This window comes from Nesoenas mayeri (genome assembly GCF_963082525.1).
Source record: "Nesoenas mayeri genome assembly, chromosome: 5".
Taxonomy (NCBI): Eukaryota; Metazoa; Chordata; class Aves; order Columbiformes; family Columbidae; genus Nesoenas; species Nesoenas mayeri.
Window position 1 is genome coordinate 50,418,508 of NC_137548.1, and position 62,226 is coordinate 50,480,733.

At 45.7% G+C, this 62,226-nt stretch overlaps 3 protein-coding genes across 4 annotated transcripts; 2 read left to right on the forward strand and 1 right to left on the reverse strand.

Moving 5' to 3' along the window:
• Positions 1 to 639: 639 nt before the first annotated feature.
• PIDD1 (p53-induced death domain protein 1) lies at positions 640 to 16,293 on the reverse strand. Its single transcript, XM_080345117.1, has 15 exons — positions 16,005 to 16,293; positions 13,840 to 14,253; positions 12,943 to 13,146; positions 12,033 to 12,087; positions 11,627 to 11,828; positions 10,828 to 10,956; positions 10,330 to 10,509; positions 8,872 to 9,019; positions 7,720 to 7,855; positions 7,338 to 7,488; positions 5,688 to 5,811; positions 4,411 to 4,529; positions 3,903 to 4,010; positions 2,764 to 2,969; positions 640 to 2,031 (listed from the first exon to the last, which is right to left on the reverse strand). The coding sequence occupies exons 1-15, from the start codon at positions 16,276 to 16,278 to the stop codon at positions 1,794 to 1,796; spliced, it is 2,688 nt and encodes an 895-aa protein (XP_080201243.1). The 5' UTR covers positions 16,279 to 16,293; the 3' UTR covers positions 640 to 1,793.
• A 3,109-nt stretch (positions 16,294 to 19,402) lies between these two features.
• RPLP2 (ribosomal protein lateral stalk subunit P2) lies at positions 19,403 to 24,297 on the forward strand. 2 transcript variants are annotated; one of them, XM_080345452.1, is made up of 5 exons: positions 19,403 to 19,558; positions 20,136 to 20,259; positions 21,968 to 22,016; positions 23,666 to 23,761; positions 24,176 to 24,297. In XM_080345452.1, the coding sequence occupies exons 2-5, from the start codon at positions 20,137 to 20,139 to the stop codon at positions 24,250 to 24,252; spliced, it is 345 nt and encodes a 114-aa protein (XP_080201578.1). In that variant the 5' UTR covers positions 19,403 to 19,558; position 20,136; the 3' UTR covers positions 24,253 to 24,297. The 2 variants fall into 2 exon arrangements, with proteins under 2 accessions (XP_080201578.1, XP_080201579.1); XM_080345453.1 differs by having other exon boundaries at positions 19,460 to 19,562.
• A 5,290-nt stretch (positions 24,298 to 29,587) lies between these two features.
• PNPLA2 (patatin like domain 2, triacylglycerol lipase) lies at positions 29,588 to 56,177 on the forward strand. Its single transcript, XM_080344861.1, has 10 exons — positions 29,588 to 29,811; positions 30,119 to 30,402; positions 47,037 to 47,269; positions 47,441 to 47,506; positions 51,482 to 51,691; positions 52,613 to 52,673; positions 53,596 to 53,763; positions 54,148 to 54,280; positions 54,937 to 55,059; positions 55,906 to 56,177. Exons 2-10 carry the CDS (start codon positions 30,216 to 30,218, stop codon positions 56,168 to 56,170), a joined length of 1,446 nt encoding a protein of 481 aa, XP_080200987.1. The 5' UTR covers positions 29,588 to 29,811; positions 30,119 to 30,215; the 3' UTR covers positions 56,171 to 56,177.
• Positions 56,178 to 62,226: the final 6,049 nt, after the last annotated feature.

A 62,226-nucleotide genomic window follows, 5' to 3' on the forward strand; every position in this document is an offset into this window, starting at 1 on the left:
TATTCCCAGTGAGAGCAATATGCCCAAAAGCATCTCTCCAAATCTGAAGGAAGGAACACATACCTCATAGGTATACATCAAAATTACAGACAAGAACATATGACGCAGACTACCAGAGAAAACGTACATTCAATAGAGAATTGCTTACTTGAACACAACCTGAGACTTGAGGGGAAGCACGGCCTAAGAAATCAGATCTGAGGAAGTTGCCAGGGCCCTTAAGTCTGCAGGTCCTTGTCCAGTGCTCTGAACTGGACACTAATCAGTCTGTGGCCTGAGATATTAGAATAGCCTTAAAAACAAATAAACCAAAAAACAAACAAGCATAATTATTTTATGTTTTTCTTTCAATTGTACTGATGGTAGGCCTGAAATACAGCATCAGGGAAACCACAGGTGATTCCTCACAGGGGGAACATCAGGATTTCTCAGACCTGCAGCTGCAGGTTGACTTGGAGTGTTTGCAACCTGGCATTTCCATAAAGACTTTTGTTTTCCAGACTGAGATCAGCCCTTTAAATATTACTTAGTGTGTGGCATGTACTGAAATCCAAATCTGTCTTTCAAGAGTTGAATTTATGTAGATGACAGTAGTCTTTCAAAAATCTTGCATGAAATTTCCCACTGGCATTAGTGGGTCATTAGTTGAGGCCCATTATGAGATAGGGAACTGGAAGAGAAGGGCACCTCAATAGTCAATGATTGTGCAATTAAAAAGCAATAAACATTTTCAGCCTTATACGAGATGTTCAGACTGCAAAACCGCGAGGTTACCTCAGTGCAGTTCATGCCAATCCCACAACTGTGTCTATTTCACAGCTGGTCAGACCAGTTTTTTAAATGCAAATTTAAGTCATGCTTTCCACCAAACTTCACAAGGGGTCACACCTTCACTACTACACAGGCATATTTCACTGGGAGGATGTGAGGAATATCCCTTTGAAACTGCAAGGGAAATTTTACTTTTACTTCAATTACTCTCTCCCAGAACAGCAGGGTTATGGATTTTTGCTTATTTGTAAAAAAAACTGGAACTCTGTCAAAGACCAGCAGCATGTAGGTCTTATCTAAAAAGCATGGCAGGTGCAGCAGCCTGGGACAATGTGAGATTTTATTTGTTCCAAAATAGCTTTTGGAGCAAAACCAAAAAGCAAGAGCAGTTTTGCTATAAATTAGTTTCTTCTTCCCCCGTGAATACTTACGTTTTTTTTGGGACTTGGGGGAACGGGAAGAGATTTGACAGGAAATAGAAAACATTTTAATGGGAAATATAGTTCACATTTTCACGTGAGCAAAACACATCATTAACAGAAATAGGTGAATAGTCCCCACCGTACAACAGACCTTCATAACACGACTGCACCTCCACTTTCCCATCAAGCGCTGGAGATCAAACAGATGCAAATACTCACACCCAGTATTTCCAGCAGAACATGGTTTCAGTGCTAAGTTATAAATAAACACACATAACACAAGTATTAATTCATTAAGAGCCACTTTAGCCACTACTCAACTGACAGACACTTCAGTCTCTGAATTTCTCTGTATTTCTGAAATCTAAAGCTCAAGGTCAAGAAGCGGAAGCACAAAAAAGGCTCATAAATGCACTCTAAACTGGCAGGGGTTGCCAGACATGGCATGTGAGAGAGAGACTTCCGTAGTTTGCTCACTATTAAATCAACGTCCAGCTCCTCAGGAAGACACTAGTCCTTGAGGTGGGAGCAGCCCCAAGACAGTGTCACTCCAGATACATAGAGGGATCCTGTACGAAACCCAGTTCTTTATGCTAGGTGCTACATCATGGCTATTGCAGAGTCCTCAGTGCTGCTCTCTTGCTCCAAGCCCACACGGCGGATGGACTCCCTGTATTTCTGCTGTCCCAGCTCAATTATGGTTTCAACCTCATCAGCGATGTCCTGGCGGCCACTCTCTTTCATGGCTGTAATCAACTTGCTCACACAGTCAGGATCCTCTGAGTTTTGCTGAGCCCATGAGAAAAGCATGTCCAGGATCTGCTTATCAAGGTCCTCTCTAAAGAAAGAGTGAAACACAGAAGTAACAAACACACGCTTCCTGACTGGAAACCCAAAGAGGCCTTGCCTGAGTCCTAGCCCATGACTGGAGCCCCAAAGAAGACATCATGACACAAAAAGCACTCAGTGGGCCTGCCTTTTCCCCACCCATCACACAAGAGTTGCAGTTTCTGCACTAAAATCTCTCTATAATTTATTTTTTCCTAATTGAAATATCAAATTAAAACAGTCTGCTTTTGAATGTAAATTCCCCATAGGAACAGTAGTTTGGTCATAACAAGTCTCATTCTCTCCTACTGCTCTGGGTTTTGGTCAGATGCAATGTCCCATGACACACCACAAGCTCTTTTCGAATAAAGATTATATTCAAAATTAATGCCATAGACTACTGCTCATTGTTAGAGATGGAGTCTGGCCAGGAATCCAGATCACAGAACAAAACAGGAATGCAACTCATCTGAACTACAGAGCTCATCAGGTTTGTTATTTCCCAATTTTGTTTTCAAACATAAAGCTTTGTTTTATAATGGCCTGATAAAATAACCGGTTTTCCATAAATAAGGTAATGTTCTGAGAAGAAAAAATAGTCCACCCATCCTTTATGCAGTGAAAAAATTCCAGTAAGAAAAGTTTAAACCAGTCAGTCATTAATTTATACTATTATACCGCAGATAGATAGATAGCTAGATAGACATAATGCATCACTATTGATCACTGTGTCCTATCTGACCTGTTATTGTATCCTATGCGCTCAATCTGCTGGTATGTCAAGCCAAGGTTCAGGCCGATGGTCTGCCAGTCAGCTCCTACACGTCTGGCAATGCTCAGCAGGTTTGTCTGTGTCAGGTAGCCAGTCTCAGCATTGCCCAGGTTCAAGGGAGGGAAGGAGAAGCCATTTGGGGGACCTCGGTTCTCACCCCAGCGGGGTTTCAATCGCTGTATCACAGAGAAGGGAGAGAGAGAACATGCTAAACAAATTGTTTTTGTAGAAGATAGTGTCTGGCCATTCAGTCTCCACACTGAAATTTCCTTCCTCTTGGGGAGGAAGGAAGATCTTGGAGATGAAGAGTCAGTAAGCAGCAAGGAGCACTCACACTAGCAATGTACGCTGCCTCTGAAAAATATCAAATCATAGTGTTCAGTCATAGCTCACACTGGAAGTTTCCTTTCTTGTCTTTAAAGAGCATTTTTCAACGAGCCACCTCCCAAAAGCATAGTTGTCTTGGCTGTAAGAGAGCACTTAAGTCTAGATTTGTAGTTGAGGTTACATGTGTCAGAAAGGGATGTGAGATCATGGAACATCTGAAGGGAAGCATTCAGTCTACAAAGGTATTTATTGTTTTAAGCTTCTCAAAAATCAATTAAATTCAAGAAACAAAAGTTGCATTTCTCACTGTAACATACAGCCTAGCCTTAAAGGCCAGTGGCTCACACCAGAATACTTAAATTCAACACCTGTATTCAAATCCAGCCTAACTACCCCATCCTAGATCTTTCCTTTTTCCTGCTGTGTGAGCTGTGTGACTAAGAAATTTATAAACAAAACCAGACGCTTCCTCTAATTACAGAGAGCTTCCTCCTGTTCTACATCCCTCATTTGTTCAAAGGATCCACCCTCTCTGACCACCCATCCAACAAGCCTGGCTAGATAAGCAGGAGAGATGGAGACCACTCCCAGTTATTAATGTTTCTCTTTTCAGAAGAGCTCAGGGGAGTAGGAAGTCTCCACTGTAGCGAGGTGGAGCAGCCATTTCTTGCAGTCATTCATTGCACCCGTTCTCATGGAGGAAGACAAAATTAGCTGAGTAGGAAGGCTGTGCTCTTACTCCATCTAGATTCATTTTTTTTGTAGGAGACAAAACAACTCACAGGTAGTTTGATGGGCAAGGTAGCGAGCCAGAGGGAGTCTGGTCCTTTCCTCCTCCTGCTGGCATCTTCAGGGATGCTGTCAGGTACTGCCCCTCGGTAGAAAGAGACCTTTACAAACAGAAAGCATGCAGTGAGGCTCAGATTCAAGCACAGTGACCAAGCCTGTTCGCACTCTGCCTTTTCTGTCTGGGAAAGAATGAATTTAGCATTTGTGGCCTGTCCTCAGTCCATAAATATGGATTCTCAAGTGCAACTGAGAGGAGCACTGAGTTTCTGCCATAAAGGCTGGACCCACTGCCAACACCCAAAGAGTTAATGGCAGGAATGTAAGTCAGAGATCTAAGTGATGAGTAATCCTTCCAAGACTACTACTCTTGTTTATTCAGAGTTTAGTCAGTGGAATGCAAAGCCCAGGGAAAGAAGGGAGAAAAAGAGTCATGCCTGGCACTCAGAGAGCAATGATCCTGATGAAGGAGGAAATAAGAAGTTAGTGTAACTGCTTGCTCACCTGGCCTTTGACAGCTTGGCCTTTCCTGTCTACAGGGGAGGTCACATAGATTTCCTTCATGTTCTTCAAGTGGGAGTAAAAAATAAATGAGAGACGTCCATCCACACAATCAGGGCGATCTGTGCAGAGAAGCAGCAAACAATTTGTGCAGAAAAGTGTGCAGCTTTTCAAGCCTGGCCAACAGCCCATCATCCACTAACAGCCTGCACGCTATAATACTATCTATTCCTTCTACTCATGCCTCAAAGATTGTAACCCCCACTTCCTCACTGGGTGACACAGGAAAGCAGAAAACACTGGCTGTGGAGAAAGCACGTCCTACAGGTAAAAAAGAAGAATGGCCACAAGGTGGAGATCAAGTTCAAGAATGGAAGGCAAGGCAGGACAAGACATTCAGATGGCGTCAAGTCCAGCCTTGGCACTTCCATCCTTGGTCCATTCTGCCTCTTGGAGGGTAGAATCAGCTGCACTAGCATCCTATAATGCACAAAAATAGGTCACCTATCTCTTCACCATTTCTGCACTGGGTGCAGAAAGACAAATAGAGCTAAAGGGCATAAAATATAATGAGGTACAACATTCATATATGTAGTTATTTAGAAATGAAGTTAGAATCCAGCCTAACTTAAGGACAAAGGGACAGACTCTGGCCTCATGAACTCCACTGAAAGACCAGTGCACTTTATTATTCTCCATAGAGCTGCGCTTAATTTACACCAATAAAACTGTACATTCAAGTTTTGCAGAAAATGGCTCTGTTTGCAGCTGTAACAAGTGCAGACACATTGAGGCATAAAACATAATCTTGAGTTTTGGTCCTGCTCCCTCTTTCCTTCTCTTCTAATGGCTCCAATAGGAGGAATTATTTGCTTTGGATTATTTCAGAAATACCTTTAAAAAACAAAATCTTTATACGTGTTCTCTCAGAAATCGGCAACATTAATTAGATCACCATGGGCATTCCAGTCTAAGATGCCAGGGCATAGGTGGCTGAAGAAGCAGATCAGTCATAAAACAAATACTCTTGGCTATTGCCCTCTGCAGGCTACAGCATGAGGGGAAATGACAGCCTCCACACAGCACTTTAATAGGGAAAGTAGGCACAAAAGTTGGGTGACCAGAGAATGTGACAAGTCCATGGGCTGGCTGCTGTGAGTAGTGGGCAAGCTGAAGACAAGAGAAGAATGCCATGGAGGAGTACAGCCCCCAGCAGAAACACCCCTAGGGCTAGACAAGCACAAGAGGTAGGAGCAGAAAGGAGCCCAGTAATAACATACCCATATCAATGCTGATGCCTCGCTCAAAAGCTGCAAAAAATTGCTCTCCCTCAAACATCTCCACCATGTCGGATGGCTCAGGTCCTTGATAGCGATCCTGAAGCTTCTTCAGCACTGGATCAACCTGATGAGGAACACAACACAGGACCCCATGTTTGGTGTGAAGCATGTCTGTCCCTTGACCCATGTCCCTACACCCATGATGTTCCTTTCACTAACCTTCAACGTGGAAAGTCCATTTTACATGGAAAGGATACAAACAAATGAACAAACACCCCCTCCTATCCCAGGTATATTCACTACAGACAAGGAAGTGGTGGTCTGTGTTTTCTGTCTTCCCTATTTCTCTTATTGAGTAATAAGCAGAAAAAGAGAGGCCATCCCAAAACTGCCATTAAAAATGCATTTTCAGCTACGTCTCTATCTTTTTCACAGGTCAGTAAAGATAAAAGACAGGGAGGGATTTACTTGCTACTTTATCCTCTTCACAGTATGCCATTAAAATACATTTTCTCTGAAAAAAAACACATGCTACAATAGCACACAGCTGAGAACACCAGAAAGTGCATTTTGGTTTTGCAGCCTGTGATCAACACTGTTAGACCTCGGGTCTCGGAGGCAGTGCAAGAGTCAGCCTAGAGCCGAGGTGTCTATTCTTCTTTCTATTTGTAACAGTAAACCTTCTCTCTCACCCCATGACCATCCCTGGCAGACACCCCCAAGCCTCCATCTCATTGCTGCCTCTCCTGGAAACAATTTTAGCCCAGAACCCAAGATATATAGAATCCTTACAGATGTTATGCCCATAAGTCATTTCAATACAGGAGAACAAATAAAGAAAAAAAGGATCAAGTAGACCAGAGAATTGTGCAGAGTTAGATACACAGCCCGATTGTGGCAGTCTGATAAAATGACCCTCACCTCATTGAGCTGCACTATCTGTCAAGACACAGGTTCTACAAGCAGAGATTGATGCTTATTTTGCTAAAATCTGAAGCAACACTGATAAAGGCTGATAACCCTAGGGCAGAGGTGGCAGAAGAGAATGCGCAAGCACCTCCTATCTCCTTCTCCTCCCCTTCTGTACAAAATCAGCCAGATTAGCTCAAACTAATAGCACAAACTAATCTGATGTTGCACTGAAGCAGATTAAGGAGGGCTCATATGCTCTGTTCCACTGCTTGAACTGTAAACAGTAAGGAACACCAGGGAGAGTACCATTTCTAACCACTCCAGCTGAAATCAAAGTAGCGCTTCTGCCCACACTACTAGCCCATGTCAGACAAGTGACATGTTAACTTTAATACATTTGACTGAAGTTTAAGCCAGATGTTTTGCCTCATGTTTGCTGGATGCTAACAGTCCACAAATGGCCAGTTATTGCGGCTTGTCTGATTTTAGCAGCCTAGCCCTCAAGGTTTGCAGGAATGGAAAGCACTGCATGGCATCCACCATTGCATAGAATGAGTTTGCCTTCTTCCCCCATCTCCCAGTGAGCCAGTATCACACTACCAACCCAGTGTGGTGACAGCATACCCCAGCTGTGACCCTGGGGCAGTGAACAGGACCATTTGGTGCAGTGTTGCCCTTACATCTTGCAAAGGGAGGCCCTGGGAGCTCAGAAGCAAGATAATGCAACACAGATCAGACCTTGTGCTTGGGGACACACTGTAGTAGGACTTGCTCGGGGTCCTTCTTCCTCTGCAGAGCAATGAAGTTCACCTGGTACATACGCAGCCGTTCATAGACTTTCTTGGCAATGCCTCCAATGTAGGTCTTGGTGGTGTACCACAGCCAGTACCTGGCAGACAGGGAATTAAGAAAAAGGAGGGATCCTGCCTTGCAAGAGGAGCCAGTGTCACACCCACAAGACTGTAAAAAATGATAAGTAGAAACAAAGTGCTTAGCTGGGCCTGACTTGCAAAGAGAAAAGGGAACAGGTAGGGTTAATTGCATGACCCCTGGTCAGAGAGTGGGAAAAGCAAGGCAGAGGAACATCCCATCTTCTCCTCAGGACCAATCCTGCACTTACCATGAGAAGTGAGTGACTTCAAACACTGCATAAAGATGGGTGAATTCCAGCACCACCTGACTGGTAATGTCATCCCAGGTTTTGCCCTCCAGGTCGCCATGGAGAAGATGCAGCCTTGACTGATCCAAATCTAGCCCTAAAGACAACAAAGATAAAGAGACGCTATATGCAGCAGAAGCCTTTATTCATGGTTTTACAAACCCAGCCACAGTTTCAGGTGATTCACTTTTTAAAAGCACCAAATTAAGGCTCATGGCCTTCTCTTCACCATCCAGGACTGAACTTTGGTGAAACACAAGCAGCAATAAAAGAATGAGGCTACCCTAATGCTTCCAGGATATTCAGGCAGAACATGCAGATTTAAAGTGATAGTGAGCTGATTTCCAGCAATAGATTCATTAGACAATTCCCATTACCCTTATCTAGGGTTATTAATTAAGTTCTCTCCCTTTCTAAGTGTACATGCCACAGACTTTCCAGCCGTGATGTACTTTAAACATACAAATACCAGGCAGTGTTACAATGAAGGCCAAGCTCTACCCAGAAAGATGTTACTTCTTCACAAGAAAGCCAGGAAAGGTCAAAGAAAATAAGAATTAGGAGATACAGGGTACTCAGCATCCAAACAGAAGAATACCTGTCAAGGCCAAGGCTGTTTATTGCAGTATTCAGAGTGGGAGACTGCTTAGTGTGTGATCGCACACTTTTAACTGTGGTGGCTTAGCACCTGATTCATGAGCAAAGAAGTAAGAGAGAAGGCAGACCCCTCGAGGTAGTATCTTCATTACCTGCTTCAAGCTATTCCCAATCATGAATCGCTTTTATATCTCCTCAGTTGGAAGGAGTGCCTCTCCAACCTATCATACCAACCCCAGCAGTCTAAATACACATGCAGTTCAGCAGAGAAATCCATGTGCCAAGGCCCAGCTTGTGCTGCTGGCCTGTGAAGCCCAGCCCTGGTCTGCAGGACCTGAACTACCTTCAGCTCCAGCACCCTGCACCACTACTCACTCAGCAGACACACCTTGCTGTTCCTGCAGGTAAAGCAGAAAGCTTTATTATTAACAGAAGAGGCAAACAAAATTCCTAGCTTGCCATTTGTGGTTTTCCACATATGGTGTTTCTTTTTGCCAGTTATCAGAATAAACTGACCTGTGACCCCAGGTGGGAGGGGCAGCTGAATTCTCACTGGCCTGAGAAAATCCACCAGGGAGTCCTGGGAGAGGCAGAGCAAGGGACTGGCTCTGCATCCTGCATCGGCTGTGATTTCCTCTATCTCTTCCGCAGAGATTGGCAGCACCTGGATGTGGAAGACAGCATGGTGAGCAGAACAGTCAACACCCAAATTCATGCATTGCTCACTCAGTTTCCCAGCACCCAGCAGGCAAATGCTGCTCTTTGCTCAGGGCCTGGTGAGAAATAGAAGCACAGTGCACTTTGGTTGAAGTCTACTCTAATACTGGTGTCAACCTGGCAAGCTTGGACAGGTCAAGGTATTAAAAAAGTATTTAGCACTATCTAGCAACTCTACAAAACAACAAATTTTAGTGGGGTGCCTTTAGCATTAGATCCATGTAAATAATCTCCCTCAAGTCTCACTCACTGAGCTCAGGCTGAGTATCTTTGGGTCTCAACAACCCCAGGCAGCACTACAGCCTCAGGGAAGAGTGGTTGGAAAGCTGCCTGGCAGAAAAGGATCTGGGGATGTTGACTGACAGCTGGCTGAACATGAGCCAGCAGTGTGCCTAGGTGGCAAAAAAGGCCAACAGCATCCTGGCTTGTATCAGGAATAGTGTGGCCAGCAGGATCAGGGAAGTGATCATCCCCCTGTACTTGGTGCTGGTGAGGCCCCACCTTAAATACTGTGTTCAGTTTTGGGACCCTCATCATAAGGAAATACTAGAGAGACTGCAGAGGAGGGTGACAAAGCTGCTGAGGGGCCTGGAGCACAAGTTTTATGAGAAGCAGCTGAGGGAACTGGGGCTGGAACTGGGGAGAAAAGGAGGCTGAGGGGAGACCTTATCGCTACCTACAACTACCTGAAAGGAGGTTGTAGCATGGAGGGTGTTGGTCTCTTCTCCCAAGTAGCAAGAGACAGGACAAGAGGAAATGGTCTCAAGTTGCACCAGGGGATGTTTAGATTGGATATCAGTAAAAAGTGGAGTGGTGGAGTCACCATCCCTGGAAGTATTTAAAAGGCATTTAGACGAGGTTCTTAGGGACATGGTTTAGTGCTAGAGTTAGGCTATGGTTGGACTCGATGATCCTGAGGGTCCTTTCCAACCAAAAGGATTCTATGATTTTTGCAAGGGAACAAGAGGCAAAATCTCCTTGTGTTCCCTTCACAGCAGCTACCTGCTGATCTGCTGGAGGGAGCACTGGCAGAGCTGTGAGGTGATCCCTTTCCCACAGAGGGCAGCTTGGAGCACAGCCCATTTTGCAGGCAGGGAAGCTAAGACAGAAGGTGATCTGAAATGGGTCAGCCCATGAAGCATCCATGTCAGACATTAATTATTCTAGGGTGAACATCTCACCTTCAGCTGCACTACTTGGCATGGGACAACAGCTGCACTAGGGCTTACCAAAGCTTGTTTTTGAAAGCATGCATACCTGCAGCTTGACATTGCGAGTCTCTTCAGTGACTCCAGGGGGAAAGGTCACTTTGATGTTCGGATCCACACTGGAAAAGAGCAATGTCCCCTCTGTTGGCACTTTGCATTCATTTTGCACAAGTCGAGACACAACAAGGAACCAAGAGAAGTGAAGGACGCTACAGTGAGCCATGTGCTTCTGTCACAGAAGACAGAGAAGAAGAGAAAACATATAAGCATATAACATAATACAATAAAGGCAGGAAAATAAGTGACAATAACCACCAAGCAGACAAAAGCATTAGAATGGGGATGAAGCATGGTAGGCTTCAACTCATCACCTTCAGGAGACACACCTCCATGACACAGGAAACCTGGAGCTGAAATCCACTACATTTTAGAGCAGCTACTCAAAACACATCTCATTAGATGTTTCAAATGGGTTCACACTTGGCTGGGCAAAATCAAAGAGGGGAACAGGAACAATGTGTGTCACTGGTCATTCCAATCTGCTTACCTTTGATTTTCTCTTCTGCTTCACACTTGTGCTCAGGTCGCTCCAGTTCTGCCCACTGAAGGTCCGAACTACCACCTCACGCTGGTGAAGGGTTTGAGGGGAGGCATATGGCATCCAGATCTGCACCTTCTGGCAAAAAAGCACTCCTGTGAGATACCAATAGAAAGGATAAAACCAAGACTAGCTCTGCTTTGTGACTTCCTGTGCAGACAAGAATGGGAAGGGCAAAGCATGGCCTGTATGAAGGGAGTGGAGGAGGAGATAGGAACCTGCTCTGTCCTGCAGCCTCCAGGGAGGTGACAGGAGATATCAGGTCTACTATGTAGTGTAACGGCAGGAAAAGTTCAGCAGCTTGTGGGAAGTAAGGGCAAAGAAACTTCTGCAGTGAGTTGCTGTCAGCCATGATGGGGCTGATGGTGTAAGTACTCACCAGCTTGAATAAAAAACACACAATCAGACTTTTAGAGAAGGATGCAAACCATTCTCCTTGCAGGCTAAGACCAAATGCTGGAACAACTCTGGCACAGAAGGAGGGTTGTGAGCAAGTAAGGTTAGAGCTCAGCTCAAGCAAGAGCAGTAGGGCAGGCAAAGGAGCCAAACCAGCACAGTGCTAGGAAAACTGGCTGTGTCCTTTCTGAGTCTTTGCAGCAGGACGTCTTTGAAAGGCAGTCCTGCAGGTACTTAAAAGCACCAGCGATTAGGAGAGCTGTCTCAAAAGTCCCAAAAGACTCTCTCAGAAGACTTTGCTGAGCTATTGCAGAAGCAGATTGATGAGGAGGTAGCCTGGATGTGTCCTCACCTGCTGGAATTTGACCCCATGAGGCTGCAGCTCCAGGACTCTACTTAGCAGGACATCATGGTGTCTCAGCTTTACGCATTGAGGGTCTGGTGCCAGGGTTCGGAAGTAGATCTGTAGAGGGTCAGAGGCAGCCCCCGGTGGAAAGTAGAAACGAATGCCACAGGCCAGGACCACTTTGCAGCCTTCAGAGGTGACAGTAAAGCTTCCAGAAGAAATGCATGAAAGTATGACACTGTGCAATGACTTCAGCACTCCAAAAATCAATAGAAGAATCTCCTACCTTGTGTTTGACTGGTCTGTTGAGGCCACATGCTCCTACACAACCATGCAATAACCACTATGCCCCAATCTTGTTTGGGACCTTGTTACACCACTGTAATGTAAATTCTCAATAACAGAGGTTTACCTGTCCTCTCCTGATGCAAGGAAAAGTCTTCGTAGCTCTCCAGCACTGGATTCATCTGATGCAATAAGAAGGTTTGGGTAGGAGGATACAGAAGTTACTTAAATGGGGGTAGACAAGAAAGGCTGAACTTGCATTTCAGGTTTGGCTTAATCCTAATCTGACAGAAGTCACTAACAGAACCCTGCTCACACTTCAGCAGGCTTCAGATCAAGCAGCAGGAGGATAGGAAGAGGTCTACAGGTCCCAAGAAACACTAGAAATGCTGACTCTCCCCAGGTAAACTCAGAAGCAGGGAAAATTAGAAAATGTTTCAACCTGCCACCCCTGCAGCTCTCAGGGCCATGTTTGATCACCTGGGGCCACCCCTGGAAATCAGAGATTGCTCTTGTGCACGTGGGCACCACTGGGAAACCCTGCTCAGATTTCTGCTCATTCAGCACCTTCATCTTCATCCCAGCTGCTCCTGGGAACCACAGGAAAGCAGGAGGTAACCACACAGCAGAATAACCTCTTATTGCTCTCTGTGCTTCCAGCATGAGCCACCGCAGACTCAGGGCCATGCAGCAAGTCCAAGAACTGGTGCTCACCTCTGCTAAAAAGGCTGGACCCCTTTGGGGGCCACTTCTGATCCATTTCCTGTGAATCCCATTTTCACTTCCACTATAAAATTTTTCCTAGCAAGCCCAATTCCAGAGACCACTGATCCCTTCAGGCCGGGCTCAGGCTCGGGCTCATAAAAACAGAACTAGTACTCTCTGTATCCTTACAACCTAATAATTATTCCAGACAAGTAAATGATGATCTGATTCCGCTCTGCTTGTTTTCTCTAATCCAAACCCATCCACACCATGCTGAGCTGAGTGAGGGAACAGCTGGGCAGAATCTACAGCAGAAGCAGCATTGCAATTACCAGCCTGTGGCGATGGCTCAGTTTCTCCCAAGGGATTGCCTCGGAGGTGCACGAATGGTGAGGTCTGGATCTCAGGGGGGACAGTACGGAGGCAATTGTTCTGCAGATCAAGTCTAGACAAGTTGGGCAGGCTGGCAAGCGAGGCAGGGACTGTCACCAGGAGATTGCTGTGGAGATGCAGCCGCCGCAGAGACTTCAAATTGGCTGCAGGTTAGAACAATAAATGACCCCCCATCCGTGCTGTTAATTGCATTGCACATCAGCTCTAAGCTCCCCCACCACTCTCCTCATCACATGTACACACAATACGGGAAAAGCACAAGAGCCCAACCTCTCTTCAGCTCACAAAATAAAAGGGTCCAGGGAATTAGCTGAGAAGCAATGCAGCCACCTCTGTCCTCTGCTTTTCAGCACCTAGCTATGAAAATTAACATAAGATGCTTCTGTAACAGCATCAACGAAAACCCTGGGCACAAATACAGGACCAGGAAGCTGGGCAGCAGAAGTCAGAGCCTGGTTCCGTTGACTGATCCACACTGGTCAGCACGATTTCAAGTCCAGATTTGCACCCCATTAAACCTCAGCTATTCTGTTTCCAGTCCTGGGTGCTACCCAAAATGAGACAGGTCAGATGCTTGGCTATTGTAAATGTTATTGAAATCTTAGCAGTCTTGCCGATCCACAGAAGCAGAAAGCGTGGTCCAGAGTGCCATTAATGCTCAAAGGGACTGACTGAACCAAGTACATTTCTTTTCGATATCCCTTCCACTTGCCTCTAATGTATTAGATGGTTTGTGCTAACAATTGTGGGGATAGAGACCCAGGGCCGCAGGGACCCTAGACTGTACCAAAAGCTCGGCAAGCCCATGTACTTCTTTTTCCCTAGAAAATACTTACCTAAGGCATCTGGGATGCTTGATAAGCGATTCCCAGAGAGATCCAGCTCTGTGCAGTTGTGCAGATTTCCAACTTCTTCAGGAAGGAATTCCAAAGCATTTTCTGAGAGATCCAGGTTCTGCAGCACTGCCAGCTCCCCAATGCTCTGAGGTAAGTCCTTCAGCTGATTTTTCATAGCAGAGAAGAAAGTCAGCTTGCTCAGAGAGCCAAAGTTCTTAGGGAGTGCCACCAGGCTGTTGTGGCTCACCAGGAGCACACAGAGGTTAGGGAGGTGGAGGATGCAGCTGGGCAAGGTGGAGAGACTGTTGAAGCTGAGATCCAGGTGGGTGAGACACCTCAGGTTCCCAATGTCTGGTGGCAAGCTTGTCAGGGAGCCATGCTGACATGAACCAAATTCATCCCTGGCATGGCCACCTGGGTGTGGAGGTAAGTGGAGGAAGAGGTCAGTATGCTACAGGGACACCTCACCAGCCTCACGTGAGACGCCTTAGCACAGAGACCCAGAAGATGTGGAGCTACTGATCATAGTGAGCAGTTCTGATTACAAAGTACTCATAGACAAGTGGGGTTTCTGCTCCTTGCCTCGGTTTCCTGATCAGTGAAAGGAGTATAATGGTGAAAACCTGTTATGAAATCAAGAGATGCTACAGTTAACCAGTAGGGCTCTGCTAAAGACACCTCAAGTCAAAGCTCAGAAAGAGCCAGGCCACTCCACACGTCTACAAACCCTTTAGCAGGTTAGCCCATACCCCTCCAAGCCTCTCACTCTCCTTCCCCACCTCGCCCCCAACAGCATCAGTGCCCAACACACAACACTTTCTGGACTAAGGAGACATTCCTCAGCCTCCAGGCTTTCTCCATGCTGTTGAGAGACAAACAGCTCTGAGGACTGAGACCTGCCCTTGCAAGACTGCAGAGCAGACACAAGGAAAGCAGTGAAAATGTGGGGGAAAAAAAAAAAAAAAAAAAGCAGGTAATTCAGGACTGTGTAGGCCAGACAGCGCAGAGAGGGAATGGTGCAAGTCCCCCCATGCCAGTCTGTGACACTGAAATGGGAAAAGGGCTGCACCCATGGAAAATAAGTGAAGCAAACAAAAGGAAACTTCCAAAACTCCATTTCTTCACCGTTTCCTACTCTCCTTCCACTGTTGTCTATTTGTATACACATACAAATGGCACCAAACATTTTTTATGCTGCATAATGGTAAAAAATAAGAACAATCAAACTAACAGACACATCACACTTCATACATAAGAAAATCTTAGTGACTATTTTATTGCACTTCAGGATGCTCAGGGTGTGTGTACATCTCACAAAACAAGCCTGATAAAAGGTATTGCTGTTCTCCTCACCTTACTAAAGTGGGAAAAGACAAATGAAATAATTCACATGAGAAACCTGTGGCAGATATAGAAATAAAACTCAACTTTTTCAGTTTTTAGCTAGAACCCTGAATTATGGCCACAAACTCCCTATTTTTCTCTCATTTTTTTTTAAATTCCACCTCCTAAAGAGCAAATGATTCAGTCTGATACAGAAATGACACTACTTATATTGAGATCCTCCTACAATAAAAGATTAGAAAGTCAAAGAATATTTATAGGTCTCACCATTACTACAGCTTGCCAACTTAAGTGCACGCCCTGAGTCATACTTTTGATAAAATGTTGAGCAACTTCTTCTGGTCTGTCTTGAACTCTGCTACACCTACACTCACTGACACTAAGCAAGGACTAAGCTAGGATTGATTCAGATGGAAAGGCAACAAAGAGACCTCATTGTACTCCCAAAAATGAAAGAGGGGCTGATCATTTACCAAAAAAATCCAACACCTTTCAATTCCCCTCTCCTTGTACAGCTGTGCAGAAAATGCTCTTCTTCTAGAGGATGGCTAAAGAAAATGGTGCAGCATCAACCCAACCAGACTCCAAAAACCAGTCCCCAGGCAACTGTAGAAACAAAGGAAGGAAATAAGAGTCTAGAAGCTGGATCTTGTTGAAATCTGCATACAGCTCTGAGAAAGGCTAAGAGACAAAGCTGTAGTAAGGGGCACTAGGACAAAACAAAACCAAGGGCAGTTTGTCCTGCAGATGTGGACAGAAGGGAAAAAAAAAAAAAAAGCTGAGCCTAGAAAAGTCGGATGGTGACAGGCCCCAGAATTTACCTTTGAGCACCAGGGATTTCAGGTGCTTCAGATGAGGAAGGATGCCCAGGGTAGTGCCAAGGAGGTGATCGTTGCTGCTGAGACGGAGGAACTCCACCTGGACCACCTCTCCCCGTCGCCTCTCGAACAGCTCGAGGAACCAGCGGCAGCCGTCAGGATAAACATCCAGGTTCAATCTGTTGTCTGCAAGGCAGGAGCCAGCAAGAGCAGGAGCCTCCGGAGTCCCCTCCCTGCACTCGTCCCCGAGCTCCAGCAGCTCTGCCATCTTCTGCATCTTGTCCACGGGGTCTGGACATGCTCTGACTTGCCAGGCAGGCAGGCACTGGCGGCACCACAATGCAGCCGGGACAAGGAGGAGGCAGAAAGATGGCTCTGAAAGAGAATTCAAGTCATGATGAAGGCCTCCTGCCCCAGCCCAGTGCAGCTAGAAGCAGTTTATAATCACAGCAAGAGGGCAGGAGGGATTACACGCGTGTTACTGAAAGCTTTGTGGGCAGAGAGCACAGAAATGCAGGGTGACAGATGCCATGGATGTTTCTCCTCCTAGGGAAAACCTCTGAGTTCTCCCAGCCAACAACTCAGCAGGGAACAGCAATTACCCACCATCAGAATAAACAGCAATATTAACTTTAAAAGATACAAAGGTAAATTCCTATGCCTTTTGCAGATTTCAAAGGGCCTTAGCAGGAACCTTTACAAGTGGAGGGGGAAACTGGGGCAGAGAGAGCCAAGACAGAAGCAGAACTCAGAGTCTGCTTACAGGCTGCGATGGGTGTTCATTGAACACAGTTTTGACAGCAGGTGCCAATGGGATAAAAGTGAGCATAGGTGAAAACAGGCAAAGGGCAGCAGAGCAAACATGGCAGGGCCAGGGAAGTGGATAGAAAAGGCACATCCATGGGACAGGAGCATTGGCCTGTGCAGTGAGACTGGGGCTCTTGCAGATTGGCGTCTGTAAGGATGCTCTAATGCAGCAAACTCGGCACAAAGCCATGGCCAGCTAGATACGAGCTAGTCTTTGTTTCCTCCCCTCACAGCACCCTCCACGGAAAAGGGAAAAGCAGATATCACATAGTGCATGCTATGAAGGATTTAAACCTAAAGGAGCAGAGGTATGGAATTTGAAGAAATTAATTATTCTTCTGCCTTCTTAGTGTGAAGAAGCCTCTATCCACCTAGGACTTTCAAAAGTGGCCACTATCATCATAGCACAGTGGTACTGCATGCACAGAGGCCCACACTTGTTTTTATACCATTAGTCCCATACTTCCAAGCCACCCATTTCCTGATCTTTCCACTTCCTTTATCTTCTGCAACTCTTCCTGAGCTTGGCAATTAAATGAGCATATGGTGTGAATATCAGGAGTTCTTTCAAAACCCTGCCATGGATCAAATAGGTGAATAGAAGTTTCTTTTGAGTGAGTGATGCAAAACTACAGAAAACTTGAAACAGTTTTAATATCTCAGGCCAGAAGCAAGCTAATGCCTCTGCAACACTCTGAGGAGCAGTACTTTTTACTGTTAACCTGTGGAACACAGCAGCACTGATGTTCCTGAGGCACAGGCTGGAGGGAGGTGTCACAGCTAACTCCCTGAAAGAGCATAAATCTTACAGACACGTAAGGACAGGAAGAACAGGTAAATGGAAACTATTGCTTTAGTAAAAAGGTGAGCATTTCTTTTAAAAAGGCTGTACACAACAGATACACAGCTTTCTTACAGATGTGTGTAGGCAAAAAGACCATCTGCTATAGCTTTGTAAAGCTATTGATGGTGAACGAACCAGAGAGCAGCTCTGAACTTGCCAGGTTGGAGAGGCTCAGAGACCACAAATGCAGCATCAGCCACACGTACAGGACATAGGCAGGCACTCTTGTGCACAGACACACGGGCATGCACACATGCACACGCACACACACACTCACCCCAGCTGTCCTTGCCTGCCCTGTCACCAGCTCTGGTGACCCCAGGCCTCCACTAGCCCACACCCACACGGGCCCCCAAGCCGAAGCTCAGCCCCCAAGGATCGCCCCCCCAGCAGGACAGACAGTAGGGCAGCCAGGCCACATGCACCATGCTCTGCTGAGCACTGCTGCACTTATCTCACCCCCTCTGCACCTGGTCCCTGGCACACAACACCTGGGTCCTGAAAGCCCGGCCGTGCTCCGTTTGGCTTGGCTTAGCGTGGCACAGCTCGGCTCAGCTCAGCTCAGGCACTTCCTGCAAAGTTTTCAGGCGAGCGGCGCTGCCGGGGCGGGACAAGCCGGAGGAGGTGCCAGACGCAGCGAGACATGGGGCAGGCAACTCTGGGTGACCAGGCCCAGGCATCCCACTGTCACAAAAATGTCACTAAATGATATTTTCCTAACACTGCCTGGCACCCTAGCTGGCCCTCGTGCGGCTTCCCTGGGCTCAAACCTGAGCTCAGCCCGCAGAGAGCAGGAAGTACGGGCAGCTCCTGGTCTTATGCTCATCACTGCAAATTCGAGGAGAGAAATGCAGCAGAAGCTGGAGCTACAAGGCTGGAAGGGCACAGTGCTGGGTGCTGCAGATCCAGCCCTCGGTCCTGCCAGAGCCACGGGGCTCTGCCATAGCTGGGCTCCAGGAGGGCACAGCCCTTCAGCTAGCTGCCTCGCAGCACAGGACACCATTTGGTCTAACACTGCATCCTGGTGAGGCCCCACAGCATTTGTGCTGCTCTCCATTTTGCTTGGAGGAGCAAAGCGGGGTTTTCCTGTAACAATGAGTTTCTGGCTGGTGCCACAACACTATGCCAAGGCAGTGCTGCTGTGTTAATGCCCTGGAGAAGTGTCCCTTGCTTAAAACTGAACACAAGCTGCACAGTACCCCGAGAGAAATGTCTGTTCTCACATGGAGCAAACACTAACTGCTGACTGCTTCTCTGAAGCACTTCCTCAGTTCTGAAACTGCGAGCCTGGTCACTTTGTGATGGCACCAAAGTGACCAGAGCAGCAGGGTGCTCTCACCCACACAGGCAGCTGCTGTGGAGCCCCACGGGCAGCATGGCAGCGATAGCCAAAGCCTCCTCGCAGCCAAACCATCACAGTTCTGCTTTATTTGGGTTCAGTTCATTTTGGTACAACATTAACTTTTCACTTTTATTCATTCCGCTACTCCAGGAAGAAACCAAGCAAACCAAGCGCGGGCTGTAACTCCGTTAATCCACAGCTAGCCCTTGCCGCTGGGCTTCTAACCCCCGGCCTCCCCGGGCCAGGGCGGGCTACCCGCTCCCTCCTGTGCGCAACTCCTCCTGTGCGGAGTGGCCTGGGCGCCCCGGAAGGCCACGCCAGCCCCGCTCTGCGCATGCGCCACCGTCTGCGCGGCGTCTGTTCGCGCGGCGGCAGCAGCAGCAAAGCCCGCAGCTCTCCATTGGCCTGCCCGCTCGTCCCCGGTCTGGCCCAATAGCAGCGCGTGTTGTTGAGGGGTGACGGGAAGAAGGCGTTGCCGACGTACTGCCCCTTCCTTTTCGCTGCCGCGCTGCCATCGCGAGCGCACGTCTCAGGCCTGTCTCCCGCGCCGCCACCTCCTCTCAAGTAAGCGCGCGGAGGTTCCTTTCCGCGCCCCTCCCCCCCCCCCCCCCGACTTTCCCGCGGGAATGGTCGCTCCCGACACCTCCACCCGCTGCCGCTAGCGGACCTTGGGCGAGACCACTTTGGGCGGGAGGGGAGCGGGGAAATGGCGGCCATGTGCTCTCTCCTCCTGGGCCCAGGCCTGGGCTTGTGGAGGAACGGGATAGGCTCGGGCGAACGCCGCGGGGAGCCGGGGCGGGGATGCTGTCTGGGGCGCTAAGAGGTGTCCAGGAGGTCGCGGTGCCGCGTTCCTCCGGGAGCGGCGCGCGGTGGCAGCGGTTTCAGGCCGCCTGGCTGCCGGGGCCTGCAGACAGCGGAGCCCGGCGCGGGGCGGGGGTCGCTGCGGCTCCGCCGTGTGTAAGGGGCTGCCGTGTGCGGGGCCGGTTCGCGGCCTCGCAGGTCGTGGGTTTTCATTCCGAAGTACAGCAAAACAGTAGTAGCCGGCATGATGAGTTTGGCTTCCCTCAGTGAGGAGAGAAGCTTCCCTGAACGTGTAATTAGCATTAACACCGAAGACCCCATTAATTCTCCTGTTTTCCAGGATGCGTTACGTTGCAGCTTATCTTCTAGCAGTCCTCGGTGGCAATGAGTCTCCCACATCAAAGGACTTGAAAAAGATCCTTGACAGCGTTGGCATTGAGACAGACGATGAACGTATGAACAAGGTGGTATTGCCTCCTAATGCCAGATAGTCATGTCCTAGTCAGCATCAGACGTTGCAGCTGTTTCTTTAGTTGCCTTGCTGGTCATCTAGCCTTATTTTGTTGATATGTTCACTTATCATTGCTTGTTTGATTTCTAAAACACTGTTTAACTAGTCAGAGCTATTTGTAGAAGTCTTTCTACAAAGAAAGCTTTCTTATTTAACACCTGTCCTCCGCAAAGACATCTGTCAGTTGTTGCTGACTTCTGACTATTTAGCCTAAGAATTTTCAGTGGGATGGTGGCTACAGATAAGTATATATTGAAAATAAGTTCTGTCATGACATAAATTTTAGTTTACAGTTTATGTTTCATTTTGACTTCTGGTCAGTATTGATTCAAAGCTAACACTTTTGAAGCCCTGATATTCAGTAATAAATTCTTACATAGTGCACGGCAAAGAAGGATTTGTTCATTTACCAGGAAACATAGGGAAGTTATAACATGGATGTTAAAGTTATCCAATATATATGTATTCAGTAATAATACGTAGGAAATTTTTGGAAATTAATACTGAAAAAATGTTGAAAAACAGGCTTTTTAAGAAGACAGTATCATAATTAGGATGTTTCTTGGAATTAAAAATAAATGGCCATTAAAAAAAAAGGTGTTATCACCTAGCTTATTCTTGTGTGCAGAGAGGTGGAAGAAAGAAGTTAGTTTTCCATGTGGAGATGGTGTTTTATCACAGGCTGCAAAAAACAATGGGTTGACTAAACTGACACTGTCCTTATCGTGCTTTGGGATGTTGGTTTGAACTTGTGGTACTCCTTTTTTAAACACTAGTTATTTCAGCTTTGGCTTATCTATGTCTGTTTAATACCTTCATAAATTAGTTGTTTTCTCTGATCCTGCAGTATCTAGAAAGCTGCTCTGGAATTTATTTGGGTCATGATTAATTAGTTTGTTTCTATTTGCATTTGCTGTATCTTATGCCAGTGTAAATCTAGTGAAGTCTTAAAAACGCCTTCCTTCTGGGTGAGGCAAGCACACAGGCACAGCATTTCACAGGTCACACTCTGTGTAACCAGGAGGTGCCAGTTGAAAAGCTCTTGGGTTAAAGCCCTTTGGCTTTGCTAACTCTGCAGTGCTCAGCACTGACTCCAGGTAGCAGAGACTCACCAGTAAGGCCTGTGGCATTCTCTCTTTTTTTTTTTTTTTTTTTCCCCCCTCATCTCTGTTTATACAACAATGGTAGTAACATTAAAGTTGGGACTCTGTTCCAGTGCAAGCATACAATAGCCAGCTTGGCTGTAACATTTGGTAAGGCTGGGAACAGGACCCTGTGGTTTTTGGTCTGGGGCCCAGTGCTTCAGAGCCTCCCAGTGGGTATTAAGCAAGATATGTTAATAGTCCCTCAGTGACTAGTAGACCATTAGTGGGATTTCCTAATTGGCTCCACAGTATGTGTGTATCCTTTCTGCAAGGTTGTTGGATTCATTATGAGTTAATTGTAACAGATTTCTTAGAAAAGCTTCCATGGAAAAGTGTGAAAGATTTATCTGAAGTTTTCGTTTCAATGTCCTGTTCATTTGAGAAATAAGGAATTTTGGGGCTGTATAATCAGCAGGATGCAGGCATTGGACGTGATAACTAATCAGTACTTGTTTAAGTGTAGCTTATATTCCTGCTGTTTTGCAACTATTAACATTCTAAACTTAATTTACACAGGTTATTAGTGAGCTGAATGGAAAAAACATTGAGGATGTAATTGCTCAGGGTAAGTAATCTCTGAGTGTCACAGATCATTGCCTCTGCTACTTTGATAACTTAAACCTGAGAGTAGAATTGCTGCCAACTCTCTGATTATTCATCAGTTTAGCTTTGCAGTTGAGGACTTCGATGCTGGCTCTCAGCTGACATGACTGAAATCCAGGTCCATTCTAGTTCCCTGCAGGTTGGTGCCAGTACCTGCTGGGTTTCGCTTGTGGACCACATTAAATTGGAAAACTTAAGCATGTGTGAGCTTACTGGTAGTCTGCTCATTATGTAGTTTTCTGGACATGTTGATCAGAGAAAATTAGCTGTCCTTCAAGTTCTCAGGGAGATTTTTTCTTTGCATTTACCCACTTGGATGCACCAATTATGTAGAAGAGGAAGAACAGACTTAAATGTAAATTTGTGTCAGTTCACAGTAAGGATACAGTTACATCTTCTGCAATTAATACAAGCCTCTCTAGTACACATCTCTTCTAGAGCTCCCCAATTTTGGCATTTCCTTTTCCCTAAGACAGGACTCTTGAGTGCTGACTTCTGTAGAAGCTTGTGCTCTTACCACAGCTGGAACTTTTAACATTGATTTGGCTGTAAGGCTGAAATAAAGCAGAGCTGAGATAGAAATTGATCAGTCAGAAACCTTTGCACTATTTTTTTGCCGGTGCATAGGCAAAAGGGAACTTTTAGGCATGTATTTGCTTAAAGGTTGCCAGGACTTTGCCTGACCTTGCTATTACAAGCAGTAACTGGACATTTCTGTCCATGTGGTCTGAAGACCTAAGAGAAACATTACGCATGTGCTTGACACACTTGTGCCATCTCTTTCTGAAATACTTTTTCTTTAAATAAATTGTTTTCTAGAACATACTGACATGCATATGAAACATGTTTGTTTACTTGGCTAGTTTATTAGAGCTTGAAGTAACAGAATTATTTAGAAACTGATTCCCAGAAATTGGAATACAGGCAAACATACTGTGTACGTGACCTTTGAATGCCAAGGGAGCCTCGGTATGTGAAAGGCAGATACCAGAGAATTAGCTCGCTTTCCTGAGATGAGCATAAATCAGAAGTCAGTTTGTTAATCTCTGAGGAGATGCAGTATGGTGTTGGAGGATTTGTTTAAAATACAGTACTCTTTCTCATATATACATTTTTGTCCCCATCTCCTTCTCTCCCATAAGTATGATCTAGTCATGCCCTCACAGTTCTCTATACTGTTTAAAAAAAGAAAAGGTGGAGGAGGAAGCCAGTCCTGACTATATGTTATTTTTGAGGTGTATTATCGATTCTGGGCTATTATGCTGTATTGAGAAAACATAGTTTTTTCTTTAAGTGTAAAATTGGATGTGTTTGTAGTTATTTTTATATGACAGTTTTGGGAAAAAACCCACAGGAGTTTGTGTACAGAAGAAAAATTACTAATAATGTGGGGTCAGTGTTCTGAGGATAAGCCTTTGTGAATCTTAAACTGTTGAGGTTTTTTTCACAGAATAGTTTATACTTATGGGTGCAGCCTCTTGGTCCTTTCAGCTAATAGTGACAGGTTCAGTTCCTGAGGTATAGTATCTTTTTTTCTCTACTCTCTTCCTTTTCAGCTTATCTCTTTGCTTGTTATGAGCATTTAAATACTTCCTCTTCTGTCCCACTCAGGTAACGGAAAACTTGCCAGCATGCCGGCTGGAGGAGCTGTAGCAGTCTCTGCTGGAGGGGGCTCTGCTGCTCCCGCTGCTGCTGCTCCTGCTGCTGGTGAGTATGGGTGGAGGACCATTGTTACAGGGCAGTTTGGTTTTCTCTGTTAAAATCTTAAAAATCGAGTCCAAATTGCAAGGCTTTTCCACTTGAGCAGTTCACTATGTGATTGAAACGTAAACTGAACAGTTACTTTTCCTTTGGGCAATCAGAAGCATTTGCTCTTTATCCACCTTAAGACTGATCTGCCTTAGAACCAAAAATCAAACTTCACTGTGTTAAATCACACCCCTTCAATAATAGCGTGTCCCCTCAGTGTTTTTATTTAGCTATTGAAAAAGAATGAGGTGAACCATGGAGGCTGAAATACCAATAATACAGAAATTGAGAACACCAAAACATGCGTCTTAAAAATCTGTGGTGCAAAAAATGCACATACTAACAATTGGCTTTGTCATTTTGTTCCTTCAGCTGAGGAGAAGAAGGAAGAGAAGAAGGAGGAATCTGAAGAATCTGACGATGACATGGGATTCGGCCTATTTGATTAATTATTTGTTGTAGAGAAATTATTAAAATCCTTTGTTTTAAATTTTTTTTGAGTTTATTATTATAACCATACAAGTGCTGTTGGGTTCAGACAGCTGTTCTTAAAATAGCTTTGATAAAGCTTTGATTTTTATCTCTGTCTAAAACAGGTATGTGAATTTTATGACAAGCCATGGGGCTCAACCATGTTAAAGTACTTAGGAAACAGCTAAGCTTCTGTGAACCTGGATGCTTGTTATGACATTCCTGTTTTTTAAACAGTATATGGAAGCTGAATCTACCTGATGTTAATGGAAGTTCACCTTCTTTGTACTATTTGCTGCTCCAGTGACTAGGAAAGAGTCGCATCTATTAGGCAATAAAAGGATATATTTTAATCAAGTCCAAAACACATGAAACTGAATGGACAGCAGGTTTGATATAGTCCAGAAGTAGTATAATTTCAGAACTAGTTACAGTAATTAGTTTTTGTAAATATCCAAAAGCACCAGTTTCATTGCTGCATCAGATTTCCAAGATCTGGCAACAACACCAATAAAATGCTTGACTGTGCTTGGATTTTATGTTACGAAGACTTGGTGACAAAAAATAGTGCATCCTGCTGAGGCACTGAGATCTATGGGAAGGTGCTCTTCATACCAAATGTCTGTTCTGGGTGTAGCTGAACTTATCAGGACATAAATTACCTTTATCTGAACAGAATTAAACTCTTACGAGGAGAATAGTATTTTTGGAGAACTGAAACAGTGTTCTTGTGCGTGCAGAATGCATCAGTGTGGGAGGGCAGTAAATTTTGCTTTTATAAACTGTCTCTGCTGGGAGATAGTTCTGGCAGGCAACTTCCCCTGACTTCTGCAGTGGTATTTGGCTGTCACTATACATAGGTAGAGTACAAGTAGTACATGATGATCTTCCTGTGCCAAGTCTTAACAAGTAGTGTTTTAGAAAAAAAAAAAACAAACAACTATCATAGCTGATAGATGTATGTTGGTTATGAGTCACTGGACAAAGCATGGCAAGCACTTCTGAGAGGGGTGAAATGCAGGTAGGAAAAACTATCTCCTTGTGGTGGGTGCACTGAGAGAAAACGCCAATTACTTCACAGCAGCCGAGGGAGAGAGCAGTTTAAAGTTAGATCCTCAGACTTCAGAATGGCGGTGATTTAAGCAACTAACCCTTGTTGCCCTTCTGTGCCTGCTGCAAGAAAGTAACAAGCATACTGCCAATACCTTTCATCGGCTTTGTCTCGTAAGTCCTAGCATGGTGATCTTTGTGGCAGTAACAAAAACTGCTTGTCTTTGCAGTTCTTTGTCAGACTTGTAATGGCTGCAGTTTTGCACTGGAAGGGGTGTGGGTATATACCTGTGTTTCTGTCCTTGCTGATTTCTCAATCTCAGATCACTGAAAAAAGAGTGGTTCTTGGATGTGGTTTAACTGAGAGGTAGCCCCAGCAACCTTGCAAGATTACCTTGCTTGGCTGCTGCAGGAGCAAAGTCAATGTTTCACAGGAAGGAACTGCCCTGTCACCACTCAGCAGGGGTTTTTAATGCACAAAGGAATTTGTTTCAGTGGCACTGAGCAGCTATTGCATTACTTTTGCTGTGCCCAGGCCTGTGCAATGAGACTGAAACCTGTGGTTCCAGCTGCTGGCTACTGTGATGAGGGGAGGATTACAGCTACATCTAGACCAAGTTTTTTCCCTATTTTTCTCCATCTTCTCCCAATGAGTTATAGACTTGATCCTGTGCTAGATGTCCTGTTATCACCTTTAAATTCCTTCCTGAAGTTCAGCATTTTGATGAAAACTCCAGTCACTCAATCTATTTTGGCTCATTTGGTAAACTGTTTAGAGAATTAACTTTTGGGGGCAGCTTTCTGAGAAAGCACTGAAAATACAGCATTTGTTACACTGTCACAGGGAGCCAGTTAATTTACATAACTACCTTGTAGGTACTCCCTGTGCAGGTCAGAGGATAGGTCTGCTCCAAGGTTTCACATGCATTTTACAGAATTTGCTAAAGCTTCTGCACAGTAAAATTTTATTCCAAATGCAAAATCAAAGTATCTTAAGCTTTCTTGCCCTTATTATAGCTTTGATTTTTATCTCTTATCTATACTTACAAAATGGTTGTCACCTGATGGCTTTGTACACAAGCAGTAATGTGCCTGTAAGTCTGTTGCAGACTTGCCTGGTGCTCTGGATGGAGTTTACCTCTCTCTATTCTGCTGATCTCCATGAGCTTCAGCTGTGAAGGAGATGGGATCCATGCTCCTCTCCTGTGGACACTGTTCTGAATTTTCAGGTGTCACTGATGCCTTTTCAGACTTAGCCATTATTTCCAAAGGCAAGGGTAGTGGTGAGGTGGATGCATTGTATTCCATGATGCTCTCAGAGAAAACTAGTGCCTGCAAACACTTGGAGTGGTGGTCTAGTGTCTCTTGCAGAATCAATTTTAGCTAGAACAGATTTTTCCTGACTTCTTCATAAAGAAAGGCTCAAAGGCATTGAAGGGAAAGGAAAGGATAGCCTTGTGCCTGGAGATTACACTGGTAACTCATTATTAAAATGACAGTAAGAGAGAGTGATTTGGTTATAGGCCTGATGTTGAAACACGCAAGATTTCCTCACTGGGACACAAATGCTGTGCCATCTCAAATCAGCTGTGATTGAAAATCATTCCTTACAAACACCATGGGGCACAGAGAGTGACATGACATCTTCACTACTTGGAAAGTAGGGAGAACGTACTGAACACTACTGGAAAGTAATAAGCAATAGCTCCCTGGGGCCACTGTCAAATTAACTGGTTTCACTCTTACTACTAAGGCCTAGTTTTGCAAGCTGCTAACATGCAGGCAGCCCTGCTGAAGTCAGTAGGTTTCAACTATGTAGGACAGAGCTGTATTAGCTTTCGAAAATTTAGTCCCAAGAGAGCAGGACAAGGGCACTGTTCCATTGCCTCAGGAGATGCTCCCATGAAACAAGTCCCAAGTGTTTGCCATGGAATAGTTTGATATCACAGTTAAGAAAAAGACATTGAATTCAGGCTTTCTGGCAATGTTCCAGCACTTAGGTTGGACTTCATGACCAGTGCCCTAGTCTAGCTGACTACAGGCCACAATGACATGCTGTAGACAGCAGTGTAACAGACTGCCCCTGAGCTTCCCTTTAAAATTAATTCAGTTGGCTGCCAAAAACCAAGGTCTTACCTGGAAAAACATTATTTGCTTGAACATTATTATATGTACTAGCTGTGCTCACCATTCATTAGACTAGAAAACAAATGCAACAAAGAGAAATAGCATGGGAAGGTGTCTCAGTGCCATCATGACATGTAAGGACATAACTGAGCTTGCAGTGTTCTGATAAGAGTTTGATACACATGAAAAGCTGCCAAGTAAATCATGCTGACCTGGCTTCTTGCACGATTATGAGCAAGTGCAGGATTATGGCAGTACTTTCTTAACGTGGAGAAAAATATTAGTTTTGGGGGAAAATTTATTTTTTAGAAAAATGCAGTTTTTTACCAGCCTGCTAGTGCCAGTACCCAGGGAGCACTCTGCAACACAGGTCACATGATTTTTTCATTAACCTCCTCTAATAGGTAACCTTGAGGGCCAAGGCATAGTGATATAAACAACTCAGGATGACGTTGCTGTTGAGAAATCAAGTGAAACTAACTGCAGCACTGTTGCAGAACTGTTGTTTCTATTTTCCGGACACAGTAGGAACCTTAATGTTTGTGAAATGCTGAAAAAACAGAAAGCAGTGGTGGCTCCGGAATGAGGCTGTTCTTGTGGTTACAAGTGTTAGGGAAGAATCTGCAAACCAGGTTCAGTATTCAGTTTTGCCACACATTTTTGCTGAAGTCACAGCCCATTGACTAGTTCTTCTGCAGTACAATCCCTGTTCTGGAAAATGCAAACCACAACATTTTATTTGAGTTTGGCTACATGGAAATACCTTTCCGTGTCACCAGAAGCATGGAGTGAAAGCACTATGGTCATCTTGATGTGAAGGGCCTTTAAGAGGGTGCTCAGGTGCACCAAGGCTTACCTCTTCAGGTGGAGGAGATGAAGGCTAACAAAGGCTATGGAAACACATCAAACGCAAAGCAGGAAGGAAATTACAGAAGCAAAGAGAGGTACAAGGGGAAGAGAAAGAAGGGTGGGTATAAGGCATAGAGAACTTGAGATAAGTAGGGTTAATTCTTTAGGTGCTCCAGGATATAGTTAATATGTATCAAGGGTGCTTCCTGGTTGTTAGGTGAGGTGGTGGGCTCCAGCATAGGGCCTGGAAGAAAGATAAACCTGGACTCCTGCCAATCTGATGGAAGGAAAGTGCAAACATTTAATAAAAAAAACCAGTCTGTAGCAGTTAGAGTCTGAGGCTTATCTTGACCTCAAATGTTGGATTTATATAAGGGTTACCTGCTGAGTTTGGTTGCTTTGGTCAGCTGACTGAGGCAGTAGACAGGTGTTCTTACAACCTGGATGGCCCCTCTACGGGGAGGGTACCAGCTTCTCTTCTATCCTCTGTAAGGACATTTGTAGTGGAAGGAACAGGAAAGGGGCTGCTTGGATGACCTCTGCTAATACAACTGGTGAAATTCCTGTGGGGAGGAAGGCTTAGCTTTGCATAGTCTGAGAGCTGTTAAGGACAGGTGTAACAGTGTCCCAAATGAGAAACATCTGACCAGTCATAAGAAAACTAATGCAAATAGATAAATGCCAAGATGAATTAAGCATTTTTTTTTAACTTTGGTAGAAAGTGCTTTTGCCTCATGTTGATTCTACTAAAAAACTACTGATGCTATTTGTTTTGTACTTCCCAAACCTCCCTTCTGCTGATTTTGCTTCCTTGCTTTGAACAGCTGCATCTCTCACTCTGGTGATCCTTTTAATGTCACTGTAAACTTTCAGACTTATCTAATTGTTTGAATGACTATAGTCTGTATTGTTTATGACAAGGGTATCTTTCCAGATTCTGAAATCTATTTTGATCTAATAGCACTGCTGCTCTGTGGCAACCTGATATGCCATGGGCTTGCCTGCACTAAAAGGTTGTGCAGAAGCACTACTGAAAATTGCAGTTGCCCTGACCAAACGTAAGCATTTTGGTGAGCTCAGAGGCATCTAGAGAAAACTCCTAAGAGAAGGTTAGCAAAGGTAAGCACCTGTGTGTGTTTTGGTGAGTTTAGAGGCAGAGAAGGCTGTTCAGAGAGAGGGGTTGTCTTTCCTCTGTTCTTGTGCTGTGGCTGTGCTGAGCCTTGCCTCCCTCTGGCTCCTCAGCTTTTTATGAAACGGCAAAGCTTTTCTCCTCATGTTTCTTGCCTATCTCCTGAAAAAACAAAAACAAAAAACAAACAAACAAACAGAAGGACTGTACTTGCAGGAAACACCAAGAACTTGGAAGAGAGGCCTCTAAGAAACAGCATGTTTTGCGGGGCAATGACAGGCTGCTGCCCCGGTCCACGGCAAGGTTTGGGGTACTGCGAGGAGCAGCGATCCCTCCTCCTTGAGGGAACTGGCTTAGCCTCAGACACCGAAGCGAACCACTGGTACGGCTGCCACGGCTCAACAGGCGGCGAATAACCGCAATGCCCACGGGGGCCGGGCTCACGGGGCAGAGACAGAGGGTTCACCGGGGGAAGGGTTGGAAGGAGGGGCCGGGTGCTTCCCGCCCAAGGCTGGCATCGCCGCCCGCTGGCTCGGCTGCTCCGCAGGCCGAGGGCGGGCCTGGGGGCCGGGCCGCTTCATATAAGCTCGGCGGCCGCGGCCGGTAACCCAGCGGCGAAGCCTGGCATTTTGGCGTCTGGTTTTGGCAGCAGCGTCCCCCAGCTCTCGTCTTTCGTCCTACTCGCCCAGGCGCGGTGTGATGTGAGAGGAGCCCCGCGGTTTCCCTTCCTCGTCGCAGCTGCTTCTTCCCCACGCGTCCCCCCGTCTCCAGCGGGGCACGGAGGCCATGTTCCCCCCGGACTCCACCTGGAATATCTCCTTCGCCGGCTGCGGCTTCCTGGGGGTCTACCACGTCGGAGTAGCCAGCTGCCTGCAGGAACATGCCCCCTTCCTCGTCGCCAACGCCAGGAAGGTCTACGGCGCGTCGGCTGGGGCGCTAACCGCCACCGCCCTGGTCAGCGGCGCCTGCCTGGGTAAGCACGGGGCGGGCGCGGAGCCCTGGGCAGCACCGGCGGGCGGCCTGAGCTGCCGGCGCTGTCACAGCGAGGGCAGCTGGCCGCCGGAACCGAGCGCTCCTTCGAGTCTTCCCTTCCCTGTTGTAATTTTTTAAATTACAACAGCATGGGGGGATGGAAATATCGTGCCGCCCTCCTCCCCGTTCTTCTGAAGCGCGTGTGGTGCTTTGTTTTTAAGGCCTTTACCTCGGTATTCGCACGCACCTTCCCCGGCCCAGTTTCTCATGGGTGGCTGCATGCCTCGCGCTGAAGCCCAGGGCGGTGTTGGAGGTACCCCAGCCCTGTGAGGTGGTGAAACTCGTGTCCAAAATGGGCACCTGATTCCCGTGTGATGGTGGGTGGGTGTCGCTGCACCCCACAGAGCAGGTGTCTGCAGAGGGAGCAGGGGTCCTGGTTTTGACTCCTGCCATACTAACGTGGACTTGTGAGGACTCAGTCCTTGGGTCTGGCTTGCTTGAATGTAGGTCTGGTGTGTGAGGAGTGGAGCCAGCCTGCGACAGCTTAGTGGCTGCAAATGCGAGGCAAAGCAGCTGGAGATAGAGAGATCAGTGTGTTGCATGTCCAAATTAGAGTTGAAAAGCATCTCTGAGTAACTAGGAAAACTCTCTTTATTCTCTCTTAGCATCTTTACTTCTGGATGAGGGTTTATTCCTGGGGGTGTAGCACTCTGGGGAATTTTCTTGATATCTGCAAGAGTTAGATCTCCAGTTTAGTTGGATATCTGTTTTCAAGTTACAGAAGAAACCTTAAGTTATCTCTGAAGCAGGCACACAACATAGTCTGTTCCTGCTTAGGTCATGTCTGGGGAGCAGCTGAAGAGAATGGTGTGTGAGGTGCCTCCTGTTTTTTTGCTGTCTGGAAGTTCAGCTGTTTTGGATATGGGAGGAAGTCAACAAACATGTGCTAGAGTCTGTATTTGGACGTTTTTACTTTGAGAACAACAGATGCAGAAAACTATCTTAAACTTGGAAGGGGAATGTGGTGTGAGAGAATCAGGTATATCTATTTAGTCTCCGAGAATTACAAACCTCTCCCAGAGCCAAGTGAAACCAGAGCTGTTTACTGCTTGAACTCTTCTCACCTTGATCGCAGGTGTCTTTCCACGGCACTCCCTGTTCTTTGAGGACAGGCAGAGTTTAGACATTTAGCCTTCATGCAGCAAAAGTTAGCTTCTTCTGTGTAGGTAGATTTGAAGTTTTCCCCTCCTTAAGCATTTTGTTTACTGAAATGCCTAATGAAGTGTAACTGTTGCTTCTGGAGCTCCATGGGAAGCCCTTACCAGCTGTACAAGCCCCAGTCTGGGATCTCAAAGGTAGTCATGCCAGGGTGCCAGCTTTTATCATGGGCAAGGCAAAAAGCCTCCTCTAATCCCTTCTGCAGAGATCCATTTGGTTTTAGCTATCAGGGATGTTGATACTTTACTTCTTGTTGCTTCTGTTGAGCAGGTGGTTGCACAATTAGTTCCCTGCCTGGGTGGTCGCTGTTCTACTTGGAATTGTGGTGTGAACATGAGACAGGCTGGTGGTAGTGTACAAATCCTTTGCCTTGCCCAGGTGCCATTATAGTGCTGAGCAAGTTGGTTATCATGTCTGCCTTCTTGCTATTTATGTGTCTAGAGCATCCATGGTGTGCTTAGGATTGCCATCAGGGAGTTACACAGCCTGGTAGAGAGCTTTCTGTGAATCTGGATTAGGTTTTTCCATTTACTATGGCGTACCTGGGGAGGCATGATAAAGAGGCCTGAGTTAGGGGCCACCTTCTAGGCAGCATTCAACCCCTCCTGAAAGAGGGCAAGCCATGCTGTTTAAAGCCAGCCAAGGCTTTTATCTTGTGTGTTCAAATTCTGTCTTAAGTTTCACTTCTCTGGGATAGTTTTCTTTTGACTTGGCCTGTGTGGCTGGCATATATCTTGGTTAGAGAGCAGGTCTAAGGCAACAGAGCTGACTTCTGAAAGTAAAAGCAAACAGGGTGCTTGGCTGGAGTGGGGCATGGTAATTCTGCACTTTGTCCTTGTTGTAAAACCTCCAGACAATGCATATTCCAGGCTGAGGTTCAAGGGTTAGGATGAAATCATGGGGAAGAAGAGAATGGGGCAGAAGGTACAGCTGCAGCCTGTACTAGGAGAGCAGTTCATCCTCGTACAGCCTGTTGTAGAATCCTGCATATCTGTGTTTGTTGTGCAGCTTGTTTCTGTCTGAGAGTAGGTGTAATAGTCCGTGGGCTTTGAATCTTATGGGAACTGTTGCCCTGCACTGTCTGTTGCCATGTCTATCAAACTGGAATGCTAAATACTGTCCCTTGATGGATGACAGGCAGAGGGAAATTTTTCAGAAGACTTGCTTATTTGGCTGTGTGTAGATTAAGGTTAGTGTCTTTACACATGTGTACTTGATTCTGAACTCAATGACATTCTACTGTGCAAAGATAAATTCTTCCTGGGGAGGAATGAAAAAATCTCTTACTTTGGGGTTTTGGTTTTATTCCAATCCTTTGAGACCCTGATGGGAGAGAACATAAATTTTTCTGGACTTCGGAGGGTAAGATCCCACTTAATGGCTTCTTTTCCAGCTTTTTCCTTCTGTACTTTGCACCTGTTCAGTTTGCCTTTGAGATGATTCTGCATTCTCACTGAATTAAGACCACATTGTCATCATTTGTGTATGGCAGTAAGGCTTTGCTATGGGCTAACACTGACCAAATGACCTGCAGCCTTGAGAGTTCACTTTGAACTTGAGAATATCAAATAAAACAATATTGGGCACCTGTATTAGCTAGAGAGAGGACCTTATTTCTAAATAAGAGGCCAGGAGGTATTTATCGTCTGAAATGACCTCGCCTAGTTCTTGTTAAGCACTTTACCAGTAAGTTGTAGGGATCTTGGATTTATTCTTCAGGGCTACAATGATGCTATTGTCCTACATCTGAAGCACTCTCTTCAGCTTGGACATTCTTCTGTTCACTGGCATGAAAAAGCATTGCTATTTTTCCACTAGAATAGTCTGTGTGGCTATCAAAGGTGCATCAGGCAAAGTCTCACATGTTTACAAGTTATTTGATTGTGCATACTGCAGTGTTGTAGCATGAATCACTTCTTGTCCTGATGGTTTTCTGGGAAGTGGCTTTCTGTCATATCTATGTCTTATCTTGAGGTTATTGGAGTTTAGCACACCAGGAAATGCACCTTCATATGCCAAGCAACGAGAAGTTGCAGTCTTCTGCTTATGTATACCTTAAATCCTGCAGATTTTCACAAACTCTAGGCCTGGAGCTCTGAGGATGATTTCCTGTCTGAATAAATCCTTAAGTTACTGGGCCTGGGTGAGTTAAACTGGCTTATGTGATATGATGAGACTGTCCTTTTTTTTCAGTCACAAGTAATATTAAAATGCAGCTGATGTCAGATTCTTAAATCTTTAATACAGGGTAGGTGATATGTTTTTGTTAAGAGTCTTGAATCACCTCACTCCAGGGAACTATATGGGGTTTGGTGTGCCTGTTTTGCAGCACAACAGCCTGGATGAATGATGGGATGTGAATCTGTAATCACTGAAAAGCTGTTTTTGAGCTGATGCTAAGGTCCCAGATTGTAGTTGTGACTCAGATAACCAACAGCATCTCTATTGTCTGTGTAGCATGTGAGTATTGTCCTATACAGCTCTCATCTGAGAGTGGGTTGGAACTGCTGAATTGCTTCTTTTTCAGGGGGAAAAGGTAGGTTCTGCTGTGAGAGGCAAAGCTGGATATCAAACCCCTGTCTCTGGGAGTTAGCTGTTATCCTAAGGCATGGTGATGTCAGCAGAAACTAGTAAAGCAAGCTGAGGGGATGCTTACAGTACTAAGAATGCAGAAAGGAGGGAGTTTGGTGGGGTTTGTTTGTTTGTGGGGGTTTTTTTGTGTGTTTTTTGTCGTTCTTGGTTGGGTTTTTTTTGTTGTTGTTGTTTTGTTTTAAACTAGTATCTTAGTCAGGACACTGTCTCAGGCTCGACTTGAGATGAAGTAACAGTTATTTGATATTCAGGTTTGCTTGACAGCTGTCACCGTATGACTACTGGGAAATATGCTGCTGACCTGCAGAGATTTTTCCATTGGGTAGCAGAAGGAGAAACAATCTAACAAACCTTCTTTTTACTTTTTGAAACTGAGATGATGAATAATAGCAGCATCTTGAATGTTGTGCTTCCAAAATTTGATTATATGCATGCAAAGGCTTAAGAACTGGTCACAGAGGTTATTTTTCTCTGTGTGTGTGGAGTGTAACACCAAATCCTAGATTGAGAGAGGGAAATAAATCAGCTTAGTCTCTATGGAGTCCTCAGAGCAATGCCAGTTTGTGCTGGCCAGAGCATGAATTCGTGAATCTTATCCTAGGGGAAGTATATGTGATGCTGTTTTGTGTGACTGTGTGGAGACATCTATAGGTCTCCCCAGGTACACAAAGAAAAGCTTTGTAGCATCTGTGGCCTCTTAAAACACAGGTCCTTCCCTGCACAAGAGACTGTCATTTGCATCTCCTGCAAAGGCTGTAGCTGTGAGAAAAGTTGTTGAGCTCAGCAGCCCCAGCCCAGTCAATGGAAGGAGAGGCAGCCTTATGTATGTACTTGGATGTAATTAATTTGGAACTTCCTGGTACTACCTGGAAGCAGTAAAGCTACTGCTGCTTTCTCTGGTGGAAAATGGAGGTTGGTGGGAGGATGTCATGTGCTGACATAGTGAGAAATGTTCACTGGCTTGTTGGAGAAGCTGCTGTGCCTGGATCAGTGTAGTCAATAGTCACAGTGCTGCAGGCTTGGGTGTCCAGATGAGTAAGCTAGCAGCCAAGTAGCCTACAGTAGCTTTTGTGGGGAAGGAAGGCACTTGTTCCTGCTGTCTGTCTGGCTTTAATGAGGAAGTTCCTGTGGGGAAAGGTGCTCTTGCAGGCATCTCATTGGTTGAGTGCAAGGGAAGCCAAGCAGCCACTCTTAGCAAAAAACATAGCCATAGTAATGCGTGTGTTTATTCTTTTGTCAGCCCATGTGGACAGTAGGTGTGCAGAGCAGCTTGGTGCCCAGCCTTGCTCCATCAGCTGCCGTAGCAGCTATGCAGAGTCGGTGGCAACAGCACAAGTGGTCTTTGTGCGGTCATTCTTCAGACCCATGATTTCAGCTTCTCTCTTGAACTTGTAGCATGTCCAGGCTGTTCCACTTCTTTCTGTCTCTCATCTCCCAAAACTCTTAAAGGCACCTGCAAGTCTTCCCTATAAAATATGAGAAGCTGTCATATGTTCTTCAGGGGCCTGTGTACAGTTATTTATTATGTTTGGAAGTTGTTTAGTCCTGATAAATCAAAAACCTCTCTCAGATTCCTTGAGCTGTCTTTCAGTTCCAAACTCCTGCTGTTAGTAGTGGTTACAACAGCTTTGCCTGTGCATCCCGTAGCTTATGGTGTTTGTTTCCTGCCTGTTGGATATACTGTACTCTGCTGCCAGCCCCCTCCTTGCTTTTGGCCTCCACACATTTCCCTCTGTGCCCTCCATGAAGCCTCCTAATTCTAGGGCCTTTTGCAAAAGCTCAGAAAGAAGTCCCCTAGTCCAAGGAGCAATGTGTGTGGGTGACTCCTGTCCATTGTGCTCTCCACAAGGCAGACACTGCTGCTGTTTGGATTCCAAACTGGCCACCACTTTCTCATTGAATTTTCTGCACTTCTGTGCTTCCATTGCCCAGCTCGAATACCCAGTCTGTTTCTTTCTGGGACTTGAGGTGAAAATCGGGATGTGCCTTCAAGAATCTGGCAATCAATGGATCCCAGGTATGTATATTTGCCTTGGGCCGTCTCTTCCTTGTCAAACAGGCAGAAGGCATCAGAGAGAGTATGAGCTGGTGAAAAGGAGGGGCAGAAGAAGTGACTCCATCCATGTAGAAGGCTGTGTCCTTGGGAGAAGGCAGCATGTGTCCTGGAGGTGTCAGGGTCTGGGGCAGTAGAAAGTGCCTTCCGAGGAGCACTTAGAAGGGAGGAAACTGGTGAGCCTGAGAGTGCAGTAAAGATGCTGGAGATTGTTGTAGCTCTGCCTATTTTAGCTACAAAGGCTGGAGGAAGGGAGAGGAGAGTTTGACACTTGTGATACAATTGCTGCTTGTGGCAGGCCTGATATTGTCCCTAGGGTTGTGCTGATCTGTGGTACAGTATGGCTGGAGGATCTGTCCTCAGTGTTCCTAGATAAGGGGACTCTCTGCAGCTGAAAGGCTCAGAACAAGCCAAGCTCCATGCCATCCCAAGTAGTGATGAGTCCAGGTGGGTGGTGTGCACTTTGTTCTCATTGCTTGGGGTAGGAAAAACCCCAGGTTCCAATGTAAGTTGGGTAATGACCTATTAGAGAGCAGTGTAGGGGAAAGGGACCTAGGGGTCCTGGTGGACAGCAGGATGACCATGAGCCAGCACTGTGCCCTTGTGGCCAGGAAGGCCAATGGCATCCTCGGGTGTATTACAAGGGGGGTGGTTAGTAGGTTGAGAGAGGTTCTCCTTCCCCTCTACTCTGCCCTGGTGAGACCACACCTGGAATATTGTGTCCAGTTCTGGGCCCCTCAGTTCAAGGACAGGGAACTGCTGGAGAAAGTCCAGTGCAGGGCAACAAAGATGATCAAGGGAGAGGAGCATCTCCCTTATGAGAAAAGGCTTGAGGGAGCTGGGTCTCTTTAGCTTGGAGAAGAGGAGCCTGAGTGGTGACCTCATTGATGTTTATAAGTATATAAAGGGTGAGTGTCATGAGGATGGAGCCAGGCTCTTCTTGGTGACAACCAACAGTAGGACAAGGGGTAATAGGTTCTAATTGGAACACAAGAATTTCCACTTAAATTTGAGAAGAAACTTCTTCTCAGTAAGGGTATCAGAACACTGGAAGAGGCAGCCCAGGGAGGTTGTAGAGTCCTCTATGTAGGAGACGTTCAAAACCCACCTGGACGCCTTCCTGTGTAACCTCATCTAGGTGCTCCTGCTCTGGCGGGGGGATTGGACTAGATGATCTTTCGAGGTCCCTTCCAATCCCTAACATTCTGTGATTCTGTGATACGTCACGTGTGCAAGCTGGTAGTTTTAGTAGAACCCAGGGCTTTCTGCTGCCCTGCAGCACTTGCCCAGACCTGAAACTATGGTGCTTTCTGGTATAGATAAATCTCCGTTGATAGGCCAAATCTATATTGGTGGCTTCTGTCTGACAAGTCCTCTGGAATGAGCAAGCTTCGTGAAGTGGCTTCAGCAGCTGTTTCCCAGGCTTTTGGCTATGCTGTACCTGTAGGATTTCTTGTGAGAGCCGACCTTCCTCTTCATACAGTGTAGTTTGTTTGGATGGATACTGGTTTTTGTAAGCCTTTTGGGTTAGGATTTAAAGGAATGAGTACCATTTTAGTGTTGGAGGCTCTGGCGGTGTCTTTGAGCTGCCACTCTTGTGGCTTATCTAATTTGGCATCCTGAAGTAGAGGAGGTGGCATATGAGGGTGTAAATCAATCCAGGAGCCTTTAATGTACGCTAATTACAAGAGCTGCTCTTGCTGGCTTTATTGAACGCTGATTAAGGGCTGGACGTGGCAAGAATGTTGTTCCAGTGTATCATGGAGGCAGGCTGTGGATTCAGACTGCCACAGTTATGTCGTGCATGGAGAAAGTTAGAGGCCTGTTTTGGAGTGGGCTCTCAGCACAGGGGGAGTTCCATTGATTTATCTAGACCAGTGTTCTTACATAGTAGGATTGGCAAAATCTTCTTTATGTGGACAAACTAACCATTTAACTACTAGCTGTACTTCTGCACACAGAGAGCTCATTCTGTGTGTGTGATCTTCAGGTGGACATTGCTACGTCTGTCTTGCTGCTCTACTTGCTTATGTACTGCTCAGCCTTGCAGGAAGGGTTGGGCAGAGGCTCTTCCCTCACAGGGGTTTGTGCAGCCCTCTGTGAGCAGCTCCTGTCCTGCTCACATGTGTGCTTCCAGAACTGGAATCATCCTGATGCCTGGGAGTTGTGGTTGGGAAACTGCTGCTGACGTCTGTGGAAGAAAGGTAATGTCAATCTCCAGATATTCTTGTATCATGGCTCCCAAGGAATGCATCATGCCTTGTGGTCTGACTGAAGATGCTTCCCAAATAAGCTGCTTCATCAAAGTTAGATTCCTTCTAGAACAAAATGCCTGTGCCTTTTCTGAGGACTGCTTTGGAATGAAGCTTTTCATTCTCCCTTCCTTGCTGGTAGCAGGCTATGCTCATGTCATGGCTAGTGAGGGAAAGTTCAGGGGTGTAAGGTGACACTTAACATGGCTACGTAAGATGGAAGGACACAGCAAGCAGTATGCTCACAGGTGCATGGTGAGGTGCTTGGCACAGACTGGAGCAGTTGGCTAACTGTGCAAGCAGGAGGGAGCTGGGCATGATGCAGCCTGAGGGCCTGTGGAGGACTGCAGAGCTATTCCTTTTATTCTCTGTCAGGGCAAGACAGTGCTCTAGCAGCCATGCAAGTGTACAGTGAGAAAGGACAGGGGAGAAGGGAGACAGACACCTATTTTCTGCATGGCAGAGCCAGTCATGTCTCTGGTAGCAACTCTGGTGAACACAAAACAATTGCTGCCTGCAAGCGTGCAGGAGGGCATTTTGCAGGTGTTAGACCAGCAGTCACCAAAAGCTGAAGTGATGCTGGCATGGCAACTATTTCTTCAAGCTCTGGAAGCAGTAATGATGACTGCTCACTCCACTTTGTCTTCAGCAGTCTGTGGTGCAGGTGCCTGGTGAAGGTATCTACTGTCCTGTAGTACTGATCTCTTTTCTTCCAAAATATCTTGCCTCTAGTGATACCCTCACTGTGAAGGGGAAACAGTGTGCCATTTCTCTAGACGTGTGGTGCCATCCTGCAGACTTACCCTGAGAAATTAGTGTTAACACATGTAACATTGTGTGTGTGGGTGAGACTTGATGCTTCTGCACCAGTTCCTGTTCACAGTAACAGGCACTGGAGGCTTTATGTTAGTGGTTTTCAATCAGACGAATAAAGCAAGAATTAGATGTGGTTCCATTTCTGACTCTATGCAGGGCAGAGGAAAAAGGAAATTTTGCTTTATTACAGATGTTTCTCCCCTTATTAGCTTTTTCTTGCTGAATACTTGCTTTTACAAAGTGACTTAAAACCCAGCATTGCTCTGAATCAGAGTGAGCAGCAGGGGTCTGAGCTGCACTATTTTTACTCTGTGAATCCCAGTTTATTGTCACCTCTTGCAGTTTGTGTTGCATTGTAACATTGGCAGGGATTGGTGGATGGATGTTGACAGGACATAGCTTTCAGTATAACTGGGGTCCTGAGTGACTTTTCATGTGCTGTTATGCCATTTAATTTCCCTCTAATACAATGAACAGAGATGCAGCATTAAGCCTCATATTAGGGAATTACAGTGGAGAAAGATTAAGCTGTTGTGGTTGTGACAGGGACTGATCCTGGCTGCCTGCCTGAACTGAGCTGCCTCTTTGCCTTCCTATTGTTTCACAGTAGCAGCTGCACTGTTTTGTGTTGCAAGAGTAAATGCCCCAGTCCTGGCTACAGAAGCAAAGTGGGCCTCAGCTTGCAGAACATCAGTTGCCTAGTGAAGCTTTGGTGTGCCAACACTACATTAAGTCCAGTGCAAAGGTTTAGCTTAGAGACATAATCAGGCTTGGCAGCTTCTGTGCCTGTTGTCCCAAAGCCATTTTGCTTCTGTACAAAGCAGAGCAACCTACCTTAAGGTGAGATGGGGTATGAATTGTGCATCTTGCACTTTGGCTTGCATGAGGTTCCTACCCCGTAGGTACCTGTGGGTGGACAGGCAGGCAACAGTCACTGTGGGTTGCCTGGTGAACTACTCTGTGCAAGAGGGGAAAAAACTGGGGCAGCTTAAATGTAGATCTTCTCCTTATGCTCCCCACATCCAGGACATGGCAATAGTTCTGGTTCATCTATTAACTAGTATCCAGAGACACAAAATAACCATCTCTTTTGGCTTAAAGGGGAAAAATGGCTCCTTTTTGTTTGGCTTTATTTGAATAGATGAAGTTACCAACAGCTTTTTACTTTTTTCCCCAAATTTTACTTGAAATGGAGAAGTAAACATCTCTGGGACAAAAATGCTAAGCAGGAGGCTTCTGGCCCTGAAGAAGTTGCAGGTGATCTGGCTTACTTATCCCTCCTGCCACAGGCTGCGTCTTGGCACTGTTTGTGTCTAGAGTTTGCAATGCTGAGCACTGAGAATCTGAGCCAGAAAGTGTTGTGGGATGAGTCCTTCCTTCAGCATCTGCCTCTGGCTGTGAGACCTGGAACTACTTGAAAAGCTGTCTCTTCCTCTTGATGTTTCCACCTGCCCCACCTGCAAGGTTGGAATAGGTGTTGCTTACCATAGGGATCCCTAGGAGTTACTCCCATATATCAATGCCCTCTTGAGTGAAGGGGAAGAAAGACCATTATTTACAGCCAGTGGCCAGGCTTTCTAAGAAATCTCCTGTGCAAAATAATTTGCTTGTTGAGTTCGGGTTAAATCCCTGCACAGCACCCCTGATGGGAAGGGTTGCCTGCTACAGGAACAGCTGGTCAAGCAGTAGTGCTGTCTGCGGACGTAGTGGGTGTGTCTTGTGGAGGGGAGTTGTTTGCTACTTATATATCACCAAAAAAACCAGAAAAGCTTCCTTCCTGTATCTCTTATCTGGAGCCCAGTCAGCTGAGCTGTTTCCTATCTGATGGCAAAATAGCAGAATTGAGAGAAGACCGTAAACTAAATATACATCAGAACAACCAAAGTTAGGAAAGTTAGGCAAATCCCAGAAGAACAGCTTGTTCTGTTTCTCAATGTTACTTGCTTACAGGAAGATGTGTACAGATGTGGAAAGAACTGGTGCCTTTAGAGGCTCCATTGTTAGCTGCCATCCCCCAGCCTCAAATATTTAAAAATGAGTGGTTTTTATTTGTGTTAAATAATAGGGGTTATACAACTTTTAGCAAGTGAGCGATAGATGTACCCTGCAGCTTGAGATAGCTCTTCAGTTTCGGTGTGCGTGTGGAAAAGAAATCTATCACCTTGAAATGGCTTATAAGGGCAGATCATAAGACATTGCTCTCGCTTTGTTTCCTGCTGGAATGGATTTGTCTTTGGGCACCCCTTTGACATCCATCCAGCCTTGCTGATAGTCAGTCAGAGAACATCTTGGGTCAGGTTCCCATTCGGCACAAGTTGACCCTTGTTTAGCTTAGCTCAGCTGAAGGTCTGTCTGGTTCTTGCTCCCCTGGGACATTGAGTGGAAACCAGGTTGCTTCAGCATTGAGTGGGGGAAGGGGAACAGAAGTCCAGCTGAGCAGTGGGATCTTTCGCAAACTGAGGTCACTGCCCACAAGAGCTGGGGTTGTCCTTGGGTCATGGACACGTTGTTATGCATTGCTCCTTGGGGTGAACGAATGAGCACTTTCTGGCAGTCTGAGTTACCTGTGAGGAAACATCCAAAAAGTTCTCTGTTAATTATTTTCTAGATGTCAGCTTGCAAACTTTTGTTTTGGTGCCTCCTGTTTATAGCTTTATGTTTTTGTGCTGGTAACAGGATTGTATAATCTCCTGGGAGAGACCAGGCAGGTAAAGTATGTGCGTTGCTTTCCCTTGGTATTCAGACAAGAGGCAGGTGCAGGAGCTGCGTGTGCTGAGCTGGAGCAGCCTGGGGATTTGTGCTCAGCAAGAATGTGGGACAACTCTCTGGAAATCCACACTCATCATTATAGACTGGCTTTTAGCTCTTCTATGGATGAGGTACATACAGCTGAAATAGCAAGGGACAGGCAACCAAGCTAAATTAACCTTGAGGGAGATCATGCTAGTCAATTCCTTCTGACTCATGCTATTCCTAAATTCAGAGCTGGACTAAGACCTACTAATGGGAAACATGAGAACTCCAGTAGTGCTCAGCAACCATCTGAGTTGAAAATGGTGTGAAGATTGTAGCTGGGGACTCTTGCAGGGAGCATCTGTGCTGAGTATCACACAAACATCACTCAAACAGATAGCTAAGCAGAGCTTAAGCAGCTCCAGAATGAGATCCCTGGTTACAGTACACAGGAGCTGGCTCCTGTCCTGAAAACCTTGCAGTCAAAATAGCTCGGTGCATTGGGCTTTCAGGGTGCTGGAGGAATGTCAAAAGCACCTGAACTTCCTTCTGCTAGCTGGCTTCCTTTCAAAGCTTTTTGTGTTGGTGTGTCTGGCCAGTCTGGAGCTGTATCTGGGTAATGGGACTGAGGAGAGAGGAGCAGTGCCTTCTGTGTTGCTGATGTGTAGGAAGGAGTCCATTTGAATTCTTGTTGGTGTGGAGTGAGAAGCAGGTTTAGCAAGGATCTGCACAGTTCTCTGCCTGCCCCAGTAGTCCAGGCAAGATGACATCTGCAGTCAGGGGTGTGACCTCTGACTGTGCCTCCTACCAGCAGGGAGAGGAGATGCTGTCCCTACACCCATCCACTGTCTGTGCCATCCTCTGTTCTCCATCTCTGTTGGAGAGCCTTTCCTTTAAGCTTGTGTCCTGTTTACTGCTGCGCTAGCCAGGGAGCAGGAATGTCCCTGGCACAGAGGGTGATCTTTGTGCCAAGCTCTTCCAGAGGGAGGTGCAGTGTCACGAATGAGCCACAGTCACAAGAGCTGCTGGGTGGAATGTCCAGAATGCCCTTCTCCCTCTTCAGCCTGCTCTGCTATTTTTGTTTGTGTGTTAGGCTTCTTTTTTTTTTTTTTTTTTTGTCAGTTGAAATACTTTATGGGTCAGCCATGCCTTTGTTTGACAGATGGATATCGATGTGGTCGAACAATAACAGGTGAGCATCATGGTACTCTTGGTGCAAAAGCCCTGCAGATATGGGTCCAAAGAGGCCCTTCTTTCCCACTAGTCACCCCTCCTGCTCTGGGGTGTTTAAGCTTTGCAGTGGTCCTCATCCTTGTGTGTTGCACAGACTTGAAGTAGCCTTTCTGTTTCATTTCAGAACTCTTGGCTGCAGTTAAGGGTCTTCCCAGCAGTCTGGCAGACGTGGGTTTTAGTGACTGATCTTCAGCTCTTCTCCTTTTCCAGAGTCAGAGTAGCACCAGGCTGCTGTGGCTGGCGGTATTTGAATACAGTTATAAATAGCACATGCTGCTTGATTTCTTTTCAGGTTAGAGAAAGGTAGTTTAAGGCATGTGAGGCAGTAGACATAGATACTGGGTTATTTTGGAGTTGAGCATGACTGATGGGGGTGACAATAAGCTATGCCAATAAGCTAATGTGAAGCTAGCTTGACATAGCTTAAAAATGAAGTGCAAACTAGCAACTGCCTTCAGGTCTTTTCCCACGGGCAACAGTAATTTGCCCCTTGTAGCTGCTGCAGAAGGATCACAGATGAACCAGCAGAGGTGAAGCAGCTGGCCTCCCTTGTCTGGCAAGGAACATGTTGGGGTGTTTCAGGACACAACTATCTGATGCTCCTTTGTATTATCACAACTGAAATTCAGATAAGGATGATGGCCATGTGGTACTCGGGTTCAACACCCACTGGGGCAGTGGTGGGGGCAGGGAAGAAGGGGAATATTGCTTTTCTAATGAAAATGGAATATTCCACATATTAATATAATTTTAGAAGAAAAGGCTTAGTAAATCTGTATAGGGGGAAGTGTTGAATTAACTGGTTGCTGGGAGAAGAATGAAGTGTTTTCCCAGAAAGCAATACCAACTGTTAGAGATTGTCTCTGCTCCTCAGTACATATCTCAGTAAGTGAAGAGGAACTTAATTTAGCTTTTTCACATGACCCTGTGTTCCGAATCACCAGATCCATCAAAAAACATGGGAAACTTTTCTGAGGACTGGAATTGGCACGGGACTAGCCCTAGTAATAATTAACAGCTTGTAGGTGACCTCTGTAGGACTCATCTCTCTTGAACACCTCTCATTCAGCTGCTCCTTCTGGCATGCTGTGAGCAGAATTTGAGCTGGTTTTCCTAGAATAGCACTTCTGGTAGTTACAGCATTAAAACACTTTCACCTCTTCTCTCTCCTCCCAAATGTATTTCCAAGAGGGCTTATCAGCTGTCATAGATCTAGCTGCATAAACGTGACTCCTTTGGCTGAACTCTTCGCTAGCCTTGTTTCCAGGAAAGTGGTGGTTCTTCAGATCACCCTGTGCTGTCTCTTCCCACAGAGCCATTCTGCACTTAGCTTTGGTGCAAGTGAGCCAGCAAGTCCAAAAAAACCACAGCTGCCCTTAAATTGAAATACATCAGAAGCTCCTGTATGTTGACCAGTATTCACATGTGTATTAAAAAAAACCCACACCCAAACCCCACAAGCAAAAACCCACCACAAACAACAACAAACACCCAGAAAGTATTCAAAGACCAGAATGGCTATTTAGCAATAACTATTTTTTTTGTCCTCTATTATTCTCTGTGCCTCCCACCCCACTTGGCTGTGAAACAGTGATAGAGCAGGCAGCTGCAACCTAAGTCTCTCCTCAAATGCTGAAACAGTCTGTTTCCTGGCGTATTTGGGACCTAGTTGTTTTGTTTTTCTTAAGCAACTTCTAGCTCACATTTTAGTTCAAACAGTCATAAGCTCAATTTAATTGCAGTTATTTTCAGTATTGCTGTCAAATCTTTCTGCACATTGAGATGCCAAATGTGAAAGTGTCATTCTCTAAACACCATCTCTAGGGTGACACCTCCCCAGAATGACCTGTGCCCACAGGGTGTCTCCCCTTGGCTCAATACCTGCCTTCCCACTGGCTTTTTCAGCTAAGTCAGGAACTCCCTGCAGTGTACTCGGTGGAGTTTCCTGGGCTTATGCGATGAAGGTGCTGGGCTGGGATTCATTCAGGATTTGGTTCTTTTGCAGTTTCTTTGTGTGTTTCCTCCCTTGCCCTTGTAAAGGCATCTTAGGAAGCATTACGAGTGCTAATGTCATGATGCTGATAAAATGTAATTTCTGGGAGGCCGACTTCATTTTGGGAAGGATGTTGAACCATGTGGCTACTATCTGGAACAGGCTGGGCTCAATGGCTTACTGCTAATTGAGTAAATAAGATCAGAATTAGGCTGCTAAACCTTGCTCTAGGACAGAGCAAAAGACTGGGATTATAGTGCTAAAAATTGCTCCAGAGAGGGGAACTTGGATTTTCTGCTAAGTTGCTACCTCACAGTGCCTAAAATCCTGACCCCAAAGTCATGGTTTATCTTCAAGGGTCCAGTTATGTGTGTGCTTGAGCTACTGGTGTTGATGGGTTTCCTAAGCAAAGAACCACGTTCACAGGCTGTGTTCATAGAAAACATGTTGCTGGTACACGTGTATTGCAAAAGAGTGGGATGTGTCAACATAGCATTGAGGATGTTGTTGCTCTTATCTCCATTGTATTTATTAACCTGGGTCTAACTTGGGTTCTGCTACCTCCTTTCTGCAATTGCAAGACCAGCTGCAAAAGCAAAATAGAGGGATTTCAAGTTGGCTTTAACTGGTAGTCTTTCATCTTTCTCCAGGAACTGAACTTCAGTTTGACTGGAGAGAAGTCTTTAGTTGTGAAAACACATCTCTTTTCTCCTGGTTTCTTTAATTCTTCCCCTCACATTCTTCTTGCATGTATATTCCTGATGCCCATGAGAATGCTGTGATTGGCTGCTACTTAGAGCAACTATTGTCATGTATCTCACCATGGCTAGATGTGTGTGGAAGCAGCAGTCAGTGTGTGCAAAGGGCAGGCTTTGGCTTGGGTTGATGTTTTTGTTTTGTTTTCTCCCTTCCCTCCTTTCCCACTGGAGAGCTCTGATGCTCTTGCCAGAACCAGCTCCTAGTGACTGCGAGATAATGGGCTTAACAGATGCCTTCCCTTTTGTGCAGATGGGATGTCTCCTCTCCTCCAAGCCCAGCTGGGTCAGTGTGTGAAAGGGTCAAGCAGGCGTGCCTTTGAATCCCGATTGCCATCAGTTTAGCACTGTGGAATCAGACACAGAAGGGATGGGATGCCAAAGACTCTGCAGGTGGCACTAAGTCACTGATTCCCTAATGGAGTATGGTGTCTGACTTGCTCACCTGAGATGTGGCTGACATTCACAGCAGAGCTGGGATCACTTAGCTGGAAAGCACCGACATTCCTGTTTACTGGCACTTTGCTTACAGGCAGATGATGTTTTTTCATGTCAGAAAAAAGAAGATGCTTACTAGAAAAGTTTTAGTGGAAGATGTTTTGAAGTGAATTTAGCCATAAGCTCAAAGCTGTTAAAGCATCTTTCATCTGTTCTTTGTTAGCCTGTATTTTTACCAACCCCGCGTTGACCAGTGAAACAGGATCTAAGAAAAAGTGAGGCCTTAACCAGTTGCATGTGGTCTTTTACTTTATAAAACATTTGTGAGATGAGGGTAGCTCTTTGCATTGTGGTAGTATGAAGGCCAAGATAGCAAACTTCCATGACTTGTATAACACTGCTCACAATAGCTTCTTGTCTTGAGTTATATATCAGCCAGTGGGGAGAAACCTCTGAGTAAAGCTGTGAATGAGGTTTTTCTGTGCCTTATTTTGTAAAGAAGGCTGGTTTTACTAGGGTTTCAATGGTGCATTTTTCTTTCTCTCATTGCAGGTGAGGCTGGTGCCAGCATTATTCGAGTGTCAAAAGAAGCCCGGAAGAGGTTCTTGGGCCCACTCCATCCGTCTTTCAACTTGGTGAAGACCATTCGGATGTGCCTGTCCAAAACTGTGCCAGAGAATGGGCATGAGGTTGCAGCAGGACGTTTGGGTATTTCCCTGACGCGAGTCTCTGATGGAGAAAATGTGATACTGTCGGACTTCAATTCCAAGGAGGAGCTGATCCAGGTGAATGGAAAATTACTGCAGAGAGCTAGGCAAGATCTTCATGCAGTTTTGTTTTGCCTTGGTCTCCAAGTTCTACTGGAGTAGAACTGTCAGCACACACCAGTGTGGTGTTCTGAGAATTTCAGTAGGCTACGATCTGCTTCTTATATTCTGGATCTCTTTTTCCCTCAGGCCTGTATCTGCAGCACCTTTATTCCTGTCTACTGTGGGCTGATACCTCCAACCTTGCGTGGAGTGGTAAGTAAGACTCTAAGATGCTCCTTCATTAAATCACATACTAATGAATAAGATGGCAGAAATGCTGGTACTCAATTTTGGCAGTCTTATTGTCTGTCTGCTGGCAGCAATTAGCCTGAAGAGGCACAAGAAATTCTCAAATAATGGCTTCCAACAGTGGGTGTATCTTCTTTCCACTACTGTCTGCAGTTGGCTATAAATGTCCCAAAGACTAGAGGATTTAACATGATAGTAACAATCTGGGCAAGTGCTGGCTGATTTAGCAGAGGATTCTCCTGCCTTCTTGGTACGATGCTCTCTGTCACTGAGGCTCTAACTCTCTTGGATTCAGGATAGAAATAATGAGTGTAGCCCCTCTCCCACATGCATGACACTTTCTGCTGCCTGCTAGAGCTTTTTTTAACATCCTGTCCAAAGCTGTCTGAGCAGTTTCTCCCTTCTGTGTTTGCATGAAAACATTTGAAGGCTGTGGGGAGCTGGGCTGTCTCTGAATATTGCAGTCATGCTTAAGGGCCTCAGCTGAGCTTGGACTTCCTTTGTGCTACATAGATTAATGTGTATGTTAAAAGCCAGTTTGTTTGCAAGTAAATAAAATCATAAAAATATTTTTGTAGGAAGAGACCCTCGAGATTGTGTCCAACCATAACCTAACTCTGGCACTAAATCATGTCCCTGAAAACCTCATGTATATGTCTTCTAAACACCTCCAGGGATGGTGACTCAACCGTTTCCGTGGGCAGCCTGTTCCAGTGCTTGACAACCCTTTCCATGAAGAATTTTTTCCTAATATCCAATCTGAACCTTGCCTAGTGCAACTTGAGGGCGTTTCCTCTTGTTTCTTGCTACCTGGGAGAAGAGACCAACACCCTCCATGCTACAGCCTCCTTTCAGATGCTTGTAGACAGCGATAAGGTCTCCCTTTCTCCAGGCTGAACAGCCCCAGTTCCTTCAGCTGCTCCTCATAGGACTTGTTCTTCAGATCCTTCACTAGCCTTGTTTCCGTTCTTTGAACTTGCTCCAGCACATCGGTGTCTTTCTTGTTGTGAGGGTCCCAAAACTAAACAAGGTGGGGCCTCACTAGCACCAAGCACAGGGGGATGATCACTTCCCTAGTCCTGCTGGCCACACTATTCTTGATAGAAGCCAGGGTGCTGTTGGGCTTTTTGGCCACCTGGGCACACTGCTGGCTCATTTTCAGCTGGTCGTTGACCACCATCCCCAGATCCTTTTCTGCCAGGCAGCTTTGCAGCCACTTTTCCCTGAGTTTGTAGTGCTGCCTGGGGTTGTTGTGACCCAAGTGCAGGACCTGATACTTGGCCTTATCCCAACTGGATTTGGCTCCATTCACCACAACTCTTTGGGCCCCGCCATCCAGCCAGTTCTTTACCCAGTGAAGAGTACACCCATCCAGGCCATGAGCTGCCAGCTTCTCCAGGAGGATGCTGTGGGAAATGGTGTCAATGGCTTTACTGAAGTCACAACATCCACAGCCTTTCCTTCATCCGCTAAGTGGGTCACCTTGTTATAGAAGGTGATCAGATTGGTTGAGAAGGACCTCAAGTACCAGGAAACGGAAGGGTCAATAACTGACCTGTCAACACACACTTAGATGTGAGCTGTAGCATGTGGGTGAGATGAACCCCTAACAAGTATCAAAAAGCTAATTGTGAGCTCATGTGAGTAAGTGGCCCTGTGCATGGGAGGACATGATAAGGGAATAGAACTGGGCACCCTAGGAAATACTCCAGCCCATGAACCATTCCCAGAAGCTGCAGCTGCTTGTGTCTGCAGGCAGCTGGGGCCTTCATCCTCTGGCTCTGTGCTGTTGGAGGCTTTGCAGGAGATTGGAAAGTGAAAAGGCTTGGGTTGCTGGAGGTTCAGGCAAATACAAAGAAGTGATGACTGATCTTTAGTAAGGAATAGTAATTGGTGTTGCTTGGGAAATGGTGGACCAGAGAGCGGGGTCTGCACATGTATTCCAAGATTTTAATGCAGTGAGAAGGCTTTGCCTGACAGCCTTATTGCAGTTAAGCCTTCTTTCTAATGACATCCCTGCACTCATACTGCCACCCTTAGGTAAACGTATGTTTCCACATCCTTACTGCAAAACTAGTAGTGTCTTAGTTAAGTGGCCAACAATCTTATCTCCATCTACTTTGTACCAAGTGGGTGATACCTGCCTGCCTCTGTCCTCTTCCCACTCTGTCTGCCTGTCATGATCTCGTCCTTGCAGAGGGAGTCAGTCAGCCATCCCCAACTCTAGCTACTCCCAGCATGGCTTTCAGTAGAACAGCTTTGGGGAGATGACCACAGTCACAGTTTGCTATATGGTTGCTTTTTGCTTGGGGAAAATTGATGCCCAATTTGAAAGGGAGCAGGGGTTCAACTGATTTTTTTGTACCTCATTGTCTAGAAAGCATCCCGTAAGCAAGCGGAGTGTTCCTCTTTCCAACAGGGTCTACTTTGCCTTGAGATTAATCTATCTCATCCTTCCACTTTCTTCAGTGCCCAAACCCAGGTGGCGTAGGAGTCTCTTAACTATGTCTGTCTTGATATTGTGTTTAGTGAACGAGGCCTGACATGAGGATAAAATGCCTAGTGCTGCTGTATTCTACACTGTAATTACAAGCCATTTCCCTTAAACCTGTAGGCTATATTCAGAGGTATCCTGAAAGTTTAGTTTGTCCCCAAGAAACCTGCTGTGCAGTCCACCCTCACCCTGTTGCCTCGATGGGAGCTGTGTTCTTACAGCTGAGTTTGATTGCTTTCAGCCCAAGAGCCTATGAATTGTTCCCCAGGCTCAGAGAAGCTCCTTGAAGAGGTCTCTGCCTGTCTGCCATCTTTCAAGAGAGAACAAAGTGCAAAGCACCCTCCAGGCAAAGCAGCTGGTGTTTTCCTAGGTATTGTATATCAAAAGATTGATGTTGATGGTCAGTCTGCCTGTTATACAAGGCAAAGCATGTTGCAGAATGGAGCAGCTCCTCTTCTGATCAGCATTTCCATTGTCTGCCTGGGTTTAAGCTCCACTAAGTCTCTCCATTGGAGAGCTGGAAGATGTTACAGCTGTTGCTTATGAGGCCATGTAGTTCCTGTGTGAAGATTTGCATTTGAACCTATCCAAAAGAAGGGGTTTCGGGCAGCAAATGGCAGCATCAACCCTGATACAGAATCAGCAAGAGTCTTCTGTAACTGAGGTTCACAAGAGCCTGCGTTATTGCTCTTAAAGGTCTCAAACTTCCTGCTCTTTTGGCTTAACCTTTTTATCTTCTGCATGTTGCTTGTTCTGCCAAAGGCCTGTGATAGAGATTGTCTCGCTCAGCTCCTTGTGCAATTTTGGTATTTCAATGAATGCTTTGAATTGAGTGCATTCTGCTAGGGTTGCCTTTTTCTGCAAGGGTGACGCAAATGTGATTATGGTACATAGATACAGAACATTCTCTGATAAGAGGGTACCTGTTAGAAGCAAAACCCAAGTCCCTTGTACTCTCTTATCACACCACACCAAGCAGATTCCAAATGTGTATGCATGTGTTGGGATTGCTGCTAGTAATAAATCAGCTGATTTGCTCTTGGTTAACAAATCTTGTGCCAGTGAGAACTTGTGTCTGAGCTTATTAATTTTAAAAACAAGTGAAAAATTACACATTGTCACAGTGTGGTTGTTGGTGTGTCATATTATTTAAATGGACCACAGTCAAACCCCATAGGAGATATAAGTCAGCAGTCAGGCAAGTGAATATGCCTTTCTCCTTGAACGCTTGTGACCAACACAACTTGGCCATAGGAAGAAAGGCACATAGCGAAAAGAGATTATAGACAAGATGGCTGCACTATCACTGGGTTTGACTTCTCCAGTGCTGCTGGATGTACTCCATACTCTTCCTAAGTTGTTGGCACAAATATGAACAGTGACACAGTAAAAAAAGCTGCTTAATCAGTTAAGAATACAGAGTGCTTAATTTTTCTTGATTTTAGAGGTATGTTGATGGAGGGATTTCTGACAACTTGCCACGATATGAGCTGAAGAACACGATCACGGTGTCTCCATTCTCAGGAGAGAGTGATATTTGTCCACGGGACGGTTCAACAAACATCCATGAGCTAAGAGTCACCAATACAAGCATCCAGTTCAACCTTCGCAACCTCTACCGCCTCTCAAAGGCCTTGTTTCCTCCAGAGCCACACGTGAGTTTTCTGGCAGCACCAGAACTTGGGGACAAGTAGATAGGCACTGGCTATACTGTGCACTTTAGCAGAAGATTATTTCAGGAACTGCTAGTTTTGTATCTCCTGTTTGTCTGTTTTTAAACTTTGACATTATCAACCCAGTGACTTGGCAAATCTTGGCCATCTGCACAAGGTTGTATACGTGGCTTGGTTTTCTTTTGCTCCTGGGAGATCTAGAGTTTAGGTGGTAGCAGTTGCTTGGAAAGTATTCCTGTGTTGCTCTCTCTAGAGTAGTGTTTGCCAAGAAGTCAGGCTCACTGGTAAACAAGGATTATCAGCCATCAGAACCAATGTGCTCTTGAGTGTTTTAAGGTCAGCATGGAGGTGTCAGCCTGAAGACATTGACTGTCTCCTAGAAAGTGATAGTAGAGCAGGTGGTACTGCAAACAGCTTTGCATAATTCTGAGCAAATGCAGCCTCAGATAGCCCTGGCATTTGGGCATAATAAGCATGCATTCATGCACCGAATTACTTGGACAAACTTTTTTCTGCCCCCTCTCTTGTCTTAGCTGGCTTTATCTGCAAACACAGTGGCTCTTCCTGGCATCTGCTAGGATGTATTCTGGGCTGCTTGCCAGAGTAACTTGCTGAAGGTTGCCCACAGCAGCATCAGCTCTAGATGGGGAAATGAAGTGGCTGCAACTCTAAGCCTGTAGGGTAGGATTCCAGGTGTTCCTTTTAATCCGAATTACCTTGTGATTCCCATATCCAATGTATTTATATTATATCTCCCATTTCTGCTCAAAGCCTGAGGAGACTTGGCCTTGAGGTAGCTCAGGAGTTGGAAGAATTCCTCTCAAGCCAGCAGTGAGCTGGTTGGTTGCTCTGCTCAGCCAGGCAATCTCCAAATGACTTGCCCTTGCCTTCCTCTGCCCACAGGTGCTGCGGGATATGTGCAAGCAGGGCTATCGGGATGCACTGCACTTCCTGAAGAAGAATGGTAAGGCACTGGGTGCTTGTACAGTGCACTGACTTGCCTCTCTGTGCCAGACTGGGTGGCTTGGCTTTGTGGATAGTCAATAATCCATATAAAAGCTGGGAAGACAAAACTGATCGCTGTGTCAGATATCAAAATATGGAATTTCCATTTAACAAGTCTAATTTAGCACTTCAGGAAGCAGAGGTGGAGTGGACACACTTCCAGTGAAATGCAGGAGGACTCTAAGCACTCTGATATCAGAGCGATAGTTTTGGCACAACTGGGTGTTGAAGCTACTTAGTACGTGCTCAGTGCTATACGAACACAGTTGTTAGGCATCGGTGCTGTTTGGACCCCTGCTCCTTTTTATGTGCAGCTAGGGTATGCCTAATGTGGCACAGCAGGGCAAAGTGCAGGCATGCCCTTAGCATCCCCTTCAGCAGTTTGACACTACTGTCTCACTCTCTTCTACCTGCAAGTGCTGGACTTTCTTGCCTCCCAACTGTTGTAGCAGGTTGAGTTTGTGTTTAATGCCACCTAGTGTCACTTTGCAGCAGATCGAGCACAATTGATTGCTCTGTGATGTATACCTTACCCAGAGAAGAGCAGTCATGTGGTTGTGTGTGTGTGGATTAAGCTGCAGAAGGGAAATCTTGCCTGCAAGACTGGTGACTGGCGGATTACAGCAATAAAACACTGCCAATCAGCACCCTGTGGTACTTAAAGAGGAAACATTAGAATTTCTGGTGGGGAAAGAGAGGATGATCTTCAAGCAGCAAGGTTTCTAACTTGTGGTAAACATTACAATAGATGTAAACTAAAGAGGCTGGGTATGCTATCTGTCTGAGGGGGGTTAAGGTGAAGTGAGGGATAACACTCTAAAGGTGAGGCAAGGGCAGCTAGCTAGTTTATATCATCCTTGTGGTATGACTTCTCTTTTCAGGTCTCCTTCATCCTCCAAGTCCTGCCCGTTCTCTCCTTGCCATAGAAGCCCCTGCAGGAGATAAGGAAGAGGAAGAAACAGAAGCTGAAGACCAACTAGATGACAATACTGCTCTTGCTGTTGTTGAAGAGCACATCTTTGAACATTTGCCTCCAAAACTGAACCAAGGTATGATCCAAGGGAAGAGAGCCCAGACAGTCTTCCTGTGCTGCCTGCTCCATTCAGAGGATTACTGGGATGTGGGTATTGCCGGTGGTTTGGCTTGGCCATACCCAGGGATTTAAATGGCACCCACTAATGGTTAGGAGCCTCTTAGATGTGGCTGGGCCTGTGGAGGCTGAATTGGGAGAGGGTGATTCATTTGACAGTGTTCTGCATGGTAAGGAGGGGAGGGGATCTTGTTGCTCAGTGCTTTTGGAGTCTGACAAAGCTAAAAGCTGCTGTTCTCAGGAATGGTCAGAGAGGTGCTACAGTCTGAGTAACTTCGGGGATATGGCAAGGAAAGGGATAGTCCCACTGGCGGGATTCAGCCATATTCTCTTCTGTCTTCAGCTCTTCTGGAGGCTTGTGCTGAAAGAAGAAGCTTCTTGACTGATATCACCAACATGCTGCCTATACGTGTGGCCACAGCAATGATGGTCCCCTATATGCTGCCTCTGGAGTCTGCAGTTTCCTTCACTGTCAGGTAGGCTTTCAGCTGGTTCCCCCAGTCATTTTCTTCCCAGTGCGGTGGAGCATGAATGGACAGAGTAGGAACCTCTAACTCTGCAGTGCCAGCCTTCCTGGGAAAAGAGTTCCTGCCACTTACCAGAAGTGTGGAAAAAAAAAGCCAAACCAAACCAAACTTTTCCTGTCTGCATGTGGCATTTAGCTACAGCCAAAACTTCCAGCTTGAAGGAAGATGGCTGTGTGCTGTAACTTGCCCTAGAAAATCGTGATAAATTTTGGAGCCCAGAGAGAGACTTCTGGGGGTAGAGTAGTCCTGACCATTTCCAGCTCTACGTTTAAAGGGCTGGAAAGACAGGTCAAATTTATAGCCTATGAAAAGTTTCTGGAAGGAGATAGTTTGTGATAGAAAGGCCTAGGGAAAAACATTTTCAAAATATGAAAATGGATGAAAAATATGGACAGTGAAGTCACAAAATATAAAGAAAAATTTCTTGGACTGTTCTCATCCTTCACAGCTTCTCCCCCTTAATTATGTGAATGGTTGTGTAAATGCCTTTTAATGCATTTGTCACTAAAAATAATGAGTAACCATTGATAGGATGCAAAACTGGCATTCTTTCCATCCAGTCCTTTGTGTGGCCCAACTAATGTTTGTCTCCTGTCTCTTCCCAGGTTGCTGGAATGGCTCCCAGATATCCCTGAGGATATTAGATGGATGAGGGAGCAGATGACTGAAATCTACAACTACCTTGTGAAGAAAGCCAAGAAGAAACTTGGTAGCCATCTTTCAGCCAGGTATGGCTGCTTTCTTCCACAACACTGTTCTGGAGGAGCCTTCCATTTCTTCTTTTACGTTTGATGTCTACAGACTTTGTTCCATTGGAGCAGAGCAATTAAGGCACAAATTGACCAGAAGGATTTACTGCTCAACCTAAAATGCAAATCTTGCCCATGGTCTCTTGTATTCTATATCTGTTGGATAACTCAGCACATGGTCTCCTTCCCTCTTCACATTACAGGGCAGACCCCTGTAGCTGTTCCTGTAGCAATAGGGCAGAAGATGTATATCTAATTAAAACAAAATGCCACCTTATTCCATGCTCCCTGTATAAGACAGAGATGCTTGTCTGTGTGGCATTTGCTGGCCCAGTGTCCCCTAAAAGTTCCTTCCAACAGGTATTTGTATTCAAATTACTGTTCTGCCTTGATCTAGGTCTGGTTTAGGGTGGGGAGAAACTAGGGTGGCCAGAAAACACCAGAGGCTTTCTAAATGAGATGGAGTGCTTTGGGTCTGTGTGTGTGCCTGTCCTTCTGAACTGGAATCCCTACAGTAGGCCAGGGCTTGAGGCTGAGGCAAGACTGTGTTGCTTGGATGAGAATAGGAAACCGTGTGTTACAGTAGTAGGCAGAGGGTCCCAGCTGTTGTTTGGATCCTGGTATAAGGGAGTGATTCTTTCCACAAGAGCTCATGTTCTGAGTAATCAAGAGATGTGAGGCGAAAAATGGGCACACACAGAAACTTCTGGCTAAGATCATGCAGTCAGTGGTTGAACAAAATAGCTCTGTGGTTCTGGAGCTCTGGTCTGGTGACCTGCTCGAGTCTTTCCATGTACTGATTCTTTGCATGTGTTTGCCTTTCAGGCTCTACTATCACCTCGAGCTTGGAGAGCCCAAGAGCCTGCCAATTTCTTCTGCATTAGCTTCTGGTGAAGCACTGCCTTTGTGGATAAGAAGCAACCGTTCCCTATCTGATGTTATGATGAAGTGGGAGGAGTACCAGCGCCAGCTCCTGCTGGGCTTACTCTGCATCAACGTGGACATGCAGGCCTCCCTCTTCCCTCGGGAAGGGTTTCAGATAAAGCTTCCACCTCTAGACTGTGCAAGAGAGTGCCTGCCACTCTTCTGAGCCTGCTGCGTGAGGGGATGAGGGTGGATGAGAAGGGGAGTGGATGTAGGGTGGGACCGGTCTCATCCCTCGCTGGCGGGCTGCCCTGTGCTCCTGAATATGCTGCAAAGGGGATTTCCCTGGGATAGAGACTGGTGGAATTGACTGTAGCCATGTGTGGCCCATGGGGCTAGGCAAGGGATCTCTGTGTTCAAAGACACGTGATGGCTGATACCTTGCTCTAGACTTGTGTTGAGGCCTGGCCATTGCCCATGGCCAGGCTGATGCTGACCCAGCTGGGCTCTCCCAAATAATGCACTTTGAATTACTGTTGGCTTTTTACTGCCAAATAATTAGGGTGTAGATGATGCTCTCAAGTTCATACAGCTTTTAGCTTCCTTTGTTTTTTAGAGCATGAGTCTTGTTTTTTCTTAAATCATCTGACATCCCTTAGCTCTTTGTGCTACTGAAAGGTGAAGTAACCTCTTGCCAAACCAGTTTTTCTCATGGCTTCCAAATCTCCTCTTGACTTTCTTCTTTGCTGAAGCTATGTCCTTTCCCCTGTCCCTTAACTGCATCCCCACTGGAAGCCAGAGCTGGCCCTGCTGCAGACTGCACTGGGACTGCAGAAGTGTAGAAGACTTACGTATTTACTCTGATTCGTGTTGTCATAGTCTCTCCCTTTTTTATTTTTGTCCTTGTGGAACTGCTGCAGCTAGAAATTGTGAGTGTTAAGTAAGTCATTGAGCTTATTTTAAAGAAGTAATTTAGACAGATTTTTTTTTTTTCCTAGGGAAATGTTGAATTTTAGACCCATTCCTATCACTGTGAATGGAATCAGTGTGGGGTTACCCTGGAAAAGTTCAGCCTGACTATCTTGGGATCAGCTTAGCAGCTGAAGCACTGTGAAGTGCTTATAGGAAGGTGAGATTGTGCAGGGCATGTTATTTTTTTGAGTGGCTTGTGGTGGAGTGTCATATCAAGTGCTGGGGAAGTGACTGCCTCTGACAGGGCTTTGTTTCTTAAGGGACAGTACAAATGAAGAAAATTCCAAGTGAGTGATTCAGAAGGGATCTCCTGCCAAACTGAGACTTGGCGCTTTCGCTCAAATAGTTTGGACATTGAGGCTTTGGAGTGAGAAGGTTGTAGGCTTGTAGCTATACCATCCTCACAGCTTGCCTGTCTCACGTTGTGGCTCACGAGTACAATTCTGCAGCTGGCAATAGCAAGAGCATGAGAAGTAGTAGTGAAGTTCGGAGCATTGGTACACAAGCAGCCTGCTTGGAGCAGGCTACTTTTGTCTTGTCCCTCCAAAGACCAGAGCTAGTGGGTCTGCAGCAGTGCAGCATTCTGCCTTGTAAGGTACCGCCTTCGCAGTGGTGGCCTGGTTGTGACTTGCTGTGCAGAAGCATAAACTCTGTTCTTCACAGGGTGAGAGCCATAGCTTCCTGTGGGGATTGCATGTACTTAAATTTAAGTCCTCACACTGACACAAAAACAGCTCCTTGTATCTTTTTCTGCAGTGTGTCTAGCTGCATGAGGTGTCTTCTACCTTTCCTAGCACAAACAGTATGCAACTGGCCAAAGCAACCATGTGCTGTCTTTGCTGGGGAGCAGGACAGGGTATCTGAAGCTGATTACATAGGCTACATGTGGAATAGTGGTTTATAATAGATACTCTTTTGCACCTTTGATTTAGAAAGGGAAAGTAACCCCGGAAGTTCTACTAATAGCTGGAGAAAATAGTGAATCTGCTTGTTCACATCTGTATAACCAGTGTGGGTGAGGTGGTGGGTGCCTTCTCCTACCAGCACGATTGTGCACTGGAAATGGGTTTGAGTGTTTGTGGTAGAGACTGTGATAAGTATCAGGACTTTTCTGTAGTGGCTATTGCAAGCTGGGAGGCAATAGACTGGGCAGCTGTGATGTTAAACAGCTGTCCGGGAGATGCCAGTGCAAATACGAATTTGTGGCTTAGGGTGTCACCCCACTGCCCTTCCTGGATATAACCTACCTATGTAACACAAGGGCCTGCACAGCTTATGAAGTAGGCCTGCACTTACGCAGTCAGATTTAGTCTTAAGCTCCATGTAGTTAAGGCAGTTAGGGAACAGGGAAGTCACTATAAGAAGAGAAAAAAATTGGCGGATTCTGAAATGAGAATAGGAATATTGGGTTGTAAAACAAGTCAATCTTGTGATTGTCTAAAGCCTGCAGAAAAAGCTTACTGCTAGATGGCTATAACTGTAATCAAAATGAACCAGCAACCAGCTGCTGTCAGTGGGAGCAGGATTAATTTGATGAAAACTGGAACTGAGAAAAGGTGCTTATTTTGTGGTTTGTTGTGTGATTTCTTTTCTTCTGCTGCTTTGGGCTGCCTTCTTTGTGGGAATGGCACATGAACAGCTCCTGAGTTTGTCAAATGCATGTCTCTTGTCCCTAATGCACACAGAGCAATTGACGAGAACATGAAGATATTTAGTGGCACGTAATGAAGGCATTTCATCCAGAAGCAAAACATCTGTGAGTGGTAAAGCTGGATAAGAAAAATCTTGTGCTTAGAAGCTGCTGCCCTTTTGACTCTGCCTCATCTGTGTTAATATACAGGTGGAGAAAATGACGCAACTGTTTTTATTATCCCTTCTTCCTGGACTGGTAAAACCACCAAGTGATTATGTAAACCACTAAACTATGAAACAAAACTATGTTGGCAACAGAGCATGCTAAGAAATTGCAGGTTGGCACCCTTGTCCCCTGGATCTCCTCTCTTCTCAGATCTCCTCTGCATCAGAGCTGACTGGGCTGGTGCCACTGTCTTCCAGTTCTGATCCAGAAGGTTTGTTGGTTCTGGTCCATGTATTTCAAGAGACTAACCACAGTTTCTGGGAAAAGGCCTGAGTTTCATTCTGTTTCACCTCATCTGTCTCAGTTTATTATATTAACCTCTCAAAGATAATCTTTTGTACACTTCAAACTGTAACCACAAACCAAAGCCTGGCTTTAAATATAAAGGTCTAGCTCTTCAGGGGGAAACTCCTGTTTTCCCTATGGTAATTTGCAGGGTGTGAACAGATACTGGGAAAGCACCACTCTGTATTAACAGTTTCTTTGCCTGTGTTTATTCGCCAAGTAATGCAATGGCTCTTGTGTGATATCTCATTGGCTTTATACATTTAATCTCTTCTAAAGAAATTGCAGATCTGTCAAAAATACCTCAGACTACCCTCTTCCTTAAGAGGTTTCATGCATTTGCTTGAAATTCTTTCTGCTCATTCATCACAGATTGGAGAGGATGAAGAAAGTAGGGAAAATCTTCTTGCCCACTGATCCAGAAAAAAGGCTGTGGCTGCTTTTGAAGAATAGCTTTTTTATTATGCAATACTGTCTTGTCTAGATCAGACCCTACTCCTTTGAAGTTCCTGGAAATCTCTTGGTAGGCTCTGGACTAGATATGGAGGGGTTTGCTGTGATAGATAACTGGAATTCTTCAAGCTTTTGTGCTAGGTGTACCTCACGGCTTGTGCTGTCCTGCGTGCAGCAGTTGCTGATTAACCTGTGCTTGTCAAGATCATAGAAACAAAGTAATAATCTGTAGCAAAATGGGTGGCTGAGCAGCTCAGTGGGTAGTTTCCAGGGCCTGTCTGCTGTCCATAGTTGAGAGGTCAGGTTCCTGGACCAAAAGTTGATCTTGCAGTCCATGTCCAATTGTTCTTTTAGCATTCACTTGAACTCTGCAAGGGTCCCGACCCTTGCTGTTTCACTGTTTCTCATGAAGGGTCTGCTCATTCAGGAATCCACTTTTTTTCCCTTCTTTCTGTGATACAGGTACTACTTGCTGCTTTTAACAAGGTAATGGTGAACTTCTTGTGCATCTAACTAGTCCCTAACCTGTACAACACTGTAGAGTTGTTTTTTGTTGTGTACAACAGGCCATATCTATTACATGCTCTGTAAGCCACAATGTGTGTATGGTATGTTTGGTTTAGTTTGCTGACTGCCCTACTGTTAGTACTGTTGTAAGCTGATTTTCAATAGATAGGAGAAAATACTTCTGACCACTATCTGTAGGACCTAGGAATTATTTTCTCATGACTTTTGGGGGGGCTGTGTACCTGCAACACTCAGACCAGAGAATAAAAGAGGATCTGCTGTCTGACAGCCCTGGGGTATCCCTACTACTTCTTGCATATTCCCCAGTAATTCACTCCTTCCTCTGAGAGAAGAACTCTTACTTTCACCAAAGTGATTATGGGAGAAATACCTGATATTCTGTGCAAGTGTTTCCCTTAGGGGTCCATTTCTGCTAAACGCATGGTAGATGTGGAGGGTGACGGGGCTGAGTGCTGCCAAAGTCAAGAGGGCCTTGCCAACAGTTTTCTTAAGCTTTGTTTCTGTCTTCCCCATAAGTCAATGAGAGAATGGACCACCTCACCTGGCTGCCATATTAGCCAGTTTGTTTGTGCCAAACACAGTGTGCCTTTACAGTGGGCTCTGGCCTGAATACTCTCTGTGTCACTGCAGTGAGTGCAGCAGGACTTGTTCCCCCCTCCTCTCCCTCCTGTCCCTTGTCTACCTGTGGGACATTCTCTGTCTCCAATCTGCAGGCAGCTCCACTGGGGCAGTCTCTTAACTGCATCTATCTCATTTTGTGGATCCACATCAGCCCTCCTGCACAGGGAGGTCAATCCTCTAGTTACAAACAGAAGACTTAGAAATGTAACTTTGAAATAAAATACCTCTTTCAGTTCAGGTTTTCTCTTGCTCTTGAAAACACCATCTAAAGCAGCTCTTTGAGCTAAGTGTGTCCTGGGACTCTGCTGCTGTTGCTAAGTTTGAGAAGATCCTTAAGCACACAATGCATGTGGAGGTCCTGTGGAAATGACTGGTGTCAGAGCAGCAACTAGACAGCAGCAATTACTGATGTCAGAGCAGCAATTAGCAGCAGCAGCATAAGCAAGTTATGTATTTACACAACAATGTCACCAAGTAGTGTTCACTGTCACTTTAAAAGTTCAGTATTAAATTGTTGATGCTTTTTTTCCTCCTGTTTCTATTTTCTAATGTTTTGCTGAAGAAAATGTAACTATTTATTTTGGCAGAAATATACCTTCTAATAAAAACTTTCTCAATATATTTACCTGGCTGTGGTAGGTTGCTTGCCTTGCCATTTAAAGGTTTATTAAATATTATTTGAATTCACTGTATGATGTGGATTTGTTTTGCTGGGCCCTATCCTGTTCATCCCATTCAAAATTGTCTCAGGGTAAACATGCATCAGCATGCGATGAACGGGGCATTGACCCTGAAGTGAAAAAATGGTGCACTTTGGCCCAATTCTTACTTCTGCAAACCAAAATGCCCCAAGTGATATTAGTCTCTTCTTTGTTGGAGCTTCTGCGTAGACCCTAGTTTCCAAGAGGAATTAACATCTTGTAGGAATTGCAGGTGGTTGGCACCTGTGAAAGGTCAGTAGAAAATTATTCAGAATTTGAAACTTTCTCAATGCAGGGAAAAACTTCTTCCGTTCTTGAGGAAATTGAGCCTTGTCTCTTACGCCTGTTTACCAGTTGGTGAAGTAGATGATACTGGCTTGTAATGTGTTTCAGTTAGATACACAGGCTGCCCTGGTCACTTCCAGCTGGGGCGCAGGGAAGCCTGCAGGCTCTGGGAAAGCCAGGGCCTTGCCTTGGTACATCACTCCTCCGGTTCTGGGGCTGGGGACCCTGGGGACAGGGAAAATACCACCACATGGGTTGGGGTTTGTTACTGCAGGTGTCTGTGAGGTGCTGTGGAGCTTGCACTCTTTTTTAAAAAATAATTTTTCTAGTCTTTTGACAGCAGTGAACTGTATTACAAGCTATCACAGGACAGGTGCAAGTGCTGTAATTAATGTAATAGCATTCAGCTGATAAAGCAAACAGCTTTTTCACTTCTGAGGACAGCAAAATCCCAAACGTCCCAACTCGCCGAATTGGTATTTCTTCCATAAACCAGCCCGAGCGCCGGGCGATGGCTCCGTCTCTGCAAGGGGAGCAGCTGCGAGCAGGACTGGGTGTGCAAGCCCCAGCCTGCGGGTT

Bases quoted from the DNA above. Each gene is read 5' to 3' on its own strand.
- RPLP2 (XM_080345452.1), top strand. From the start codon at position 20,137: ATGCGTTACGTTGCAGCTTATCTTCTAGCAGTCCTCGGTGGCAATGAG. The intron at 20,260-21,967 runs GTGGTATTGCCT...TAATTTACACAG, and splicing joins ACGATGAACGTATGAACAAG to GTTATTAGTGAGCTGAATGG. The intron at 22,017-23,665 runs GTAAGTAATCTC...TGTCCCACTCAG, and splicing joins TGAGGATGTAATTGCTCAGG to GTAACGGAAAACTTGCCAGC.
- PIDD1 (XM_080345117.1), bottom strand. From the start codon at position 16,278: ATGCAGAAGATGGCAGAGCTGCTGGAGCTCGGGGACGAGTGCAGGGAG. The intron at 9,020-10,329 runs GTATGCATGCTT...TTCCACATCCAG, and splicing joins CTCGCAATGTCAAGCTGCAG to GTGCTGCCAATCTCTGCGGA. The intron at 7,856-8,871 runs GTCAGTTTATTC...TGTTGTCTTTAG, and splicing joins CCTCCCACCTGGGGTCACAG to GGCTAGATTTGGATCAGTCA.
- PNPLA2 (XM_080344861.1), top strand. From the start codon at position 30,216: ATGTTCCCCCCGGACTCCACCTGGAATATCTCCTTCGCCGGCTGCGGC. The intron at 30,403-47,036 runs GTAAGCACGGGG...CTCTCATTGCAG, and splicing joins GGTCAGCGGCGCCTGCCTGG to GTGAGGCTGGTGCCAGCATT. The intron at 52,674-53,595 runs GTAAGGCACTGG...TTCTCTTTTCAG, and splicing joins GCACTTCCTGAAGAAGAATG to GTCTCCTTCATCCTCCAAGT.